The sequence below is a fragment of the Stegastes partitus genome, unplaced genomic scaffold (genome assembly GCF_000690725.1).
Source record: "Stegastes partitus isolate 25-593 unplaced genomic scaffold, Stegastes_partitus-1.0.2 Scaffold1175, whole genome shotgun sequence".
Lineage (NCBI taxonomy): Eukaryota > Metazoa > Chordata > Actinopteri > Pomacentridae > Stegastes > Stegastes partitus.
In genome coordinates this window covers 166,360-236,643 of record NW_007578906.1, presented here as the reverse complement: position 1 = coordinate 236,643, position 70,284 = coordinate 166,360, and the positions used below count along the sequence as shown (strand labels likewise).

At 41.0% G+C, this 70,284-nt stretch overlaps 4 protein-coding genes across 10 annotated transcripts; 1 reads left to right on the top strand and 3 right to left on the bottom strand.

Moving 5' to 3' along the window:
• Nucleotides 1–12,477: 12,477 nt before the first annotated feature.
• Nucleotides 12,478–28,478, bottom strand: arfip1 (ADP-ribosylation factor interacting protein 1 (arfaptin 1)). Of its 3 annotated transcripts, XM_008296987.1 has the most exons (10): nt 28,241–28,478; nt 26,398–26,756; nt 21,821–21,922; nt 20,400–20,505; nt 19,740–19,841; nt 17,709–17,821; nt 17,164–17,385; nt 15,672–15,829; nt 14,797–14,971; nt 12,478–14,698 (listed from the first exon to the last, which is right to left on the bottom strand). In XM_008296987.1, the coding sequence occupies exons 2-10, from the start codon at nt 26,752–26,754 to the stop codon at nt 14,543–14,545; spliced, it is 1,491 nt and encodes a 496-aa protein (XP_008295209.1). In that variant the 5' UTR covers nt 26,755–26,756; nt 28,241–28,478; the 3' UTR covers nt 12,478–14,542. The 3 variants fall into 3 exon arrangements, with proteins under 3 accessions (XP_008295209.1, XP_008295210.1, XP_008295211.1); XM_008296988.1 differs by lacking the exon at nt 19,740–19,841; XM_008296989.1 differs by lacking the exon at nt 26,398–26,756.
• On the top strand, nt 18,764–47,267 carry fam193a (family with sequence similarity 193 member A). 3 transcript variants are annotated; one of them, XM_008296991.1, is made up of 23 exons: nt 28,847–29,213; nt 30,745–30,819; nt 32,817–33,059; nt 35,518–35,693; nt 35,796–35,963; nt 36,391–36,637; nt 36,846–36,970; nt 37,188–37,335; nt 37,443–37,517; nt 37,609–37,683; nt 37,773–37,885; nt 38,314–38,556; nt 38,938–39,094; nt 39,280–39,426; nt 39,998–40,276; nt 40,624–40,846; nt 40,957–41,265; nt 42,786–43,068; nt 43,195–43,381; nt 43,589–43,828; nt 44,347–45,256; nt 45,762–45,843; nt 46,241–47,267. In XM_008296991.1, the coding sequence occupies exons 1-23, from the start codon at nt 28,992–28,994 to the stop codon at nt 46,332–46,334; spliced, it is 4,821 nt and encodes a 1,606-aa protein (XP_008295213.1). In that variant the 5' UTR covers nt 28,847–28,991; the 3' UTR covers nt 46,335–47,267. The 3 variants fall into 3 exon arrangements, with proteins under 3 accessions (XP_008295214.1, XP_008295213.1, XP_008295212.1); XM_008296990.1 differs by having other exon boundaries at nt 40,957–41,313; XM_008296992.1 differs by lacking the exons at nt 28,847–29,213; nt 30,745–30,819; nt 32,817–33,059; nt 35,518–35,693 and adding exons at nt 18,764–18,769; nt 23,353–23,355 and having other exon boundaries at nt 40,957–41,313.
• A 6,271-nt stretch (nt 47,268–53,538) lies between these two features.
• tnip2 (TNFAIP3 interacting protein 2) lies at nt 53,539–57,005 on the bottom strand. Of its 3 annotated transcripts, XR_520788.1 has the most exons (7): nt 56,304–57,005; nt 55,680–55,991; nt 55,466–55,555; nt 55,023–55,286; nt 54,803–54,919; nt 54,214–54,697; nt 53,539–54,152 (listed from the first exon to the last, which is right to left on the bottom strand). XR_520788.1 is itself a non-coding variant. In XM_008296985.1 (6 exons), the coding sequence occupies exons 1-6, from the start codon at nt 56,775–56,777 to the stop codon at nt 54,398–54,400; spliced, it is 1,557 nt and encodes a 518-aa protein (XP_008295207.1). In that variant the 5' UTR covers nt 56,778–57,005; the 3' UTR covers nt 53,539–54,397. The 3 variants fall into 3 exon arrangements, 2 of the variants coding, with proteins under 2 accessions (XP_008295207.1, XP_008295208.1); XM_008296985.1 differs by having other exon boundaries at nt 53,539–54,697; XM_008296986.1 differs by having other exon boundaries at nt 53,539–54,694.
• Nucleotides 57,006–60,752: 3,747 nt separating this feature from the next.
• On the bottom strand, nt 60,753–63,757 carry sfrp2 (secreted frizzled-related protein 2). Its single transcript, XM_008296984.1, has 3 exons — nt 62,891–63,757; nt 62,588–62,668; nt 60,753–62,270 (listed from the first exon to the last, which is right to left on the bottom strand). The coding sequence occupies exons 1-3, from the start codon at nt 63,390–63,392 to the stop codon at nt 61,966–61,968; spliced, it is 888 nt and encodes a 295-aa protein (XP_008295206.1). The 5' UTR covers nt 63,393–63,757; the 3' UTR covers nt 60,753–61,965.
• Nucleotides 63,758–70,284: the final 6,527 nt, after the last annotated feature.

Genomic DNA, 70,284 nt, shown 5'->3' with positions numbered 1-70,284 from the left:
ATGATGCGTCTTAACACAAGACCTAAGAGACACCAAATGACAGAAGATCTCTTGTTTTTCCTCTGGAGGCCTGAAGACAGTCCATACTGAGGATTACATTCTCTGGAGACTTGTGGAGGCCCGTCACCGCTAAGCTACTCCATGTACAACGTTTTTTCCTTTGTTCCATTAAAAGCCCATCCTCTAAAGCTGAAAAGGATTGTAACCGGAGGTAACTGTCGACAAGTTTCCAAGGAGCCATCAGGTCCAAAACAAACACAATCCACTCTAACTCTCAAATGTGTAATGCTGAAGGTCAAGGTGCCACCGCCTGCTATAATAATCCCCTGTTGCTAACTTCCAGTTCAATTTCCTGAGGGTCAGCGAACCCCTGCAGGGCACAAGTCTTTCACTCGCACCGTAAGGCCAAAGAGACGCGTTCACAAGGGATTTGGACAATCCTGCTCCATCATCGTTACCATGGGAACGCTCGTTAGCAGAAAGCAGTTTGCGTAGAGCGCGGTGGGACGTCGCTGTCGGGCCTGTTTGTTTCCGACCACCTTGATCCTAACTTGTCCAAACAGTGGAGGTGAGGGGGCAGCTAGTGATGGGATTTTTTTTACACATGACTGTAACACAAATATTAGATAAGGCTGTAACTAATAATTGATTTTGTGATGGTTAATTTAGTCTATAAAAATTTTTACCCACATGTCCAAAACAGTCTGGCATTTTCTATTTGTTTTATCCGATCAACAGATATTCCGTTTGTAATGACATAAAGCCAATTAGAAACTTCATATGAAATGAAATGAATGAATGAATGAATGAATGAATGAATGAAATGAAAAATACTTTATTTATCCCATAAGGGAAATTCAATTAATTAAATATAATTAAATATTGTAACTTAACTTTCAATAGTATTTTATTCTCTCTGAGGACATACTGCCTTTGTGTCATCTGGCCTATTTTCAATTGCAGGGAACTATTTTGCATGCTTGATCCTATATTAGCATTTCTTGTCTATTCTTCCTCTGTGTAAACGATAACCCTAACTCACCCCTGGTGAGGACAGGGTAAACATTAAGCCTGCTAAACATCAACATGTTCGCATTACTGCTGCGTTAAATTTGAACCAGTAAGTTGGACGTGAGAAATTTCTACTGGAACGCACGCTGTCGTGGAATTTTTCAGTCAGAAAGGTGGAAAAATCTCACCAACCACAACCTCACAGCCAAGATGGCTGCAAAGCACAACAACAGCAGTGACAGCTCTAGTAACGTGCTGTTTAGCACTTCAGTCTTATTTGTGCCTCATTAAATCAGTCGCACACACAGTACTGGCCAACTGCTGTCTAAACCCATACCTTAAACAGGTTTCCTGGACCTGCATCTTGGTTTTCCAGCTTGTCAACTCAGGAGAGACGACACTTCTATCTCTCTGATTTCTCAAACAAACTGAATGCGGCATGTCATTATGAGCATGCTGTTATCATGCTATCAGCACCAGCTCAAAGGACTGCTCATCGATCGTAAGAATTGTGTTTTTAAAGTTCTTCTAGACTAACAAAGCTTTTCTCAAATGTACTCAGAAATCACATATCGGTCTAATTTTGTCATCAAACTGGGCCTTCATCATTTCTCTGTTTGCAGTCTAACCAGTGATAATGCTGGCTGAGACATATTTAAATTTCACATTCTGTCTCTGTCCTGCTGTTGAAGTCCTTCCTGTTTCACCCCGTGATCCTCAATGTCAAGGTCCTGCTTATGGCACCCAAGAGAGATTTCCAAATGGTAGCTATTCAAAGGGGTTAATACATTGATTTAATAGATTAAACTGCAATACGTATAAACAAATATGGACACACTGTCTCTATGTGATCACTTGTACTGTGCATATCTGTTCTGTGCAGCAGTTCGGTGTGTTTTCCTGGACTCACTAAAAAGTACTTCATGTCTATTTGGGAACTCTCTTCACAGCACTGGCTTATCTCTCTGACTTCCATGTGTTGTTTACAATAGAGAGGACACACAATAGAGTGAAAGTTGAGCATATTGTGGTGACAGCACTGATACACACAGCCTACACAAACACACACCCGGCCAGGCTACGATTGGCCAGATATAAAACAAGAAGAGCTGCTGAAAATCATCTTTTTTTTTTTACTAACAGAGAACATGAAATGTCACCTTTTAGGTACAGAGAGCAGGAACAGCAACGGGACTGCAGCTCATCAGTCAGATGGTTGCAGCAGGATCACTAATGTCCTCATATTAATCTGCTCCATTACATAAATCACACTAAGCCACCTGTCCCATCCTCACACAGAGCGCACCTTAGTCAAATAAAGTGTAAGTCATCTCTTTGTATCAGTTGCTCTTCTACGCAGATAAAACATGTTACAAAGTTACCGATAAAATATCAAATATCTGGTCAGTTGCTGGTCATTTATCTCCTCGTGCTGCTGGTTGTGTAACACAGAGAGCTCAACAAACCCCCCACAGGAAAAAAATTAGCAGGCAAACACTGCGGACAAGGAACCTATTATTCAGGAAATCCTGGATTTATCAAATATTTTCAAAGATTGAGCGCTTATACCGGCATGTCTGCACTTTCAGAGTGAACCCTGGCAGAACCTGACTGAGTAAATTATTCATATCACCATGAATAAAGTAACCTGTGTTCCAACCCAGCTGCTGCCGTCCTCAGCAGAGTCTCTTCTCGGCGATGCTCATCCAGAGACAACTCACCTGTGTAAAGTTATGCTTTGGTGAAATATTCATAACATAAGAAGCAACATGTACTGGACTGAAAAAAGAAAAACAACCAATGGCTCTTCTCTCAAAAGCCAGTCTGAGGGGGATGTTTTACACAAAATGAATTAACTGCTGGTAATTGGCTCTTTGCTCTTGCTATATTAGCTCAAGCAATTATCACCTTTGCGCGATCAATGAGTTAAAATTCTCAGGCTATCAGGCCAACTCCCCTGACGCAAAGTCATCATTGACTAGATGAGCAAACACATCAGTGAGCATGTCCACAAGCTGTCAAATCAGTTAATCCTCACCACAGGAGCCGCCTCTATTTACTCTGTTCGCTCCAACATCTCTGCTTATCTTTTCACTCAGGTTCAAAGCAAGTTTTTTTGTTTTCCATCCATCCATCCATTATCTATACACCGCTTAATCCTCACTAGGGTCGTGGGGGAGGGCTAGAGTGAAGGGACACCCTGGACAGGTCACCAGTCTATCACAGGGCTACACTTAGAGACAGACAACCAAGCACACTCACATTCACACCTACGGACAATTTAGAATCACCAATTAACCTCAACATGTTTTTGGACTGTGGGAGAAGGCCAGAGAACCCGAACAGAACCCACGCTGCACAGGGAGAACATGTAAACTCCACGCAGAAAGATCCCAGGCGCCCTAACCGGGACGTGAACCGGGGATCTTCTAGCTGCGAGGCGACAGCGCTAACCACCGAGCCTGTTTTTGTTTTAGCGAAAATATTTCTAATTCAAACTATTACAGAAAGGACACAAAACTTCAAAATAATAAGTGAGGTAACTTCTACAATTCTATAATTCTGCTGTAGGGATCAATAACCACCATAACAAACAACTACGTGTGATACAGTAGGCTCTGCACAGAGGATTAACAGAACAGAACTCAACAGTTTCTTCACTCTCAAATCCACAAAATCGGTTTTGAGGAGATTATTTCATGGTGTTACTTGTCTAGAGTGGAAGGAATGAATTCCTCAGAAGGCCAAAGTACAACGTGGCACCTCATGCCATGTGAAACTAAACCTGCAATACTGTGAAATTAAGATCTTTCCATTGTAGACTAATATCTGCTAAAGGTCAGGAGGAGGATGCTCTCTGCGCTGCTCGTCACCAGTAGGTTAATATTCTTGTTTTGCAAATTTGAAAACTAGTCATGCAACTTTGTTGATGCTGGGAAGCAGGAAATTGGAACAATCATCCTAAAAATGTTCTAAGTCTCTAATAGCATCTTTTTCAAGTCGCTGTCCTCCTAAATTGATTAAAAAAAAACTATTAAATCCACCTCAAAGCTGTTCCAGATGATGAAAACTGGCCCACGATGCACAAATGTTACTATAAACAGACTGCCATCCCTCTGCACCAAACTCACATTCAGTGACAGAGAAAAGCTGTCAGCTGGAGGTGACAGTAGCATCTTTTCAATTCAAGCAGCTCAACAAATAGCCTTCATACCCACATTATCTAGTTTGTGCTACAACTGAGTGAGAAATGCAGAGGATCCGTGTCACTCTACTACTACTACCACCACTCTCTGCCCCACGTTTTCCATTAACTAATTGGTAAGCACTTTTCTATTCCTATAAAGGGCAAACGGATGCAACCAAGGTGCCATCGGAGTGACTGAACCTGAGACGACAGCAATGTGGGTTTCTGGGTTATGTAGTACAGGCAGGAAAGTACAAAACACTTAGTAGCCTATCTGGGGCGCTTCAAGTACTGATTAATGATCACGTCAAAGAATTATAGCATTGCGTTGCTGCTACACAGTTTGGTTTAATGACACAAAAAATGAGTTGTATGCATCTAATGATTAACTCGTTTTCAGGGAAGGATGGTTCTATCAATTCGAAAAGGTTCAACATTAATAATGTGAATGGGGCATGCTGCTGCTGTCCCAACATCCTATTAGGCAACGATAATGAGATACTTGTAAATACTGACATGTAGTTTAAAAGTAGCACGGTAATGAAAGTGTCTAAAACACTGTGAGCTACTTTAAGTTGTGTGTTTGTGTTTGTGATTCTGCCTTAGCCACCAGTCATACTGAACTAAATGAGGCTGTAGTGGGGAAAAGAATGAGATGAACTGACTACGAGTGTGTTTGAATGCACTAAAGTTTTCATTTGTACTAAAAGATAGTGTTATTTCATTTTTCTAAATCTATGTCGCCTTTCTTTAAGCACGGATCTGAATGTGTTCCTCTGCCTGGCTTTATTTGACTTTTTTATTTGGCTTTATTACAAACAGCCACAGTTAATAAAAAGAACGTTGTGTGTACTTGTTAACAATTCTGTCTCAAATCAATACAACCTCAGCACATTAAGACTGTTTCTATTGTCTCTGTTGCACAGAGAAACAGTGTCGGCCTGCTGGCTGCTGAGGCAGAAATTATGTCTAACAGGGGCACTTTTTTTTTTTTAAGAGAAGCAGGTTCAACATTACTTACTGATGACAGTGTGGGGAAATTATTGATTATACACAACACATTGCGATTAAAAGCTGGAGATGGCAAAAACTCAAGGACTGCCAACACTGTCACAAATCATATTCCAGCTTACATCAGCTCTAAGTCATAGGGACAAGAGTATGTACTGTTCCTCCCAGCTGAAGAGGTGCCAAGAGAACAATCTCAGAGATGCATCTTTACATAAATCCAACTTTGACTGCATTCTTCAAACCTCTAAAAACCATCTTATAACTGCCTTCCCTCCGCCGTGCCTCACTCCATGCCGCAAACACCTGCACCGTCAGAGAATGAGGGATTTTGAAAAGAGTATGTGCAGATCCAGTAGCCACCAACACAACATATCCCCCCTGAGCTTAGCACAAATCTGCTAATAACAGCTTGTGTCTGAAACGAGGTTTTCAGATTTTAAAGATTAAAGCTGCCAGTTTGCAGAGCACGCGAGGCTGCTCTGTTAACTACTGTTTAAACAGGATTCAGCTAAGACTAATATGAAGGACTATCTCACCTGTTGCACTGGTTGTATCCTGCACGTCAGCTAACTTGCAGCTCAATGGGGAATTCACCTCATCATATAACCGGTGGGAAAACTTCTGCAAACAAACAAGGAATCTGTGCTTATCTTCAACTGACAAAGCAGAAAAACATTCTGAACACGTTGCTCATTCAAATGTTGCGTGTAAGCAGCTGATGATTTAGGACCATATTCTATATATTTTCCCAAGGGGATGAACACCGTATCTATCTATCTCTCTATAGATTCATATATCTAAAGATGGTGAAGTATTAAGTATTTACAACACATCAGCCATTAACTTATGTATGAGAGCAGCAGGACTAAAATCATTAATGGGTTACATGATTATTTAAATACCAGATAACTATTTTACACTGTTGCTGTTACTGATTGATCCTTGCAGCCAGTTATTGGGAAAAGACTGCCACGTTTCGTCATCCCACCTATGACTACCGACATTCTCAACTATCTATCTTTCTGCAAATTTCTATATTTGGATTTTGAAATATTGGTTGCATCTGAAGACATGTTTTTTTTTTAAGCTTTTTTCTGGCAAGTTAAAGTAAAAACTGACCAATATATTGGTCGGCCGATATTGACCTATAACCGATGTGATATATCAGAATTAGCTATATGTTATCCGATATGCATAGAAGTATATGGAAACAGAATATAACGCAGATAAAGATGTGTGGGGAAATAGTATTATCACACGGTTTGTCCAAAAGAGCAGCTCCTACTCCAGAACTCTCTGCACTGTTTGCAGCGCATGTAGCAGAGTATGCAATGTCTTAACAAGAAAATGGAATACAAAAATAGAAATTATCCATTTACCACCCTGTATGTATTTATACAGGAATACTGGTCGATGTATTGATAGTGTAATTTTTTACTCCTAAGATTCGTATCCTGTATTGGTTGTGCTCTAATCTAAAGTGCAAACAATCATATATAATCAATAGCAGGACCTATAAACAGTGCTGTTTATGTAGTCACAAAATACCAATGAGGCATTTTGCTACACCATGGTATTCATACTCAGTTGCCCATCTATTAGGTACATTTGGGTTATACTGGGTAGATATAGATATTGTAGGATTTTTTCCAACTCCTAACAGGTAGATAACCCACATTGCACAAGAAAAATCAAACCTTAGTCACAACACAGCAGTGTCAAATACACTTCAGAGAGCATTTTCCAGAAGCACATCACACATCAGATCACAAAACAAGTCCTAAACCTCCTAATAAAAAATACAGAGGGAGAAAAAGTAAACCAAGTGAAACAAAAGCCACTCAGGGGAGGTAATGACAAGACGGATACATCGTCTGCGAGGCTGCGGATCAAAAACAAGAGCTTTGAATCTTCTCCTGTTTGTTCTTTTGTTAACAGGTGATCAGTGTCGGGCCTGCAGCAGACCACTGCGTCTCTATCACCTCTGGCTCTGGGCTCCAATTGTTGCTTCAGCAATCTGAGCCTGGTGCCAAGATCGGCTTTAGGCAAATCGCACTGTGTCTCTTGGCTTCACGGTTTTGTGCAGCTCTTAAACCTGCATCTGCTACAGAGGCTTGCAAGGTGATCACAGCATTTTGATCTTTAACAACACATAAGTGAATGATTTAGTAAAAATCTGGCTTAAACCGACAGATCCTGAGTGAGACGGAGGTTATGGCGATATACAAAAGGTGGCAAATAAAGCCGATGCTCAGGTCACCACAGAGACAGCAGCAGAGTAGCATGGAGGAAATGCAAACATGTTTACTTGGCAGTGGGGATAAGTGTTTGCCGGAGGGCACAGAGGCACAACAGGCTTCATTAGAATACACTTCAATAGCTGAGAAACACTACCTGCAGACTGCATGCACACGGATAACATTACTCTGCCACTGAGCAACACCTCGACCACATCTGTGGAAGGCTTTTATGTCTTTGCCTCCTACGTTCCAAAGCTTTTATTTTGGACTTGCTGTCTTTATCAGACAGTTTGGGAAAGATCTGGGCGCTCACGGCAGTCAGTGTTTGCGGCACAACATTAGCATTAAACCAGACCCTTTAATTTTCATCCTCTTTTGTTATCTTTTTATTTTTACCCATTTTTCACAGGCAGCAGGCTAAAATTGAATTTATTACAAAAGGACAGATTTTCAGGCAATAAAGACAACTTGAGTTGACCCAAGTTTCCAACAACTATTCAGCCCCTTCCCTGCTCCCACACAAATAAATCAAGCCCCCCAATATCTTCCTCCTCGGGGTGACGTCAGAGAATTGAGTTTTCCGTGTTACTCTCGGCCTCCACAGCAACCGTGGGTGACACTGCCCTCCCCCCTGACCTGACCCGGGGAGAAACTCTTTTTTTCCACAGGGGTATTGTTCCCAACACTTGAATGGATTGCCCTCTAATTCATCTCGGCATGGATAGTAGTGTACAAAAGCCAAGGAAGCTGCGGTCTGAGGTGTAGAACAAACCAACAGCATTATAAAGCCATGCATGCTGAACTAAAAGGTCCTGTTAGTGAATCCACAACAACCGCAAAACACTGCTTCTTACTCCAGACATAACTTGACAGAGAAAAATGCCCATCAGACGTGTTGTAATGGATTGAACCTTGATGCTTTCACGCTTTGTGAGTTTCAGAATCTGGCACAACACAATATGTCTATGCTGGTTTACATATTCTTCAAATGGATTGCTTCTCATTTTAAATAAAGTTTAAAGCATTTTAAGCAGTTTTTCAGGAAAAGTTTTTTTTTTGTCTGAAAAGGAAACAGCTTAAGCTGGCTGCTTTTCTTACATGCAAATACTCCTGGAAACGTCTGAAAATGTCACATTTTGTCATTGAATACAAAAAATGTAGCGGTCCTAATATGTATATAAAGAATCTAACTCAAACTATGCTATGCAATAAGAGGACTAATAAACAAGCTAATGTGGACTTACTGTAGTTCTATGAAACATTTGCTAAGTAGTGCTCTTCTATATGTGTACACTGCAGAACATCACAAAGGAGGTGGGTCAAATCAACTCATCTTTTCTAGTTTATGTGAAGCAAATATATGAGTTCAGCTAATTTCCTTTTAAATTAACTTGTGCCAAATTTTGTTTTTGCATTCCAAAAAGTTTCTTTAAAAAAAAAACTTAAATACAAGAGTTCTTCTAACTTGAGCCACTTTGAAAATTAAAATTAGAAGTTCAATTCACTGGAAGTAACCCGAACTCATATATTTGCATCAGATCAACTTGAAAAGATGAGTTGATTTGACACAACTCCTTTGTGATGTTTTACAGTGTAGAAAATCAACATTCAGTATTTTGTCATTGACATTGAAGAGGTCCTGTCATTAAAGGAGCATTAAATGTACACTGTGTGACTACTATGAATATTCTTCCAATTAATTAAAGTTGAAAAAAAAAAACACTTAATATAAGGTGTACCATCGGGTGTTAAAAAGAGACACCTTAAGCTACAAAACGCATTCCTGTGTACATTTTGAGCTCTCTGACAGTAATGTTAAATGACACAGCCAGGTCCTGCAGGAAAGCCTCTAAAACACAGACAGTAAGCTAATGTTTCCCTGATGTTTACGTTGCCAAGACACAGCAAAGCAACAGATTCAGGGCTTAAACTCCACTAAATCTCCATAGTGATGTAATTTTTGGCGCTGGGCTGCATTGCAGGACACCTCATGTTGTCACCTTAGAGGTGCAAAGAGACAAACAGAGGGGAGTGGGAAGGTTACGAGACAACTGCTTTGCTAAAATAATGTGCTCTGCTGGTACAGTGACTTTCCACAGCAGAGTTACATGTTGTACATCCACACACACATACACTAACACGCACACACACACGGACATGATGCGGCGGCGGCACCGTCCCGCCTCACTTACCGGACGGATGAGAGGGGCTCGTCGGGACACGTATTCCGCTCCGACGCCGTTGTGAGTTAGTAGCAGGTACTTTTCGGAGGAGAAAATCTGCGTGGTTGCGGGTTATCAGGTGAGCTGCTGGTGTCCTGGCCGGAGCCGCAGCACAAACCGCGCGGGGACGAGCAGCGGCGGCGGCGGTGGCGGCGGCAGACTGTTGTGAGCCTGCTCGTACGTGATTGGTCCAGGTGGAGCAGGCGCGCGTTCACGTGTCCGCTCCTCCTGCGCGCACCACGGGCAGCTTGTGACCACTGGTGCAATCACAAGGCTGCAACCGGTGATGAGCTGCTCAGGTGGGCTGATGATGGCCAGTCGGTGTGGCTTCAGTCACAACGTAAGCACAGGTGGAGAGTATCTGGTGCAAATTTGAATCATCATTAAGTCGATGTTATGCACATTAGTCACACAAAACATGTGATCAGTTTATATAATAGAAGAAGAAGAAGAAGCTTTGTTGTCATTGCACAAAAAATCAACAACATTTTGGCATCATCTCTGTAGCAGCTAATGTGGTCACAGTTCTAAGATAGAAAAAGCTAAAAAGGTGATATAAATAATAAAATAGCGATAAAATGAATACTCTATTAAAAGTGCAATAGAGCATTATATAATGACTTCTTATACACTAAAGTGCTTAAAACAAATATAATGTAGATCAAATCAGCTCATTTTCTGCTTACACATTAATCTTATAACGCAATATACAGACAGGTGGTAATGTAACTATATAAAGTGTCTTAGTAAAGTGTTGGACCCCTGAACTCTGCTGCAGGGATGAACACCTTTTTTTTCCCCAAAAGATATTCCCTCATTTGTTGTTTTATTGATGAGTGTAGAGCACCGGCTCACAATCTTCTATAGGTGTTTCATTGGGTTAAGATCTGGAGGCTGCAAAGGTCAAACTATAAGATTCGAATCAAACGATTCAGTGACCCCTCGTGCCCTGTGGATGAAGGCATTGCCATCCTGAAAGAGTCTACCATCGGAGCAGCAATGTTTTATTTTAAGGTAAAAGTGATCAGTCAGAACAGCTTTGCATTGATGAGCAGTGACTGTTCTTGCTGAGGGGACATGTGGATCCAGATTTTGGCAGCAAAATGCTCCTGACACCAGAGGATTCCCTCATTGTAGGGGTCAAGGGTTCAGGTTTTTCCTTTAATTTGTCATCTATCTGTATAATATAGTATTTTTCAATGAGGCTGTTTTGCATTAATGCATATTTTGACACATAAATCACATTTTCTGTACCTTCACTGAAATGTAATTTCAGTTCAACTTTGAATTCAGAACTACTGCTTGTAATACAGTTAATGTTTCCTGTGGTGTTGGAACTTTAACTAAGGGACTTTGGACTTCTACCACTATTTCTCCCAACATTTGGATGCCAAAATGTTGCCTCCATTTTAAGCTAAATTAGGCTCTAACACCTCTGTAGTTCTGAGGGAAGCATTGTACTGCTACCACAACAGCTGCACTGTGTTCAGGTTTACCAGTCATCCCAAAATATGTCAGCTTTGTTCAAACAAAAAAACAAAAAACAATCTTCTTTCAACTTGATGATACATAGAATTTTAGACATCATAAGAGGCTTTAGTAGTTTTGTAATTGCCTCCTTTCCTCTTGTCTTTTTGCTTCCAGATTTCAGTATTCTGAAATTATTAAAAAGCCCAGGTCAAAAACTACAAGCCGACCAGAACTAGAAACTCCAGTACACACTTTGCTGGTGTTTTTGTGCTGCCTCTTTAGGATTGAAGGATTTCTCCCACCGTGTGATAAATAATGAAGGTGGGGAAGTTTGCCATGAGTCACAGATGTACTGGGTGGTGACATCAAGCCATGACCAAAGCTCCATATCTCATCATCTGTTGGTGGTTTCATGATCTCTGCACGGAGATTTCAATAAATAAATGGAAATGGATTCTCATTCTCAACTGATACCACACAGCTAGGATCGCAACGGCACAAAATATAAAACTGTCTTGATCAGAACTCATTCTTTGCATTACATAGTGTTGAAGCAATGAACCAGAATATAGATTAAATGATGCTGTTAAAAGGGCTAAAGACAGATTGCCTTTTAACTTCATCTACTTGAATGCAGAATGAGTTCACCTTGAGGTTTATTGAATTATTAGATGCATTTTGTAATAATAAAGCTGTTTTTTTTTTTTTAACCATTGTTATTTTTTGATTATTGTAACTTGCAGCAGATTGTTTTTTCATTCCCACTGAAAAACTATTATTTTTATTCTACGGTCCATTTGATTGACAACATGACAACAGATGAGACACGTCATCGGCATCCTCAAAGCTTTCCTGAGGATTAACCGCATCCTTTCAGATGTACTGTATACCTGTGGGTGTGGTGGGCTTGTGATTGTGAAAATCTAAAAGGGGAATCTCAGAGCACCTGGAGTAAAGTAAACTCAGAAGAATCCAAGTGAAATGGCTCCACATTTAATAAGAACTCATGCCCCTTAGTGTCATCTACAGCAGTTTGAACCCATATGTCAACAGTCTGTTCAATAAGCCGCTGCTGGCTGTTTGAAAAGGGACAAACTGACAAAACACAGGATGGAGCCTTACTTCAAAAACTGTTCTTCTTTTAATTGTAAATGCTCACAAAACATATAAACAAGGAGGCATATTGTCTGTCTTTCCTTGCCTTATTTTTCCAGCACCAACTGTACTGAGCAGCTTTAATTTGCTTCATATTTCTCTGTTGGCCTCTGGTGGTGACTTTTAATAAGAGCTGCTGCCATAAACCCTGATTTATAAAGAAATAAACTCTGGCCACACATATGGAAAAGAAGTTTTTATTTTCCCAAAGAGGTTACACAACATTCAGAATCCTTTTAACTCAACATTTGTTAATGTTTCATTTATTATAAAGGTAGACACCTACTAGTACACTGCAGTACCAGCGCATCATTCTGTAGGTCTTCAGGAAAACAAAGCCGAATGGCAGCATTGGTCATACTAAAGGTAAAATAGAGATTACAAATATATATCCATCTATTTCAAGGAAACAATAGATTGTTGTACAAGATTCACACTCTCAAACTGCTATAGTGAGCCATAGGAAAAGTACAAATCCACAAAGTGAGGACACGACAGCTGATTATCATTACCAGCCTGCAGAAGTCCCCTTTGAAAAATATACTTTTGTGTAACCCAATAAAGGAAACTGTTAGCAGCCCAGGCAAAGGATGCTGGTCTTTCAAATTTACAAAAGACAACATTTCTCAAGTTAATTGTATTTTGGTTTACACCTTACATATCATACAATTCTTACAAGTTTTTTTGTAATTAGTCTCAAATGCATAAATGTGCATATGTGCAATACGGATAAATATCTTTGAGAACAGCATGTCTTCAAATAGATTTAGACTTTCTGAAGTTAATGAAGTCGTTTCTTCTTCTTTCTTTTTTAACGCAGTAATCATTTTGTGGTGTGTTTTAGCACGTAAAGTCGTACAGGGTCTATCTGTACTTCTTCCACGGGTGTTTGTGCATTTGTTTGGTCCTTTCTCTTCAATCAAGAGTGGGCCCTTGAAAGCCTAGTAGTGAGAGCGCCTGTTTTCGGTAACAAGACGAGATAGCACAGAGGAGAAGAGAAGAACAAATTCAAGAAATCAAGGCACAATTAGTCACATAAGGCTGGTCCTTCATTTTCTCTGGAATATAAGAGATTCGACACTCTCATCCATTCAGTCGTACACTCCCAGTGGAGACACAATCGAGGAATGGAGGGTAATGTCGAATAAAAGTAGCATTATGTCAACATAAATGCGTCACAGCATGCAGGGAGTCAAAAATACGAGTTTTCAAACATTTCTTGAAAAGGAGTGTTTTTTGGGGGGGAAACACTTTGGTTTTTGCAAACTTGGAGAAGAAAATGGACACCTCTCTCATATCTGTCTGGTCGATGAAGTCGAAGCTGGTAGCAGAAGCTCAGTCAGGAATCGGGAGGAAGAGGTCGGCCTGGCTCTGCCCAAAGGCATGTAACCCTCCGTTAAACCACAACTTGATTTCGTACACTTTGGCTTTTGTATTAGCGAGCTTTAGAGGTGTTGGTAGGCAGATATTTTTTAAACGGTGGACAGAGTCACACCACCTCTTTCTCCCTGTTTCCAATCTTTATGCTAAGCTAAGCTAAGCTAAGCTAAGCTAAGCAAAGCTGCTAGCTGTAGCCTTATACACAACGGACAGACAGAGCAGTATAGATCATCTCGCTTAAATCTTAGTAAGAAAGCGAATAACAAAGTATATTTCCCAAAATGTCAAACTGGCATCTTAATCATTGCTGGTAAAAATGACCAATTTTGCACGACCTAGAAATCTAAACGCAACTTTGCACCATTTATCATACGGATATTATATGAAATTAGAAAAGAATTTATGTCGAAAAAGAAGCTTCCTGATTAGACTTTTGCAAAGAATTCATCCCAGTCACCTGATAAACAATTTGAGTAAAATGGCAGCCTTTTGGGTCCCATAGCTGCCCTTACAAAGCCAACATGTCCACTGTGCTGGGATGTAACATTCGTATGCTGGAATACAAAAAGGCCATTTAGAGTTTCCAGATGTATTTACTGCAGCAACTCCTGTTCAACTGGCCTGTCAAACAGCATGAAAGTGCTTTTCCTATGATTTGAAATAACTACACAGATGAAAAATGATTCAACACCAAAAGAAAAACGGAATGTTGGAGTTTGTTTGTTTTTTTTTCCTTTCTTTTGTTAAAAGACTTACAGTTCTGAAAGTTTGAAAAGCAGTGACAGTAGAGTTAAAGAGGGAAAGGAGGTTCCTGTAGTTTCCGCCGAATTTCTCCTCGAACTGAGCCGACGAGATTTCAGGAGTGATTAGTGCTCTTCCAGCCAAGATGGACTGTCTCCGCCAGGCATTTTCAACTTGATGTGGAACTGCTTGAGTGTCTGTTCCAGCTGCTGTTGGTTTCCAGCATAGTATGCAGCTATGGCATTGTGGAACAGGATGAGCTGGTTATGCAATACCTTTACCTGTTGGCGAAGGAAGAAAAAGGAGAGAGATGAACACAATGAATTGAAAGCTGATACGTTGGCAGTGATGTGAAGAGTCGAACTAGTATCTGACCAACCTTGTTCTCTTCCAGGAACTTCAGCTTGACTGAAACGTCGTTTCGCATCCTCTCATACTTCTCACGGTGGATCTGAAACTGCTGCTGGGACTGTTCAATCTTCGGCATGGTGTTGGCGTCGCGTGGCCCCAGATTCAGCTCTTCCAAATCGGTACGGTATGCATCATACTCCACCCTAGAAGTGTTTCATATTTAGAAATCACACCAGAAATATGCGATATGTCTGTTTACATGATGGCATGTAGGAACAGACCGTTGGTAGCATACAAATAATATCACAGGCAAAGATATTAGAAATCATGTAACTGCAGTAACCCCTGAGCACTAACATGTTTAATTAACCACCAACACATGACATCTGCACCAAAACAAATGACTAAAACAACAGACTGAAAATGATTCAACAACAATAATTCTAAATTCAATTAGTCATTATAGTGGCTTATCATAAAAATTCTGCTTTCAGTGTCATTAAAGTTTGTTATAAACCATATGTTCAATGTACTGCTTCTAAATGCTGAATATGTGACATGTGAGAGTGTCGTTTTTTTTCCTCTACATTAAAATATTTTTGATCCTAAATTCTTGGAAAACAAAAAAGAAAAAAAAGAAAGTTGTCAAACTGGATTCTGCGAACAAAATCATTCATCAGAAAATAAAAGAATAAATAAGAACTTACATTTTAATGGAAAACTTAAAACATAATTATTGTAGCAAAAAGTAAAGTAAAAATATAAAGACATGATAGTGTGTTGTCCGCAGTTTGAAAGGCCAAAATCCTGCCAGGATTCACATGTTGCAGTTTAATAAAAAATGGTAAAAACAAAACATTCAGTGCACAGGCAGAACAGAACAAAAACACAAGCACACGTTACCTGGCGATTTCATACTGCTTGATATTAATCATGGTGTCTTCGATTGTTTTGTCCACAAGCGTGTTCACGCTAGCGATGAAGAAGTTGATGGCACCCAACAGCGTCTCTCCATTTTTGGACAAAAGCCTTTGGGTGTCAGCGTTGTAGCTAAACTCCTCCTAAAGGACACAGTCAAGCAGGTGTGGTTGAGTATTATAGTATTAGTGCCTCTAAAAACTGCAAACAATGAATGCAGCTGATAATTCTCTGAATCAAGCACACCATGGTAATCTGTGGAGAAGCCAGTAAACCCACAGGTTGGTTCAACCTACATGCTCATTTACTGTGAAAAGAGTCCAGTTCAGACATAGAAGGTCTACTAACACAAAAAATCCACAGGACATACAGTTGTGCTCATAAGTTTGCATACCCTGGTGATTTTGGCCTGATAACATGCACACAAGATGACACAAACAGGTTGGAATGGCTACTAAAGGTAACTATCCTCACCTGATTGCGTGCAATTATTGTTATTGTGGCACTTTGTGTTAAAAAAAAAATAGTGTCGTAAAAGCTTCTATAAGTCAGGTATAGGACTCAAAAGAAGAGAAAGAAGATTTAAACTTTCTTTAAACCGTCTGAAATCCTCACTGTGGGCCCTTTTTTTCCTGCAATATGAAATCCTACACATCTCGGGAAATAGCACAACTGTTGACAGAAAAAGCAAGAACACAAAAATGTCTTTCGTGTGTTATGACACGGTCATAACGCCATAAATTATAAAAAAGAAAAGGTGAAATTTGTGGATCATTTATTTTACTAAAATTGAAAAAAACAATACTAAAAAAAAAAAACAAAAAAAAAAAATAGTGGCTCTACATATTATATATATTTTACTACTTGCATTTACAATTTGCTTCTGTACTTGAATTCCACCAACTCTGTGTAAACACAACCTGTAGTTCAGCCAGTTCAACAAAACCCCTGAAATTTTGGACACGTGAACGCTGTTAGCAGCAGAATCAATAACGTTATCTATTATGGTGATTTGAAAAAAGAAAAAAAACATGTAGAATAAAGTGATTTTGTGTAATATCATGATGTAAAAATTAGATTTGGGTATATTTTCTGACAGAAAGGCACATCTCAAATGAGTAGGACTAACAGAAAGTTGAAAATCCAACAATTTTCTCCTGTTTTTACAGTTTCTGGCTCTGATAAATAGTGTCATTTTGGTGATCTAAAAAATAACATGCTTTTGAAACCTGCCCTTTGTGCTTTTTTTTTTTAGGGTAAAACCACTGATGTCTGTAAACTGTGATCCGATGCTTCAATAACATAATAATGATCAAAAACAATGAGCAGCAACACTAAACTCTAATCTGAGGGATCACAGTGGTGTGGGCACATGTTGCCCAGCAGATGGCTCACAAGTCAATAGAGTCTGTGTTACTCTGTCTCTGTATAATACCCAGTCTGATTGAGTTCAATGTATCTACACATAGGGACTCACATGGAGCTCTGGTGACTTGAGGCTGAGGTCGGCGAAGGCGTCGCCCAGCTGCCTCTGCGTCTGCATTATCTGGGACAGCTGACCGGCCAGCGTCTGAGCCAGCCTGATCACGTTCTGGTACTTCCTCTTATTGTCGCGAAGCACTTCGATTTGGGCCTCCAGCTCCAGGTCCACGGTCCTCGAGCCTCTACCCAGCTTCTCTGACAAGATCTGCCTGGTGCACTGCAGAGGACAGTGGGCTTATTAACACGCCAATGAAGAACTTCAAAACATTAACAATGACCCCCCTGGGACTTTCTACTGCACTCAGTCAAGAGAAAAAGACCAGAGAGGCTGAGAGAGACACAATCTGAAGGATAGAGTGGAGCCAAAATAAAAAAAAGCAAGAGAGGATATCAATAATGTGTCGTTGTCAGTTTAGGGTAAAGGTAATTTTTCAACCAACATCCTAATTAACTGAGAGAAGATAGAAACAGAACTAAAGCTGAGAGAGGAAGCAGGTTAGAAAAGGGACATAAAAATAAATCAAGGACAGAGAGGTTTACTTTATATGTGTTGATGCTCCACTTTCTCACTAGGTCCAGTTTTTCCATGGCTGGGTTCTTTAAGTCATCTGAAAGGACCACCGCTCCACTCTTTGGCTGAGCTTTCATCGTGCCTGAACAATTGAAATTCATTCACTTAGTGAGCGATTGAGTTATTGGATTTTCAGACAAGGAAGCTGTGGTGAAAAAAAAATCAAGGGAGGTGTTGGAATTATAAAACAGTTCATTGAGATTGTCAAAAGCTTTACTGCAGACATAATATCAAATGAAAGACATTAGAGGATGACGTCTATGAATGCTCAAATCAAACGAACATTAACATTGTAAAACAGGTGCAGTAGAAGTGACACAAAGAGCTTCATTGTGTTTTGGATACAGAGGGGAAACGCTGCGAGATATGGAGCTCCGAAACTGACAAAATGTAGAAAAAGGTTATCGGACGTGTTAAAAAAAAAAAAAAAAAAAAGGCTGAAGACATCCATAAATACTACAGTTAGATAAAGCAGTTACTACTGAATTTTTTTTGCAATAACCATGTATGAAATGAAAAATTAGAAAAGTGTTATGACAACGTGAAAAAGACTAGTCGTGGTATTTAACCTAAAGAGAAATATCACCAGCTTTCTAGTGTTATTCAGCTCATGGTCCGGCTGTCCATACCCATAACTTCAGACTGGTCTCTGTGAATGCTCCCTTAAGTGCACATCAAACTAACATGATTGCTTTTTGCTCATTGTTAGCTCGAAGACTAATATTGTACAAATGGAAAGATCCATGTCCTCCAACATATGGTCATTGGATGAAAGCGGTTATGGGTTATACACATTTGGAAAAAAAAAAATAGACATACACAAAAAGGATCTAATGGGAAATGTTATGATCAGTGGCTGCCATTTTGGTCCTACTTTGAAAGTGTGTCTGCTGATAAACTTTCTTAATTTGCATAAACTCTGTACTCTGTATACAAATCCATGAGATCACATAAGATATGTCACTTAATGGTCTGATCCGGTGTAGCAGGGGGTGGGGATGGGGGTGTTTTTGTTTTGTTTGTGTTTGATGTTGCTAAAAATAAATAAAAAGACGTTGATCATGCCCATAACTTCACTGTTACAGTTCACTCTCACTGCTCTCGTTGTAGTTGCAGCAGGTAACTTCAACAAATAAAAAGATCTTTAAAAAAAAAAAACCCTCGGTACTCTACCAGCTCAGCCCCTGAACACAGAGCATTTAGCAGACAGGTATTTCCTCTCAGGGATTGGTAGAGACTAAAGTGAAGACAGGACAAGTATTGCATCTACCAAGTGGCCAAAAACACAACTGGAAATGAACGATAATGTTGCTGTGTAACTGCTGGATGTGTAAATAAGCAATTGTTTACAGGCAAATTTGCCATATCAGCTTATATCAATGTAGTGTCTGCAAATTTTCCTCTGCTTCAGTAAGGTAGCCAACACTGATTTCACTGACAGACTGTTACATTGTTAAGCTCACAAGTATAAAATGTAGGTTTTCTTACTCAGATTTTATTCATTAAAAGACAACGTGATTTATTCACCCACCTTTTACAACACTGTGACAGTTTCAAGGCTCCATAAAGAAATTACGGGTGTCAGTTTTTACAAGGGCAAAGGCTGCAAGCAGGAAAACCCACCGATGATCAATGTTAAAGCGGTTCTCTTTCCAAGCAGATATTTACATATCGAGAAGTTGCATTAGATCTAGAAATCTTGAGATTTAGATCTTAGTAAAATAAGTCTAAACAGTATGTAAATGCTCATCAACAGCCACCGCAAAGCACAACACTACTTTCAGCTAGCCCAGACTTATGCAAAGGCGAAGTTTGGAGAGCCGACGAACAAAAAAGGGAAGAAGAGAGGTTTGATTCTGAATGGAGCGCAGCCTGTGGGAACAAGGAGCAGGTGAGAAACTGATGAAAACCAAGAAAGGTAAGGTAGATTGCGTTTAAGTTAGTGTACAAATGGTAGTGATTCAGTGTCATCCGATTCATACTCCATCGCTTCAGGGTACCTGTCTCAGCCTGACTATCGCTGTTGGAGCGTGCCAGGCGGCTAGCAACAGCTGAGCTGGGAGCTACAGGTGCCACGGGAGACGTGGGCAGGCTTGCTGACCCTGGGAGATATTCAGAGTTATGATTCATTAGTTGTTGTTTTTTTTTAACCCTCCTGCCTCACAAAGGTAAGGGTGGACTTGATTTCCTGTGTGTGTTTTTTTCCCCATTACTGTGCTCTCCCCATGTTGCAGGATGAATGTGCTAATAAACAAAAGCCAACCTCAACCCGTGTAAATAACATGGAAAATAGCCATGGCAACATTGGGCTGAACGGGCCACAACGGCTCTCCGCTCTATGGGGAGATTTTTTATTTGCATTTGTAACAAGACCATAATGATGAAAAGGAAAGGAGGGTTTACAATGTGGAGATCAGAGCAAACTCATTAAATTCAATTGGACGCCCACCTTTACAAATTCAAATGTCTACCTTTCATATTTCACAGAGACTGCAAACCTAAAGCGCAGCGCTGCGAATACACGGAGAGAGAGGCCGTTTGTAAACACAGGACGCCGGGAAGAAATCAAATAATGGAACAAGCTGACAAGATTCTGATGAGCTGCTGCTTCACAAAAAAGTAAAGAAAACAACAGTAGCAATGGGGAGAGAAGTGCTCACCTTTGTATGGTCCTGATTCAATGATGCCCTCTGTTGTTGAAGCAAAGTTGCTGGAGACACAAGACTCTGAAAGGTTTAGGGCTCCAGGGCCGCCAGGATAGGAGTCCTATGAGAGAAAACATAGTTAGTATGACAGTTCTAGTGGGACCCAATAGACAAGTAAGATAGGAGAGTCAACTCTGTGTACTTTCATCTGAACACCTGCTGCTCTATAACTAATAGTTTATTACTGTGAATGTGATACACAGAATGAACTAAGGTCAACTTTTATTGTTGTTAAAACCCAATTAAATGAGCTAAATTACTCCAGTGAGTGAAAGTCAAATTATCTCCCAGGCCCTTTGAGATGGTTTGACTTTTTTAATGAGACATTTTTTATTATGAAACAACAGCAACAACAAAAAATAGACTCATGGCTGACTGAGAAGAATGACTGTAAAAGGGAAATATTTCATTTGTGTCATTTTGATGACATATTAACATTCAAATCAAGTCACAAACACAGACACCAAAAAATAATGCAAGACAGAAAACAAGGCAACATGCTAAAGTTCCCTGGGCAACCTATCAATTCCTGCCTGGCTGAACTCATTTTTAACAAGATTAAATGTTTTAAAATTCCATACATGCTTGTGTTTGACAGACGGACAGTGACTGAGAGCTATTTGATGTAAACTAACTGAAAGCACTGCCAGCCCACAGTCATACTGATGAGAGAGAGCGAGAGCGAGAGCGAGAGCGAGAGAGAGAGAGAGAGAGAGAGAGAGCACCCTGAGGTCTCCTTCAAAATGACTTGACTGCAGAAGAAGCTCTCCTTCGCTGTAATTACATCACTGCTTCACAGGATGAAATCAATTTTGTGGAGCGACAACAACTTGTGAATTAGTCCATCCAAGTTAGGTTTCAAGCAAAAATGACAACAATTGCTGGTTCCAGCTTCTCACGTGTGCAGATGTTTTTCATCACCAGAATTTTTAATCTCCCCAAGGGGTTGAATAAAGTATCTATCTATCCGTCACTCAGGCTCAAACTGATTCTTTTGTGTTTTTTACCGCTTGTCAAAGCGAAAAAAATTTAATTGAATACATTTCATTAGAGTAATTATTCTGTTTTCTAACACTTAATAGACAAAACAACTTCATTGATCAATTAGGACAGTAACGGGCTTAATTGTTGGTTACAGCCCTCCCAACCATGTGTACTTGTTTTGGCTGATTTTCTTCTAAGAGTAAAGTGTTTAAGTGCTAATATGCTGAGCTAATTTAATGAAAGATATTAGAATTGATCAGTGAAATGTAAAGTGCAAAGAAACCAACACATCATCTTTCAACTAAAGGATTAGAAGGGAAGTTCAGGAAGATAGTAGACTCACGTTTTAAATCATTTCAGGACACTTAGATAGTCTCTAAACAAGCCCTTACCCTTTGGAACACTGTCTCAGGGCTCTGATCCAGGTCTCCATTGCTGGTGACTGGGATCTCAGCAGCTGAGCTTCTATGGGAGTCCTCAGCCATTGTGCTCTCCTGCAGTGAGGAGGGGGAAATGAAGCAGGTTATTGGTCAAAGAAAAGAGGAGTAAGGATCCACTTTGGGGACCCAACAGTTATGGACTGCCATCTTGTGGACAGTAAAAAAATATGGTCTTGGACCAGGACTCAATGCAGACAGTAACCGCTGGTCAGTACAATCATTGAGGGCTTCCACTGTAAACTGATTAGAACAATCTTTATCCTAAACACTCAAACAAAGTAAGTCAGAAAACAAGAACAGAATATTCAGATTAAACAGTTTTACTTCACATCTCACACAACAGCATGGTGTAATGCAATAAACAAATGGACACTTTTATTATTAACACTGCAACACCTAAACCATACTGGAGTTGCAGTATGTAGATTAAAAATGAATGATAATGTCACTGGTTCCATTCAAGTTGTCCAAACCCTGTAAATTACTGGTCAATCCATCCTGCTGTTGTTGTTGCTGATTTCTCAGACTGGGTGGAGAGACAGTTATTTTGGACATTTTGAAACATTAATCAGGATATAAAGATCTTGTCCAAGGCAGACTTGCCATATCAGCTTATGTTACTGTAGTGGACGTTTACTGCCACACAGACTGCCTCCACCCCAGTGAGTTGCCCAATTGGTGTCTTTTTTGTCATCAACAGATTGCAGGTTGATATAAAATTAGAAATGTGTAGGCCTCATGTATTTCACAACTACAAAATGTAGGTTTTTGTACTTTCATAGTTTTTATTTATTTAAAATATTTTGACAACAGGGGCTCACTGGTTAGCACCATCGCCTCGCAGCTAGAAGATCCCCGGTTCGCATCCTGGTTAGGATCTTTCTGTGTGGAGTTTGCATGTTCTCCCCACGCAGGGTGGTTTCTCTCCGGGTTCTCCGGCTTCCTCCCTCAGTCCAAAAAACATGCTGAGGTTAATTGGTGAGTCTAAATTGTGACTGTGAGTGTGCTTGGTTGTCTGTCTCTAAGTGTAGCCCTGTGATAGACTGGTGACCTGTCCAGGGTGTCCCCTGCCTTCACCCTAAGTCGGCTGGGATAGACTCCAGCCCCCCGCGACCCTAGTGAGGAATAAACAGTGTATAGATGATGGATCTAGGCACATTTTTCTCACCTGAGCACCTTTGACACTTTGACAGCTTCAAGGCATCATAAAAAGATTACGTGTGTCAACTTAAGCAAGGACAAAGGTGGCAAGCAGGAAAATCCCCTGATAATAAATGTTAAAGCACGTATCTTTCCATGCAGGCAAAGCAAATATTTACATATTTACAAGTTGCATTTCTTCTAGAAATCTAAAGATTTGGATATTATTAAGTTGACCAATCTTGTCTTTAATATCAAGTTGTCCAATCTCTGTAAGTTAGTGGTCAATCAATCCTCCGGTTACTGATTTCCCAGACTGGGTGGAGAGCTCAGTGAACTTGAAGACGGTTATTTTGGACAGTTTCAGCATTTACCAGGATATGACACACTTGTACAACGACAACTGACACCAATTTGCAACACCTTACATCTTACAACACTGTATCTGCTTAAATTACCAAACACATCAGAGTCGAATATGGTGTCAAGAGAAAGACACCAATGACCTTTTACTTACACAGACACAACCTTTGTGTGCGATCAATGTTTGGCCCTAGCCCATAGTGATACTTTAAACACATAAAATCCAATCTTTTTGCGCCACGTCCATGTCTGTTTCCTCACAATTACAAGGCTTAATGTTTTACAGTGACATCAGCACATTAAATCCTGAGTGTCAGTGTTGCAACTGGTGATTTTTACTGAGAAAACCTCGTGCTAGAACAAAATTCTTCTTAAACTCAAAAAGCATTAAGAGTCATGTGGAAAGTCTTTATAAAAACACGTATAAATCATGGCATCCTGTAATCGTGATGCAGTGACACATCGGCTTGTTTAGCTCAACATTTACATGTTGGCTTGCAGCGAGCCACAGGGTGGAGACAACAGTTTGTGGCCACATCAGTTTTGTTCAGGCTATAATAACGTGGCTTTGTGGAGGTGCAGGATGAAGATACAGCTGTGCTAGTTTCAGTACATTTTTATGGCCCAATCACTGTGGACTTGGTAACTGGGACACTGACCTAACAACTTTTAACGCTCTGCATGGAAGCTTCACAAGGCCTGAGAATGTAAAGCTGTCACAAAAAAGGGGTTTCAATGAATTATTTTTATAATCAATAAATTAAAAACTTCCATGTTTGAGCAAGATCCTTCACCTATGGACCTTGACCACTGCCTAAATAATGCAAATAGCTACCAGATCACCAGGTAACAGGATCTAGGTCTTGTCTAAACCGTCTGAGTGGTTTCACTGTGAGAGTGAAACACTGAGTTTATTTCATGGATTTATATAAATAAGATATACCAGAATATACAAAACTTTGCACATTTACTTCATTTAATAAACTACAGTTATACTAAACCCCACAGCTAACTCCCTGCAGGAATGAATGAAAAGAAAATCTGTAAATTAATCGGACAAGTTCCATTTAAGTTTAACCTAAAATAGTAATACGATAAATGTACAGTGACATTCTGAAATATATTGAGGAGATTGGGCATTTTGCTTTGCTCACAGTTTGTCATTTAATGTTTACAAAAGGTTACATTTGGCCTCAGAGTACTGTCTGATGTAAAAAAAAAGTTGGTGTATTTGTGTCCCTGAGAGTCAAAAAGTGTTAGTTTGGTGCTACTTCCCCTAACCGACTATTTCCAATGCGCTCACCCAGAATATAACAAATTAAAGGTAAGCATTTTAAAATGATTTCATGTTAGCGTTTGTAAAAACACTTTACTTTGACTGCTGCATCATGTGACAGACACATAAATACTTAAAGGCCATAGGACACCCGCATGCAGGCAGGCAAGCAGGCAAGCAGGCAGCACAGATATGTACTGCTCTACTTGTCAAACCACCTAGTGCAGATAAGCCAGACTCCTGCCTGATAGTTCACTCTGACATCGCGTGTAAACAGGTTGTCTGGAAAAGGAATATCTGATTTCAAGCATTTAAAAAAAAAAGGCTAGATGAAGACTGATTGTAGCAAAATTTGCTGGTGCTGCAGTTGCACCGTAACTATCCAAGTATCCTGATTTGACCGTCGTTGTGTGCTGGAAGACCTGATGACAGTGGGACTAATTCAACCACAGATGATCAGGAGTGTCGGAGCCAAAATGATCACACCCACCATCTGCAAACCTTCTGCAGGAAAGCTCTCTCATAATGTCAAACTACTGAAGCACAGAGAATAGCTAATTTGTGTTGAATTATCAGGCATATGAAGGGGCAAGGTATGGCATGTCATAGTTTGCCGTTCCCTACAGATCAGTATCCTGGCTACAAGCTAACATAACGTGGGAGGGAGGGTTGTGTAATAACAATAGGCTTACTGTCCAATTAGCTGCGTCAGCCTAAGAGGAAGGAATCATGTCTTCCCTCTCCAACTACAGAATGACGTGGCACAATCATGATGCACAAAGTTGAGCTCAAACTGTAATCAGGCTGGAAAATCTGGCTCAAGGCAAAACATAAAAACTCCCAATGACTGCCTTGTGCTGCATTTAGGGTTACTACATGAAAATGGGTCAAAAAAATATAGAGTTTTGATTTGAAATTCTTAGGATGTGACATATAATACTGGCACAGAGTGTGAACCAGAACATGATCAACAGCCTGAGGAGTCACACATTCCAGCAACACAAGAAATGTGGGACTGACTAGGAATGTTTGGTCAGGAGTCCAAATCTGTCTCACTTACCCAGTCATGTGACCGGCACATGCAGAACTAAAGAGCTGTATGCACAACCAACTTACAAATAGGAGGAAATTGTATCATTTGCACATCATGCAAACTTTCACTTACAGAGTCTGTGACGAGCCGAAGAAGGCAACACCACAGAGAAGTGTATACTTACTGACAGCAGGAGCAATGACAGCAAACAACCCATTTGCAGTAGAACAATTCACATACATGTCACACAGTTAGAACCAGCAAAGATAAATTATCTTCAGCAATCACTTAGAGATAAGCTAGCATGAATACAAATAAGAGAAAAATGCATGACGTCTTGATCATCCCTAAGCATACAGGAGCAGCACATCAATAATTAGTAAGAAAGCCACCAAGTGCACCATCAACACAGAGCAGCAGCTACACCAGCTAGTTTTTCTACAAAAAAAACTCCAGCAAAGCAAATTTAATCTGAAACACAACTACCTCCCAACACAAACACAAAAGAGAGAAACACAATCACTTTAACTCAGGTTCATGTTGTTGATTATAGCAGACAAAGCTCCGCAACAAAATTGAACCTCATAATAAATTGATTACATAGGAAGGAGACCGCCACCACCACAGCAAATCACAATCAAAACAGCAACATGAGCAGGGGCACAGTAAGGAAGTGCTAGAGCAGGGTTGATTGTTTAAAGCGAATGTAAATATCACCTTTGTTTCAGTGTGAGAGTCTTCACTTTCCTCTGGCGTTTCAGCTGTTTCAACATGGTGTTCTGCCTCGCGTTCCCCATTGTCTACACTGCCAGACACCACATTCTTACTCTGAATACCCTCGTCCTCCTCCTCCTCAACATCCTTATCACTGGCTTCTGCCTTTTCTCCGTCACTGTCAATATCGATGTCGTACAGGACATCAGCTTTGTCATCTCCTCCCCTATTAAGGTCTACACTCTCCTCCTGTAAATCCTCACTCAAACTGTCCTCTGCTTTGTCAGCCTCCTCACAATCCATCTGAGGGTCCTCGGCTGAGGTCTTCCCCGACTCAGCCTCAAGACTAACTTCAGACATACCTGAAAACAGACAGACATGAAGGTATGAAAAGGTCCCTGCGAAGTCGGCCGACTGCTGATTGTGCTTTACCACAGCACAACGCAACAGTACTACTAACCTATCTTGTGTTTGTGTCTGTACTTTAATGTGTTATTTTATTCAAACCACAGAACTAAGCATGTGTATTTCTGAAAGATAAATCCCTGTTTACTGCTGTTTATACGGTGTTTCAAGAATCTTGCTTCAGCAAGGTGTAACTCTATTCCAAAGATGATATCTGGAGATGTCAGCATCTCCTTGCTTTTTTTGTAAAAACAAGAAAACATCACCAATAAATGTAAATAACATTGGTATAAACAAACGCAACTGATATTTTCATTATCTTGCTAAGACGATAACGCCACACACACACCAACAAGTACTTCACATCACTACACACACATCTATATATATAAATAGTTTTAATTTTGGTTTACAATTCCAGCAAGTTTATGTTTCATTTACATTCACTAGCTTTGTTTGGATTCGTTCAGTAATACAGATACTTAACTATGTGACTCAAATGTACATGAGAGGCACAAACTGGGGCTACAATAACCAGTGCACTTGAAAAACAGTAAAGCAAAGTGACTGAGAGCCTCATGTAAGTCTCGGACAACACTGACAAACTCCTGTGGAACCTTGTGCCCGACTAGAAATCCCACATCTGTTTGAACTGGTATGTTAAGATTCACACCACTGACACTGCACGTTATTTTCTTCCTCCCTTTCTTTCTTTACTCAGTAAAGCAGTCTGAATTGCGTCTGTGTTCTAAAATAAACCTAAGCATGTTGTTAGGTCAGCTGCATGTGATGTTGATCTCCAGCCAAGACACAAAAAAAGGCATGTAAATATTAGTGGTTATTTAAAATACTGGAGCAGTCCCTTCGGAAACAGATAAACAGATGTTAGCATATGCACAAGTTTTCAGCTCTCTGTAGGAAAACGTGACCCAGTTATACTGTGGTGACTGTCTTAGGCTTGATGTGGACGCTAATACTTGTACACTTAAGAGTGAAGTACCGCAGCTGCTGTCGCAGTGTCTGATCTTTATCCTCGCTGCAGCATCACACCAGCAAGGTTAGCTAAATTACCTGTTGCAGTACAGTCACGTGACTTGCGAGGGCGTCCAAAAAGGATAAAAATACTTTTAATGCTATACACATTATATAATGTAGGTGTTTTTTATACACATTTGAAGAGTACTCATTTAACAAACCTTTCCGTAGATTTACACCGAAGTCAGTTAGCATGAAGCTGCTCACTAGTTTGAGTTAACGTGAATGTATGAGAGCCGTTGACGTGTAGTTAGCTAACATTAATGTAGCTAAACAGCCGAGGACGACTCGGCTGAAATGCTAAATAAAATCACTTTCATCAGTTAAAAACAAAAGACTATTTTGCTACGTATGCAATCCAGCACCACAAGCGAACAGCGATAATCAAAACTTTAGTTTACATTACCTGTCTGCGGCTGTGGCTAACTATTTAGCTGTAAACTGTTAGCCGTTCGTGTAGTTCACTGAAATCCTTAGCGTCGTATCGTTCTTCACGTTTTCAGCAAAGGCACCGTGCCTGCTGTTTGTGCAAATGTTGCATAGATATACTAACAGTTTATCACCGGTGGTCCTCGACTCTCCACAAGTACGCCAGGCTTGCTGCTTGAACCCCGGAAAGACCGATCCACTGTGCGGGGCCTCGGCTGTCATCTGCAGCAAACCACATCATTTGCTGCATGCGCTCTCCCCCTGCTGTTAAAATATGCTGTTTGCAGTTTGTGTCTGAGCTTTAAAACCAGTTTATTTAGTTCATTTTTATAACCGAGTATATGTATATATTCACAAATGTATTATAAAAAAAACGCGACCCCAAGTGAACTAATTATGCTGGTTAATTCTTTACGGTAAAGTTTATTTCTTCCTGTAGTTTTCCATAATGTGATTTTACATTACTAACTCCATTTCCCATAAGCCCATTGGCGAGGGACGCACACTTGCGTTGCAACGCAAACTGAAGCTTGGCTGAGGCAGTCCAGCCAGAGGCCATATTGGAATCTATGAAGTCGGCTTGCACTTTGATGGGACTGAGTGTCTGTCGTTTTGGGAGTCTCTAAATCGCTATCCCGGTTTTACACCCGAGTGATCGCACCAGGCATTCCGCTCGAGACTCTGCCAAGTCAGGAGGGCAAGTTGTCTCGCTTCTTTTGTGGAAAAAAATGAGTCCAACCGATGCTAAACGGGGGGCTAAACGCAGGAAGAACAAGCGGGGCGGTGGCAGTAGCTGCAGTGCTGTCTGCAATACCAGCGGTGGCAAGGCCGGGGTTGCTTCGGCCCTGGGCTGTGCGGGAACAGCAACACCTGCCTCTGTCGTCAGTTTTTTAACACCTGGGAGTACAGGCAACGGGAATATAGGGTCCATCACGGGCATCAACGGAGAGGTAAGAATGTCACACAATGTTAACCGTTGGATGTCAAAACGGGGGCGACTAGCTAGCAGGGTTATCATCGACACATCTGATTTGGGCCCGAGAATGATGCGAGTAAGGCAGCTAGCTAACTACCAAGTGCAACGTAGCTTGTAATTAACCGGCTTCGTTACAGCTAATAGTGGTTGTTATGCTTTGTAGAATGCCGTGCCAGCTAGCAGGCGGTATAACTGAGCTATTAAACTAGCCTTATTGTGTTGTAACAAACTAGCATAAACATTAGGCTAACTTGTTTAAGTCCTGGCCGAATGCTGTGACTTCATCGTTAGCTTAAGTTACGAGATCGTAGCTGTATCATCATCAACGTGGACACTACGAAACATTATTTTTGAACTAATACACTCCATGTAGGTAGAGATTAAGTTGCCCAAGCCAAGATTATTCGATAGTACCATTAAGTTCAACACTATCGGCTCACAGGCTGCTATTGCACAGATAAACATCAATGCTAGCGAATGCTAACAGTTAACAGCACTAACAACTTCTGATCTGTCGAGTTTCGATGTGTTCAGAAACTGACCTTCTACTATTTCTGCTTTATAAAGGTCTGAGTTTAACTTGGTTACTTTTGCTAAAGGATGTGCTAATCCACCTGGCTAACTTCAGTTATTCAAGTTAGCTCTACTAACTTTGCAGTAGGCAATAAAACAACAACTTGCATTGATAGCAAGGGGTCTTGTTGTGTTTGCAGCAGACTTATGGTAAACAGATCCACTCATAGATGTTGGTTAGCCTTCTTGGTCACACAAATCTCAAATGTAGCCCTCAGTTGCTCAGTTGTTCTGCATTGAAGTGAACTGTGTGCTGTCTGTGCTTCAGTGCATATTTAATGCACTCTTGTCGCCATTAACATAATCAAAGACTTCCACATAGCAAATGTGCATATGATTGTGATACACACAGTCTGTTTGTTTGTTTTGCTCATAGTAGCAGCTACAAATGTGCTTGTTTGTCTGCCTACAATTGTATACAGTAGTTTGTCAAATAAGGTTACACAGCAGGAAATAGCTGTAGTATTGTTTATGTGATATTGCCATAGCCACCTGTCTGCTATTAAGTTGGATTTGATTCTTGGGTCTCAGTTATCAGTTTACAATGGTAATACATCCTTTTATGCAAATTTATTACAGCAAACAGTCTGAACTGTCTGCATGGCTAGATACTGTAGACATTATAGGCAAGTAGGGAATATGCTTTATTGTAATTTGCATGTTCTGACTCTGAAATGTCCAGACATAATTTATGGACACATGTTTATACAGTAGCCTATCCCTACTACCTTACCCAGGTCTGACTGAATTGCACGTACACATAGCTGGACACACAGTCAGTCCACCATAGGGCCGAAACAAAATCATCAATACTGACAGGTGGTTCACTCTTCACTCCCTCTTAATGCAAGTTGTACAGGCTGTAAATATTCAGCCACATAAGTGGCAAGTGCTTATTTCACTGTAAACACTGAGTTGTTTGTGTCCCTCAGGTCAAAGTGAACAACAGTGTTACACCACAGTTTACAGAAGGACCAGTGAACGCTGACTTCTCCGGAGTCCTTCAGGTAAATTTAAATCCAGAAGTTCATCAAACAGCATTAAAAGATTTTCTTGCGAAGCCATTTCCCATTTGCCAACATAACTGACACCTTATGTCAGAAATGTAGGTACAATAGATGGGGAAGAACACTCTCACTGTGATTTGCAAATGTCTTGTGTTTTTTTTTTTTTTTTTTTAAAGATTTATTTTTGGCCTTTTCCGCCTTTATTGATAGAGACAGTGAAAGATAGACAGAGAAACGTGGGGAGGAGAGTGGGGGAATGACATGCAGCAAATGAGCCGCTGGGTGGAATCGAACCCGGGCCGCTGCGTCGGGGACTGTAGCCCCTGTACATGGGTTGCCTGCCCTACCCGCTGAGCTATCCAGGCGCCCATGTCTTGTGTTTTTAATATATTTAAAACATTCAGTGTCTGGGGTTACACAGTCATTACAAATCTTAAGCTTATTCAGTTCTTATGGGACTTGCTCCAAATACAGTTATTCTTTCAGCAACAGCAGCTCATCAAGATGCTCCAGCATCTGTATTGGATATGCACCTCAGAAACATCATGGCAGCCTTTTTTTGTTACAGTAGGATTTAGTGCTAATTCTGAAGTTGTAGTTTCCATTGTGCCATATTTCTATTGACTGTTATCAAAACAGTTCCATAAAACGTAGACAAAAAAAACATATCATGAACTTTAAAAGAATCTTATTGCTTTGAGTAATGAGCTGTGCCTACAAATTTCCGTCATAAGTATATACAGTCTGAGAGTTTATACATAAATATTAACATGTGCATCACTGAACATGTCCAGATATGATGCTACATGTACACGCTGCATTGTAAATACTGAATAGGGCTGTAACTCTCTTTTTGTGTTTGTGTATTGTTCAAAAAAGCATTTTATTCAGCACACATGATGAGCAAAATAATGCACCCCTGGTTTGTTAAAAATATGTCACGTGGCTGCTGACCTGAACTGTCTTATATTTATGTCACCACACTGGTTTGTTTATAGTTGTGTTATAAACACTGCTTTTGTTAAGCTGATAAGAAATGACACTGGGCCAGGCGAAATTTCATTGTTTGATTTCAAAGCGTCACATTATCATAATATTTGAAAGTTCGTTGTTGTAATAAATTGAAAGTAGATGCATATGGAACATTGTCACATGCTACTTTTTTATTGTATGAAAGCATGTTGTATTGAATCAACTCATGGATTACTTCAATCGGAGCGTCCAGTCTAATCTTTGCTGTATATCTACATATGCTAGCAAACATTGGGGAGGAGGGGAGGTGGGGGGAATTGACCGGCAGTTTGGCTTTCTGGTCTGGTTTTCTGTGCTTCACTTATTCAGTCAGAATGTACCGCTGCTGCAGGAGTGGGTGATGCAGAGAAGCACGGCACCCACAGATTCAGAATCTTCTGGGAACTACTGGTACACCTGTAAAATGCAGCTGAAATGGATTCAAAGCAAGCATTTTTTTTTTTTTATAATCCCAAAGCCCTCTCATTCTTTGATACATGCCATTATTGTGGATGTCATTAATTAAAGCTTCTGGCTGCTAATTATGTGTTTGTGCTCCTTTGTGCTTCACTGACTGACAGGGCTGCACATTAAGGTTCCAGTGATTTAATGGAGTGCAGTGGGCCTGTTTAGACAGCTGGTGTACCTGGAGTCAAGTGGGTCACAAAAGATTAGAGTCTGACCTGGGTTAATATATAGCAGATTGTGTCCAATCTGGGAATCAGTGTTGGAAACCAAAATTTTTCCTTAAAAATTCAAATGTGGCACATTATTTTTCGAGATGGAGTTTAATTTGACCGTCTCTACGAACTAACATAGTTGGATATTCATATTTTTTGAATAAAAATAAAAAATAAAATGGCCACATTCGTAGACAAATACTCAGTTTCTTCTTTTGATTTAGCTTGCTTTTTTGAAAAAACATTAACGTAATGCTGCTGTGTATTTCACTCTCTCTCCTTCCTCCTCTAACGTTCCCACCACAGACCCCATTCACGTTCGGCCTGAACCAGCGGGCGCCATACACAGCTGGTGATCGCTGCCTCCTCTGCCGATGTGAGCGTAAAGACAGCGTTGTGCCTTCAGAGGCAGGCATCTCAGGCCAGAACGGTACAGCACAGCCCGCCAAAACACCCAGTGCCCTCCAGCTGCCTCTGTGGGTTTGCTCTGACTGCAGACGCACAGTGGAGAAGGAGGACCGACATACTGCTCTGGAGCAATCGTTGGGGGTAAGTCACTGAAGAGATTTTAAAATTGTGAAGACTAATATTGGTGACAGTCAACAGTTTGTGGCTGTAGTCAAAGTGCTATATCTGAATTCCTCCGATTTCCACCGTTCAGACGCTATATGTCTCCGTACCAGTGCCACATATCTGCAGTTCGACTCTCCCAGCTGTCTTTCGGCGGATGATGCAGCTCTTAACTTTTGGTTCTTTGCCAAAATGGCCCAAACAGATGCAGCCGTCATGAGCAGCAGCTGTTGCTGCAAAGAGAATATAATGGTGAAAGTACAATAATTTAATTTGTGACTTTGCTGTGATTAAGCCAACTAGATAACAGCCTCTAGCTGCTTCCGCTTTCAACTTGTAATTTGTCACATTCCTTGAACAAAGAACGCTCCAGTGGGTCAATACAGCATGCAATAAATGCATACATGATTATTGCATGAAACCTTTTCAGTTCAACTCAAGTGCAGCATTTGATGATGATTTATTGCATCAGAAAATTGATTACGATTAATCAAGGAAGTAGTTGGTAGAATAGCTGATGGTGGAGGTGACTGAGCTTGCAGGCCTACTCTCAAGTATCTTTCTTTCTTACTTTGTAGTTGATAGATTCCTTCACACATCAGAGTGTGACTGTAAATATCTTCTCAGGCTTGTGTTGTATCAAAGACATGATATGTGTGAAGGCCAATACTGCTTTATATAAAGAGCTTCTTTATGTTGGACTGCCCATGATGCGTGCTCAGCTTGAGTCTTTGCGAGAACAGCCACTAATGTAGTGGTGGAAAAATCTCGTGATTTAACACGTTTTTCCACTGAAATAGAAAGTCACCCTTCTTCCTCTGGGTTGTGTTTGTAAGGGTGTAATTATGGGTCATAATTATCAAAGCTGTTGGGTATTAACAACTCCTAAACACAGACTGAATGTAAAAGGAAGTGACACACCTTTATTTTTATTTTTCTGGCTGAATTGACTTGTAAAAACAGAAATATTCAACTTGTTCAAGCACCATCTAATGCAGGTTGTAGCTACTTCTGTATTCTCGCTGCCATTTAACGATACCGTGATTAAGCTACATTTTGGGGTTTTGGCTTAATCCTCAAGTAAAGTCAGAAGTAATGTCTACTCACCTCTGCTAATCCCATTTTATTTTTTAATGGCTCATTTGTGTCATATTTAAATGTCTAAGTTTATGTTTTAAGAAAAACTTCTTATATCCAAGTGAAGACCTAAACTGAGCAGTAATAGGAGTGATTGTTGTAGTTTTATAACTCATCATTGCGTTGTTGTTGTCACAGTTTCCTTGTAGAGCTGCTTCATATGCTGTCATTGTTGTAAGTGTTGGTGCTTTGGCCTTGGATGTTGGGTTTAGGTTTCCTCATGAATGTATTGTTCAGTCGCATGTAACTGCAGGGCTGCACTACGCTGACTCACAGCATCGTATCCTGTTGTCAACAAATAACTGGAAAACTTCAATGACGAATGCAGCTGCAGAAATGATGCTTTTTAATGTCTCTTTGGTCAACATTTGTTGTTTTTACATGTGCTTTGTAACTCAGCTGCCTTTGCTTGACATATTTACGGTGTGGCTCCAGTAGCTTGGATCAAAACCAGTCCATTTTTTTTTCTTAGTCACTGACATCGGCAAACATAGTTACTGCTGTCAGCCTCTGCTAACTGAAACTTTTGACATATTTAAAAGGATTTGTGCCTGTGGACCATTTTTGAATATATAAAATGATAGATGCTCACGTTTGTGTGAGTCGTACATTATATAGATACATGATTGTGCTCATATGAACCCGTTCTGTCAGAGGCACAAGGCTTGTTGTTATATTGGCTGATTGCATCGTCTGTACTTATCCATCGTAATGCAAAGTTTCTGTCATGAAAATTGAGTATTTCAAAATGCTCCTGTTTATTAATTTGTGGAAATGTATATTGTGACTTTTATGTGATTGTTGTTTTATGTGGTTGCTGCTTCTGTCCAGTGGCTTATAGCCCCCTATGGGTTGGGCATCATATGGTGCAGGATACTCACCTGAATCAGTCTCCTGTTGTCAGCTCATAGTATGTCTACTTTCGTGGCCTTGTATCACAGTAGAAAGGCATACTGTTGGTTGTGATGTATGAGACCTCTGTGACCAACCAAGCCGGCTTTATGAAGATAATCTTTCTTGGCGAGTCTTCGTGGAAACGATTGGCTCTTCAGACGAATCAGTGGAATCACATAAAATACCCCTAAATACAGATTGATATTCACATTATTTGCTTTGTTATAAGCTTGCTGAGCATTCAAGTGTTTGCTACTCACTCGATGTCTCGTCTTTTAGACTTTAGACGTCAAAACACAAGACCCATTACCAACATCAATATTTCTGATTCACCGAACTACACCGAAATTTTAAAGTTTCTTTAAAACTATGTGTCTTCAAGTGATGTTTTTCATATTGTCCACAGAATCAGGACTTTCTTTTGCACATGCCTGTGGGTAATGGAAACCTGGGCCAGGAGGCAGCCACAGGGGACAGACTGACCACTGCTGCGCCTACACTACCAATGCTCCCTGCCCCGGACCTCACCGCACCAATGCCTGCTGATACAGTTTGCAGCTGTGAAGCCTGCAATGAGAGACGGTCAGTTCAGATTGATTACCCCAAAGTAAATTTGCATTCTGTTTAGTAAGTTTATTCTTTGCGTGTTTTAATGAAATCTTCATGAATTTATGGAAATTGCAGGGAGATCTCTGCTGAGTCAGAGAGGGAGTCGCAGCAGCTGCAAAACCACTGGTCCGAAGTTCGCTATTTGGTGCGCTGCATCTACCGGCAGACAGGAACACCACTTGCAGATGACCATGACCAGCCCCTTGAGAGAGACAAGGAGGGAATGAAGGAGCTGGTGGACAGGTAGAACCAAGAACAGCTCCATCTTATTTCTTTCTTCGCTCTTTTATTGCGTATTTGTCCACTAGAGGTCTCTGTTGAGTTGTACAAGCCTTTGTTGAGGCAGGAAACAAGCTTCTCCAAAAACAATCAGAGGTGTGAGAGCCTTTGAAAGCTATGATGTCAACAATTGCTTCCTCTTTTAGAGTAATCAGTCAAGTTAAAAGGCCCATAAAAGGGCATAACTACCCTGTTAATATGATGTTGTACCTGTTGAAACAATATGTGGAACCAGGCCATGACTCACTCAGTGATCACTGAAAACTGTAAACCAAAGGAGATTAACGAAAGAAAACCAGTTTAATTTGGTATTAATGGAAAGAAGTCCTAAAGTTTTGTGTTTGGAGATTTTATTCTCAATTTCTCAAAACACTGTGTTTTCCTCCTGTAGACTCTGTGAGAAGGACCCCTATCAGCTCTACCAACGGTTGGAGCAGCAGGCTCGAGAATACGTCTTGGAAATGAAGGTGCGGCTACTGAAGCACCTTTCTGCAGGCTCCAAGACTACAGGACCATCAGGGACCGTGGCTGCAGCCCAGGGTCCTCCTCAAGCCCATCAGTTCATCTCCCTGCTGCTCGAGGAATACAATGCCCTCTGCCAAGCTGCACGCACCATCAGCAGCTTCCTGCTCACACTGGTTAGTTTGCCTTTTGTGTCAGGGATGAAGTATAAACAGACCTGCGATGATTTGTCCTGTCTCAAGCACAAAAACCGCAGCTATGTCACATCAGATGCTATGTTTGACATAACCAAGACATTCTTCGCCCTTTGTTTCTGTCATTGGTTCAACTGTAATCCAAACCTTTTTTGGTCACTTTCATTTATTTTATGTATTTATTTTACAGGAGAATGAGCACCTCCAGAAATTTCAGGTGACGTGGGAACTGCACAACAAGCACCTTTTTGAGAATCTGGTTTTCTCTGAACCGATCCTACACAGCAGTTTACCGGCACTCATTGCACAGCTGAAGTAAGACATTGTTTCCTGTTTAAAGAAAGATGTGACGTTAACATAGACAGCCATTATTATGATTTCTTAGCTCGTGAATATCCCAACTATGCTTTATACCTTCTGTTGCTCTTCGTTAACAAACATGGTGTCTTTATTTCTTCTTGTCTTCCTGCGTCTTTCAAAAAGTGTCAACGGTACTGACCTCGTTGGCTCATTTCTAATCCTGTTTTTTCAGACATGGCACAGCCTCCCATGATTCATACAATGAAGATATGTACAGGACCTTGTTAGAGAGCTACCAGCAGCTGCAGCAGGAGATGGCTTCGGTGGCTGCTGAATGGCAGGAGTGTGAAAAGAGGATTGATGACTATGTAGATGAACAGGTACACACATTCAAGATGAAACCATAAACAAAAAGAAAAGTATCTTTGTGTAAAGGTGGTACTGGGTTTATGGTGTTAATACTATACTGTATGTGTTTCTTTTGCAGCTACTTTTTAAGGTGGATGGTCAGAGTCTCACCAACCAAAGAACAGAGCCACACAAGTCCTTGATTAGCAAAAACGTAAGACACTTAAAAATGTGTAGACTCTATGTTGTGTCTTTTGATTTAAGTTTGCAAATTCATGCTGCTTTCGTTATCTTTCCACTTCCAGACTTTAAAGACAAAGCAGCGGATGCTCAAGGAGGACTGGGAGTTCTTCAAGCAAAGAAGATTTATAGAGGAACAGGTATGCAACAAGAATATGACGCTGTCATGGTGGATTTAAATTTGCATTTTTATGCTTCAGGGCGTTTTAATATTTTCTGCTCTTTATAGTTACCCAACAGTAAGAAATCCTCCACTGGAGATAATAACTTCACAGACACTATGAGAATGCTCTCATCTCGTCTGAGTATCCCAGACTGTCCAAACTGCAATTATCGTAGAAGGTGAGTCTCTCAGGATTCAGAGATGTGTCACTGTTTGGCCTGGGATCATGTCATTTGCAATGCAGTAAATTTTCAGACACACCTAAAACTTGTCTCAAATGAAAGATTGCATTCCTCAAATCTGAGTTGTCACAGAATTGATCCTATTCTAAATATTATGTCCGTATCTGGTCTCATCAGAGAATTCTAAAAAAAAAAAAAAAATACAGTCTCAAATTGAGAATAAGATTGTCACCATGCAGTCATGGAATATTCCCATTTTTTTGACCACATATTTTGTTTTTCAACATTTAAAAATACATGTGACTTGAAGGGGTTAACTTTTACTATGTCATTTTGAACACCTTTATAAAACATCAGTTTTGAGGTTTAGCTGTTAAAATGATTGCAGTATGCATTTTGTCACAATCAAGCACTTCTTTCAACAGGTGCACATGTGATGACTGTAGTCTCTCCCACATCCTAACATGTGGTATCATGGACTCTCCCATCGCTGAGGACCTCCACATCAAGCTGCCCTTGCAAGGGGAACCTCCCCGGGACTACCTAACAGAGGTGCACCCTCCGAGTCTCTCCTCCGGCAGTTCAGCGTCTGGCTCCAACTCCAGTTCTCCCATCACCATTCAGCAGCATCCACGGCTCATTCTGCCTGAAGGGGATACCAACACTTTGTAAGCCAGCCAGTTAACACCCAACAGATGTGACTTTGTGCACAAACCCAAAAACGCAATACAACAACAATACTTTGTTTTGAAAAAGGAACAAAACAACGATACTTTCAGCGCTTCAGACTGTGAGGTTACTCCGCTAATTGTACGCTGGACGTACAAAGATAATATCTGCAAACAAAAAGGATGTTGTCACCCTCCTTAACAAGCTGTGAAATCTGTTTTAATAGATTAGATCGAACACCACAAGATACTTTTTCATTAGTCCAGCCTTTCATAATAGACCTAAATTGTGTCTGGCATCATTTTCTGTCGTCTTATAAACAACAATTCCACTTCTTTCACTTTCCCCAAACTGGACTTTTTATTTCTCTCTTGTTTTAGTATCAGTGATGATGACGAAGTGCCTCCGTTGTCCAGTAAGTTCGGGGACATCTACCCCATGAGCGGCTACGAGGACAACAGCGTTGTGGCCGCTGCTGTGAACGGCATCCATAATGACATAAATGGGGAAGGTGAAAACGTGGCACTTAAGGCAGGGGTAAGTTCTCTACTTAAAAAAATAAATAAATAAATTAGTAGTTGTGAATTTCCCTGCCAAGTTTCTGGATGATCAAACTGATATTCATTATGAGTGGGTTGCTGGTAATTTGGCAAATGTTTTCTGTACCGCCTTTCACCAATTTCCTTATTCGATCTTCCTTGTTCTGCGCATTCCTCTCTCAGTCTCCTCACATTACCAGCAGCAGTAGTTCATCAGAGGGTGATGACGAGGAAGCTCATGGTGAGGTTAGTGGGGAGCCCCCGGGTCAGCAGGGAGAGCTGTCTTCAGGAAAGACCAGCAGTCCTCCCCCTTCTTACAATCACCAACAGGTATTGCCACTCTGTCAGTTACCCTTTCCACTTTTGGGAAACCCAGTAAATAAAGCAAATATATACACAAGCATTTATTTTAAGTGGTTGTGGAAACTGAAAGAAAACTGATAGTGATCTGTTTTTCTTTGTATTTGTAGACATAACAAAGAAGCTAGTGTTACTTGCAGCTGACCTTAATCCCTGCCGGTTGAAGGCCGAATTGTTACTCAAGCTGCGACCTGTTTTATTTGCAGGAACATACAGCGGTGTTGAAAATCGGCACGACTGCCCATGTTTACTATTGCTGGTGTGGCAGAAGCCATTTCTGATTTAGCATTTGAAGTAAAATTAGGAAATTAGTATTTATTTTAGTCATACTTATTGAAAAAGTAAAAATATCAAATCCTGGACGCAGCTAAAAAGAATCTTTGTTTATTGGAAGTATTCAGAGGGCGAGATACACACCCATACCACATGTAAATAGATGATAGAAGTATATTATCTCTCATTTTAGTTTTGTATTTAATGGCAGGACCACACCCTCCAGAATAGAACTAAACTTGTTTCGAATTTATATCCCCACCCTCAGGTAGAACAGGTCCAGCATGCCTGCGAATGCCACGTGTGCAACCAGGACCCCAGCTCCTCCACCCTGGGCCCCGCCACCTGCCTGCCCCCTAGTCGGCTCCACGCTGCGCCTCCCCCTGCCGTTGGACACCAGTTCTTTACAGACAACAAGGCTCCCCCTGCACACCCTGCCCTCCACTTGTACCCACACATCCACGGCCACCTGCCCTTACACAACTTCTCCCGGCCCCTGTTGCACCCCACACTCTACCCACCCAGTCCACCTCTCACACACAACAAGGTGAGGATGATTCTTTAGCCTGTACATCCTTAAGACGAGGCACAAGTTAATTTTTTTCTATCTGATTACTCATCAGTGTGTAAAAGTATTGCTGCGAGAGTCTCTTTAAGGGAAAATGTATTCATTTCCTTATCACCGGGGACTTTTTTATGGTTCCATGAACAATGCTAAGCTTAGTTGTGTTTTAGTTTCGCTTAGTGTCACTGTAATTTTTTTGTCTTCCACAAGGGGACACACTGAACCCAATCTAGGAAAAAAACCCATAAGCGATCCAAAACTGAATTGTGTTCCAGCTCAAACCTGTTCATCTCATAAATCCCCAACTAATGACATTTTTTTTCCTGAAGCCTCTGCCCCCAAACCCTACATCAAACCACTCAGCGGCCAAGCAGCCGGCCTTCAGCGCATCATTACCAGAGCATGTATACCAGAACTGCTTTGGTGGTGCAGGTGGAGCAGGTGACTGGAATAGCTCGCTGCAGTGCCTCTCACTTAAGTTTGAGAATCTGTGGGATGCTGCTGTGATGAAGAGCTGGAATCCGCCTGTGCTGTTGCCTGAATCTCTGCCAGGTGAGGCACTCGGGGCACGGCAGAAACGACCAACAATCACGTTGAAATAGAAAAATCTCCAGAACCTGTTAAGGCGATGACTCCCCTCATGTTTTTGTGCTAATACACAGGTGACATGCTTGGACCGCCCCTCGCTGACGTCCCCCTCCCTCCAACGTCATCTATCGGCCCCCAAGGGGAACATCCCTCACTGCCCACGCCTATGCCCCCCTCCTCTTCCTCATCATTGTCATCATCTTTATCATCATCGTCGTCGTCATCGTGCTCCTCTTCAGAAGCCAAAGAGCAGAAGAAGACCGGCGCCAAGAAAAAGTGTCTCTACAATTTCCAGGATGCCTTCATGGAGACCAACCGAGTGGTGATGGCCACCTCCGCCTCCACGTCCTCTGTGTCCTGCACTGCCACCACTGTCCAGTCAAGTAATAACCCACCCATCCACCTAGCATCTAAAAGACCCAACTCTTTAGGTAATATAGGAAGTAGGAGCAGTGCTTAGGTTTGTACTGATGATAGAGCTTTTTTTTTTAGGACTATATTATGGGCCACTTAGACAGTCATCACATCCACAGTTATTTGGGCGCGACATCTATTGTTTGCTTTTTAAGTGAATTGTACAATCGATTTCTCGCTCTACGATGAAACTTGATGTTCTTTAATAGCGTCTGTTCAGCAGAATAATCATCCAGATTCTCTGTGGTAATAGTGTTTAGGTAACTGGGATGTATGACGCTGTTTTTTCTCAGTGTTAAGTGTAATAGCCGTACTTCTGGAGCTTTGGAAAAAACTTCACTTCACAGGCCGTTTGCTGCAATAAAAGGGTTACTGTATGTAGGGATGAATGCACAGGTTAGTGTTAGCATCCAAATTAGTAAATTATGTCGTGTTTTCAAATCTTCTTGAAACCAAACTGTGAATCAATAAATCCGAATCATCCTGTAAAGCATTTTTAAACAAAATAGAAAAATACATTAGTTTGTTAAAAAACTAATTCCTGTAGCAAAATCAAATTAATCACAAAGTGTTTTTAAAAAAAAAAAAATTCTGTACAAACTACAAAAATATGTAACAAGACAATTCACACAGCTGACAGGAAGGAAAACTACCATACAACATAATCTAGAAACTAAAAGCCACACCACATTGTGTGTGTGTTTTTAATAGCTCTCCTCCCTAAAGTTCCTGTGTCTGTGTTTTGTTTTGTTTTTGCCACCAGCACACTTACACAGACAAGGTCTTCTTTCTGGTCAGATTCCTCCTCACAGCCCTCGGCTGGTGCAAAAGTAACAGAAGTACATTTTTAGAAAAATGCTGATTATGTCTTACATAATCTTTATGCAGCCTAGTTGAATACATTTATGTCCATCAGATTCCTGGTTTTTGAGAGCCTGATGAAGACAGTTTGTCCTTTCAGCACCTCAGGAGATGCAGATAGACGACACACACAGTGAACAGAATACTTCAGTCGTGTTCCTCATGTCTTGCTTATATTGTGGATTCCTAGCAAGTATAGTCAGAGTTAAAGTCAAACAGACTTTTGGAACAAAGTTAAAACCTAAATTGTTTCTTCAGTTATTGTTCAAGATTTCCCATTTGCAGACCTAAGGTGTAGAATTGCTCCAACTCTAAGTTGTGTAGCTTTGTCTGATGGAAAAAATGAATGGGTCTTTGACTTCCAGAGGCATAAGAGCCCAAAATGGCTTCTTCCACTTTGCAACTCTATAGCCCTGTGTAACATGCTCATGTTGATACAACAATTTTTTCCTCTCTTTTTTTCAACAAGCCCACATATTGTTGCCTATTTACTTTCCCACAACAAGGCGTACTTGTTACGTGTGTCATTCTCTAGAAGCTCTGTTCATGACCATGTGTTTTAACAAAGTTGGTTTTGTGACGAAGAAAAAGTAAATAGTCTAATTCTGTGCATTTTTGTCTCCCCTAGACGATGTGTTTCATAATCTCGGTAAAGAGGACCACAGGCAACCCACTCCAGCCACCCCTAGAAACAGCTCCACAGGACTGACCTCCCTCCCTCCGCTCTCGGGCCCTGCCCTACCCCCAGCACCCACCACGCACCTCCCCACAATGGGATCACAGCCCTTTCCAAAGATGGCTGCTCCAGCCCCAGACTTTGTGGAGTCCCACCAGGGTCTGTGCCTCCCACCTGCAGAACCTCCGGCTTCCTCAATGGATGGTCCCGTCAGTGCCCCACCCAGTGTCTGCAGGTAGGTTCACTAGCTCAGACTAATGTGATAGAAATGGTTTGGGATTTTTAAGATGCAGAAAAAATCCCAAATACCTTAAATTTAAGGCAGATATTCACACGGGATGTCTTTCAACATCCTTTTCAGTGATCCTGACTGTGAAGGTCATCGCTGTGAAGGGAATGGAGCATACGAGCACCAGCCGTATGATGGAGAAGAGAGTCAGGACGAGGACAGCTGCTCCGAGCATAGCTCCTCCACCTCCACTTCCACCAACCAGAAAGAAGGAAAATACTGTGACTGCTGCTACTGCGAGTTCTTCGGGCATGGCGGGGTAAGACGCATGTATTACTGGCTGATAGAACAAGGTTTTCTTTGAGGATGGAAAATACAAGTTCTTATTGAAATTCTTAAAAGAATCTTGCAGTGCTGCTTTTCTCCCATTTGTTTTTATTGTACACACATAGAAATGTTTCCGCATATTAGTGTAATACAAGAATTTGTTCATCATACCCTTACAGATTATTTTTTTTATTCACAGCCTCCAGCTGCTCCTACTAGTCGAAACTATGCAGAAATGAGGGAGAAGTTGCGCTTGCGTCTGACAAAACGCAAAGAGGAACAGCCGAAGCGTGAGGAGCAGCAGCCAGTGATAGAAAGAGATGGAGGAGTGGAGGACCACAGGCGGGTAGAGGACCTGTTGCAGTTCATCAATAGTGCCGACAGTAAACCTGCTTCCAGTTCTAAGGCAGCCAAACGAGCCAGGCATAAACAGAAGAAGGTAACTGTCTTCTCTGATCAACTCAGAGACCTTTTTTAAAATGATCAAAATAACCACCAGTGTATAGAAATCTATCTCGGTTTAACCACTACCTGAAGGTAGACGTATCAGATCCTGCACGTACAAAAGCAGCTGTTTGACGCTGTCTTTTAACCCCCACTTCTACCAAACTGCTCATTAAACAACAGCTTATTTCAGTTCTATTCAAAAAACTGTATTTGTCACCGAGGGGCAATTTAAGGCACATTGAGCAGCTGGGCACAGAAAGGTAGCAACAGCTGCACAATAGCAGTCGCAGCCACGTGGTAGTTAAATATACATTACAGTTGTACAGAGCTGTAAAAATTTGCATTACAGCCCAAGGGAATTTTCTTTTTGGGGACAATGAAGTATATCTTACCTTACCTCTCAAAACTACTTAGAAATACACTAACTCTAAGACATGTATCTTTTTATTGATAACTAAGATTCAATTTAAGGTTGTTATTACACTTAAAGTATCTCTCCATGTGCTTTAGATGGAGGAGAAGGCCCGTCTGGAGGCAGAGGCCCGTGAAAGGGAGGAGCAACAGTTGTTGGAGGAGCAGCAGCGTCGGCAGCGGCAGGAAGAGGAAGAGGCAGCACTTCAAAAGGAACTGCTCCGGCTGCAGGAGCTGCAGCAACATCGTGCAGCCAAGAAGAAAAAGAAAGAGAAAGCAAAGGAAAACACCGCTCCCACTCAAAACAACCCACAACCCCTCAAACAGACAGCTCAGAACGTCCTAGATAATCTCCAGAACGGAAAGTCGCAGCTGCTTCAAACCCTCATCCGCCTCCCCGACCAGAAGGAACCCAGATTTGACCCTGTACACCGGCCCAACTTACAGCACAGCCCAAAACGCACCAGTGAAAAGGGGTTTTCTACTGAGACCAACATCCCCAGCTCTCCAGCCACCCTCCACAATGGCACCTCCACATCTCCCCTCGAAGTCAACGGTAAAGTTAAGGCCAAGCAGTCTACAAAAATGGCCACTTGTGAGGCTGCTGTAAAGAGAGCCTTAGAGTTACCCAAGAGCTCTGATGTGCCTACTAAGCTAGCTAATGGCACCATCCCAACCACTACAACAGACACCAAAGTGATGCGAATCAGGCCCGCTGAGGCTCTAGCTCCTCTCCCAACCACTGAACCACAGAGGGAGGAGAGGAGTAACAACAGAAGTGCCAGTGGAAAAAGGCAGGAACAGCAACAACAACAACAACCCCTTACCCAAATAAAGGAAGACAGGAGAGGTCCCCCTGTGTCAAACTCTTCCCCGTCTCCCCCTCCAGCTTCCCAGTCTGAGCTGACCCAGCAGAACGGCAAACCTCCCAGTGCAGAGTCCCCACAGCCTAAAGGCAAGACCAAGAAGAGCAAGAAGAAGAAGGGGGACAAGATGAACAGCTCAATAGGTTGGTAGCTTTATGGTTCACACTTAAACTGAGAAGATTTAGTCGTGTGTTAACAACATAATGGTCCATGTCCATTATTTATATCTTGATTTGACTGACCAGTTGTACTGCTGGAGTAACTGGTGTGGCTCCCCAGACGTCAAAACTAGGTGAGGGAAATACAAACTGTGTCCTCGACAGCTTCCTCAGGGGCAGCCTGACTGGCCAACATCTTATTTCCTCACTTGTCTCCTGGGTATTCTGTGGTATAACCTCAGTGTGGTTAGTGTATGTGTGCACTCTAAAGAATGCTGTTCTCATTTACATCGACTGCATTGAGCAGGTTCTATGGGGACGGAAAAATATTCACCAATATTGGGTTCACACTGGTGCTTATATGGTCTAAACTAAATCTTGAAACACCCCAAAACATGGCAGCCGAATCCTGCTGGACTAGTGTCAGGAAAATGTATCCAGTAGATTAACTTCACATTTGAAATGAGATGGTTTTCTTTTTTTGTTTTAGATGATGTATTCTTGCCCAAAGACATCGACCTGGATAGCACTGAAATGGATGAGACGGAGAGGGAGGTGGAATATTTCAAAAGGTATGCTTGTTAAAGGAACCTAACCTTGCCAAATTCTGCTTTCTCAAACATTTTCGCTATAGATGAAGCACTTTGTGTAGGGTTGTACCGCCAGTGAAGCTACGTACATGTAGTACACACATGTACAAGCACGATATCCTCACTGATAGTAAGCCAGCAACGTGATAAAAATCGTGCACTGCTCAGGAAAGGCAAAGAAGATGACAGCTGGTAGAAGGCAAATTTAGAACTTGTAAAAAATGTTTTTAGAAGGAAAGAAATGCACCCTTTGTGTTTGTTGAGCTTCTAGGATACAACAATTTGCTTACAGTAAAACTCAAATGTGCATCTATCACTTTAAAATGAGAAGTTATGTGTTGGGTCTTCATTGAGTTTGTGCGTTCTTTTTCATTTTCAGATTTTGCTTGGACTCTGCCCGACAGACCCGTCAGCGGCTTTCCATCAACTGGTCAAACTTTAGTTTGAAGAAAGCTACATTTGCTGCACATTGAGGGTGTTAGTGAGTGACTGTCAGGACACAATCAGTACCTTAACAGCTATACAAACCCACCCCCAAACCCTCCACCTCTATCCTTTTACCTCCACCCAACTGTTGTCCTCCCAGAACTTCTCTCCTGCTGTGCCCAAATCACACCCACGCTGCCTTGCTTTGTTCTTGTCACTGTGTGGTTCCAACACAGACCCATCTGGACTGATCCACCTGCAGAACTAAAACAAAAATGAAATGAAATGACACAAAAAGAATCACAAAAAATGCTACTTTACATCTGATTAATTTTCCTTGCGTGCTTGTGTGCTTTTAGTCTGAGTTGGGCGTTTCTCTTGACTGAAAAAGCCATGGTCTGAAATTATTTTCTTATATTGGCTTACCTGTAGTCAAAAGATGCTTACTATGTCTGGATGGTTTCCTACCAAAAAAAAAGAGACAATGGAAACTACAAAAAATGAGAAATGTAATGAATTAAAAGCTGTATTTGAGATATTGTGGCTTACTATCCCATCGTTTCCTGTTCCTAGCACGGCATCTCATCCACATGATTGACAAGGGAATGGGCTTGGTTAGCTGATTTCCACTCTTCCCCCTTCCCACCCCCCCTCAACCACCGCCACCCTATTTCACAGAAAGGAGGAAGGCGTAATACTTGACAATGTTCTTTTTTGGTTTTTAAGTTCTGTTTAACAAACTGTTGAGTAAAAGTGTACCAGTTACAGTTTTTGTTTTCTTTATTTTTGACCTGTAGCCAGCTTGTATCAGAATACTTTCAGAATGAAATTGAAAAAGAACAATACTCACACTATCAATCTGTTATAGAGTGTATATTGTATTAACACTGAAGCCAAACTGGCTACTTTTAACATATTGTTAAGTAATATTAAATCTTGTCTTTCTTTTTTGAAAGATGGAATACAGTAGTATGGCAGGATTATGTGTCTTGTGTCAAATCTTATTTCTTACATGCAGTAGAAGTTGTCAAAGGACATGCACACTTAATACTACACTTACATTTTCAAGAAATTATTCAACATTCATGTGAGTTTCGCTTTCTTGCAGAGAGAAAACTAGTTCACCTCTGATATTTGTCAATGAAATCTAAGGCTATAATTAGCAGCCAGTTAGCTTAGCAAATCTGCCCACTGGGTGTAGAAATGAGGGAAAGTTTGACTACCACACAACCATTCGCAAAAATTTTGACACACTAGTTTTAAGGGCGAGTCAAACACAGGAAATATAAGTGGGCTGCTTGTACTAATGGGAGGATTTTGTAACCACTAACTGTTTAGCTACCTTACTGGCTGCTAACAGTAGCTTATGTTAGCAGTTTACGATTCACACGTGAGAGTGGCATTGATTTTATCAGTGGAATTTAAGAAAAGCCCACAAATTACCTCCTTATACTTATTTTTTTCTTCTTAAATTCACACAAAATAAGTATAAAAATGATAATGAGGAGTATTTCTTATTCAGATACGGTAACGTTATGGGAGCTATTTCCCTTATGTCTTCAGATTTTGTGCTAAGCTAACCGTTAAAGCTCCCGTGTTTTGCCCTTTTTCTGCAAATTATTGAAAGTCTCACAAGTCTTTAGATTGTGTCGTTCAATATTTCACCTCAAAATGCTGCAAAGATGCTTCATTTCACCGTGACTGTGTAACCCCTGGTTTTAGTCTGAACGGGCTGTTTGTAGCTATAACTACAGCTGAGTTGTTGCCGTCCACGCCTCTTTCAGGAAGAAGACTGTCTCTGTGTCTGTGATTTATAGCGCAGAGCAAAACAGTTGAAGGCACAGCAGCCAACTGGGGGCTTTGTATCGCTTCTAACTTTTGCTCTGAGCGATCATTTTACATGGCAGTATTGTCGAATTCATAGCACAGTTGTTTTTAACTTATGTGTAACATGTGAATAGGAACAGCTTTTTTTTTGTGGCAGTACGGCTGTATTAAATGCAGTATATGCGAACAAAGAGAGAAGGAAACCGTTGTAAAGGACACCAGCTAAGTTTAGATTTCACTGGAACACAACAACACAGTAACCCACACAATCCTTGTTGATAGGTTTTAGAACTGCCTTAAAGTTTCCAAAGTCTCTGAATGTCCCTCAGCGTTTTAGTTTCCACAGACTTCTGACCTGTGGGCACGCGATCAAAGCTAGTGGTAATGTTTGCCACATTAGCCGTACAACGTGCAACAACACGAAGAATTTTCCTATTGTTGTGGGGCAATCTCCATCAAGCAGAAAAGTAATCCACTGGTCTTCAGTTCCTCAGATGCTGGGAGTGCATGAAGACTCTTGTGTTCACTCTTGTAACAGAACATTTGGTGTGTTGTGCAGAGCAGCTGTAGAAAAAGTATAAAACGTTTGGTGGACTGAGAGGCAGTTGCTCTCTCTGAGTGGCTCACTTACAAGCAACAGACATTGCACACAAAGTTTCAGCTGGGCGATTATGTGTTGGTCATTTTCTGCTTTGAAACTGAGTAAAACTCTTAATGGCTTGTAAAGCTGGTAGGCCCTCTAGTGAAAGGGTGGTAGATGAATGACATCTCACAAGACATGCAAAACACAACAATAATGGATTTTCATGATATGGAACCTTTAACCTCTTCAGACCTGGTTCTACATGTGTGAACATCACATTTTGGGTTATATTACCAGAGTAGTTAATTTTTTAAAAATTATTTAAAATCATTTATTATTGTTATTTATTTTTGTTTTTAATTTTTAAAAATATTTTAATTTAAAAAATATTATATATATATATTATTTTCTTTGTATTTTTTTTTTAAAAAAGCATATCAAACAAGAGCTCAGGTCTTAATAGGTTACAATAATCTGCTGCTGGCTTGAGCTTCCAGTTGTATGAACAAATAAAAGTGGTATCAGCCCTCGCATCAGCAGGATTGAAAAATAGGCATATTTCCTAAAATGCCTGACCAACTAACTTTGAGCAGAAACCTCAACATGACCATTTCCGTGTAAGAGCTGGTGACCTGTATGCAGCTTTAGCAGGTTTTTTACCCATTCTTGCTCCTCTGCACGTCTGCGGCCACATACGAGGTTGCAGGGTGAGTCACACCCTCATATACGAGTTCCTTGTGGGAAGTCCACAAATTGACAGTCACAATCAATCTAGGACTTTGTAACTGAGTCAAGTAGATCCCAAGGTACAGTTTCAGTTGTGAATTAAACATTGAAGTAGAGGCAGCTGCGGTACTTCAGGCATTTACATGCAGATCTATTTCATATATGCTCATCATGGAACTCTAGTGAAAATGAATTTGAGGCAGTTATGAAATCAAGTACATTCCCTCAGGGTAAAGTGAGCGTGAAATGAGGTCACGCTTCGGCTTATCTAGATCTAGATGAGTTAATACAGATCTTTCAGTGAGTACTACTGGCAGGAAAAAATGTGCATCAACGCTGATAAAAGCTTGTTTCATATTTTTCTACAAGTTATTTTTGAAATAAATGGGCAACTATCAGTTTTCTAAACTTTACGGGAGCCACTGTTGAGTAGTGCAAAGTGAGCTCTTTTGAATGTGTGACTTTAACTAGTTTGAGGCAAATTAAGGAACTGATCTCAAGTTTAAATTTGCAGTTTACTTTTGTTCGTAAAATCCCAACTTCACATCTGTTTTCACATAACGGTGACGTCATGTGCTGCATTTCAACGTGCAGAACAATTGCATAGTTGTGTTCTTACCTAAAAAGACAACTACAATGACATTTTAAGCAGCTCTTGATTTCATTAAATGCAGCAATGTTGGGTGTAAAAGTACAATATGTTCATAGTTTATATTTAGAACCAATTGGACGATGTGGAAGAAGAAGTGAGCTAAAGTTGTGATCATCGCTGTGACTGCTTCCTCTGTATTTTTCCCGATAGTTCCTATCTCTTAAACCAGAGGGATTTCACTATGAATTTCTACACGATGAATGAGAGCACCCTGTTTAAGTGCGCAAAGACAAAAGGTTTTGGTTTGTGAGAGCCACCAGAAATGACTCATAAATTATTACAGGTATGAATGACTGTCTGGCTGTTTGTAGTGCGTGCTCGCTCTCAGTCACCAGTGATGTAAGATCGGATCTACCACATTTAGGCAAATGCCCCGCAAAAGTACGCAAATGTAGACGAGTGAAAAAACACCCAGAGACGCAAACGTAGGCCGTGATCTAAATAAAACACAAAAATCGCGACGGGCTGTGTTTTTTCTTTTCTTTTTGATATATGAAAAGATAAAAAGCCACCTGAGTCAACACATTCTTTCTTTTAATATTAGATTTATAGGTCTGTAATAGTCACCCTGGGTCCTTTCAAAACGTCTTCTTAATTGGCCTTTTGTTGGAAAGATTTGCCTTTGTGGGCGCAAGGAAAACAAAACGGTGCACTCAGAGCAGTCTGACAATGACAGGGGTGTGCGTCAGTAGGTTTATTAGAAGGGATTGGAGCTGCCTTGTAGTTTGTAATCAGAATGCTGTTCTTCTGTTCTTTTCATTGTTACCTGCCTGGAGCGCTTCAGGATCACATACATCTCCAAGAAGGGAATCCCCCCCCGTCGTCCTCACCGGCTCCAATCTGCCACAATGCTGTTTTTGAAGGCCGAAACCTTGGACTGCCTCACCAAGAAGCCTAAAACAGCAGTCAGCATTATTACCTGAACAAATAAACATGAAATTAAAATGATCTGCTCTAGTCTATAACACTCCATTTCAAATAAACTTGTCTGCTTTTTTGGGAATTCCCTCATGATGGCGGGAAATTCCCATTCTTTTAGGATACACAGAAGATTAAAGGTCGTATCTATCCATTCTGTATTTGCCTGGATAAGTGTCGGGCTGAAGTTTTTCCCTATCTGTCTCTAAAGTATACGACAGCTACCTCAACACATCCTGATGCTTTGAAACCTGTTTCCAACAGGAACTGATCTACCACTGTAACCTTTCTTATTAATTCTTTGTCTCTTAGAAAAGTTCCCAGACAGTCAGGTGGGGACTTGTGACCTATTTTTTTCCACTCTCAGATTGGTGAGTAGAGCATTTCTGTGTGTGTGGAAGTTCAGTCACTTATAGCCCCTGTTGTAAATGCGTAGGTGTGTGCTGGCGGGGGGAGAATCCCCAGCACGCAGCTCGTGGCCTTTTTAGTGCCTATATGTAGTTCTACCAGTCTGCATGTGGTTGGCTTATAGACGAGATGCTCAACTTGCCCTTTAAAGCCAAAATTGGAACCAATCATTCTGTGGGCACATGAACTGGAGCCAGGCTGGTGTGTTATGTAAATGAAATAAATGTGTTGGAGACTGATTCAGCCACAGATATCTTCCCCAGTTAGCTGATGAGTAAGTCAACATGTGATGCTGCCGGGTGTCATTCGAACGCTCGGGGACTTAGGTGATGTACAAACTTTCACCGTCATCGTGGTCACAGCAGTCGTCCGTTTCACTACCTTAAGCACTTTGATTACATAAATAAAGATAAAAAAAAAATAAAATCTGTTGATCCCTCACCGGGGAACTCCACAAAGCAAGTTTGACTCTAAATGATTTAAAAATGAAGAATTGGGCAGAAAGAGACTGAATATCACTCATGTAGCTACTAGCAGTTGGTAAGCTAGCTAAAACCAGCAAGCCTGGCCCTGTCCACTGATTACGAAATATTCGCATCAGCAACTTTAAAGCTCATAATAAGTTACATCTCCGTGGGTAATCCATGAAAACACTTGTTTAGACAGTTTCTTTCTGTGGACTTGTTTGTCATTGGAACAAGCTAATAGGCTGCTCATCTTAGGGGTCCTTCACATAATGAGGTTAAGACCTTACAAAATTATATTACAGAGAGAAATACAACAAATTCAAAGTTTCCCTTTGAGCGGCTCTGTGGCAACAGTGGAAAGAAAAAAAAAACTCCCCTTTAACAGGAAGAAAAGTCGAGCAGAACCAGCCTCGGGGAGGGCAGACGTCTGCATGGGCTGGTTGGGGTGAGGGTGAAGGAGAGAGGAAGGTAGTGGAGGTAAAAGAGAACCGTTAACACTGGGGAGGTTGGGGAGGTCAGGAACTACAGATTATAAGAAAAGACAGACATGACGGTGAATAACTGCATTACCATTTTTCCCAAGAATGACAAGAAGATGTAATGAGTTAAGGTTAGTTAACTTTTGTTGTGTAGCAGCCATGATCCTGTTGCCTCGATGGAGCACAAGTCAAGTGACTGTATTTTTTAAAACATTCAGTTCTTCCAGGAGACAAATACAAAATTAACATTACAAATTCACATGTTATGGTCAAGAACCTACAATAATATACAGTGGGCTAATTTACCAGACTGATTTAAAAGTTAAGGTTTAGAGCCCGACAACATGATCCATGGAAAACCCAGCAAATCTAAAGACTCCCTGTGAGCAAGTACAACTCATTAGGAGTCATAGTCAGCAGTTACAGCTGCACAGCACTATGGGAAATCTGTCAGAATTAGCCAAAATAAACTACTGGTCATACCTGACCAAGCAAGGTTGTTGTGTTACAATTTTTTTAAAAAGTATTGAGCCAGATTTAACTGTTAATTTCTAAGAAAAACCATATGTTGTTTACTTCCAAAAGTTCTATTCTTGCATTAAATATGCTCTTGTCTGTTCAAAAAACAATGTAGGTACGTGTTCACTCGCACAAAAATACCACAGTTGTTGCTCTACGTCTTTTCTATGCACTGCAACTGCCTACTTCCTTTTCAAACAGGGGATGTCCAGCTTCCTGTGCTTAGTACACTAAACCCATGACAACTGATTCACCAAACAGCGCTGTGGGCCCGTTTGTCTCAAAATGATACTTCACAGCGACTGACTGCACCAAGTTTCAGTCGCTGGCTGGTCCGCAGGCAGTTTGTCGAGAGTTTGGATGTAACTCGAGCTATCGTCTCCGCTGGTCCTCTTGGTGCCCCTGTAGTATTTGCTTCAGCTACACAACAGCTGGGAATCTGGCTGTCACAGTACAGCGTGCCCATTCAGGCAACACTGGGAAGGGGTTTTCCACCACGCACAAACACACACGTGACACACTGAAAAGACATGCACACAGACTTAGATTAAGTAGCGCCAACATTTTCGTGGTTAGGCTATGATCTGTGGTTCCAGCTCGAGGCTGCAGACTGTCTCAAGAATTAAAATACACCACGCAATAATGAACCAGGTAGTATAAATAAGCATAGGATAAAATGTGGGTAAGCAGTCTTTTATTACAAAAATAGTGCCACCTCCAGAGAACTGGCACATCTCCAAAAATAAGCATATTGTCAGTTGGGAATCAATCTTTACATACACCGTTTCAAAAAAGTGAATCTCAAACATTTGTCTCGAGTTGTAATGTATTTAACATATTTGATCCCAAAGGTTTACCAAAAATATAGATATATTTTATGGCTTTGGTGGGGAAAAGGCAACACAACATTGCACTAAAATGCCTTTTCCAGGTAGATATACAGAGAGAATAAATAGCAATATAGTTAGATATTTTTAAATCTGTTATTACGAATATATACTTTACAGAACAGAAACATGTAAAGTTCAATGAAAAAATAAACAATAGCACCACATTGTTGACTAGATGTCCAAAATAAGAAGCTTATGCATCACAAATCTCTTAATCGTATGATTTTACGATTAGTTTTTGGCGAAATGTCAAGAAAGTGCAACAGGTTTGTAATGTGACACACTGAGGTATATGATATTTGATATATTGCATTAGCATCCTCTTCCCCACTACAATAATCTCCTGCAATGCTACAGGAGAACTCTCAGAACCTGACACTGGATTTTTATTTTTTTTTTTTTTTACTATGCAGATTTAAAAGGCTTGATGAACTCATTTCTCTTTTAACAGTGGAACTTTGGGTCGTATAGTTTGCTTCACTATGTAAAGTTAACATCTTAAGTCAATTGTTTCATTTGTAGTCAAGCGTCTCCGATCTGGACTCTCCACCAGGTTCTTTTCTGCAGTGTAGTGCTGGTCTTCAGTGTTCAGTTACTGTCAGTAAGAGATAACTGTTATTTCCAAATGAGTGTTGCTCCGCCTATAGCTGGGCACACTCTTCACAATGGTTCAGGTACTCTGCAGCGTCCGTGTCATTGAACCTGGCGAGGCACTGCGGGCACTGCAGCTCCGACAGGCCTGGGATTTCCCTCCAGACAGAGCTTGGTGCTGCTGCTGCAGCTGCAGGTTGCTGCTGCTGCTGCTGCTGCTGCTGCTGTCTCTCAGCAGGCGTCCTCAACAGAGGCTCTGAAGTGTCCTTATTTCGCCTTGAGGTGATCCTGTGTCCTATGCGCACACGACACATGGGAACCACGTCTCTGCTGTCTCTGCTCGCTCCCTGCTGAAGATGACATACAACGTCAGACTGCAGCCGTACATGTGTGTGAGAACGTGCTGATAATAAAAGCTTGTGCGGATGCGCCTCACTGAAGGGCTGCTCTCTCACCTGTTTGTGTAGCTGCTGCTTCAATTGAGACATCTGCTCCTTCAGGTCTTCAATCTGCCCCTGCGCCCGCTCTCTGTCAGCACGCTCTGATTTAAAGTCATCAGCGTAGATGAGAACCTTAAAAGGAAAAGACAGAGCCATTACTCTTCAGGTCTCGGCACACAGAAGCTGTGCTCAGTGAAGTAACACATATGTGTAGCAGAATGCAGAGAACACCAACCTGCTGCTCCAGTGTCTGGATTCGCTCCTGGTCTTGTCTCCTCATCTCCTCCACGTCTCTACGCAGTCTCGCACACTCACTCATTTTGTCCTGCAGCAAGCCGTTGAGCCTGGAAATCTCTTGATGAAGCAACCCACTGCTGACGGAGCCCATCACAGGCAACAAGCCCTGCCCAGTGCTCTCCTTCAGCCTCTGACATAAACCTCTGATGTACTCCTCCCTGCTAGAGTCATACTTCTGCCACTGAGAGTTCAGACCTTGCACCTAAAGGGAACAATTGAAACAGAAAGTTAGATCTTTGATCGTGTGCTTTGTTCTGTACCACACCATTCAGCTCGTGCTTAATTTAGATACACTTAGAAGTGCTTATTTTTCCACTCTCTGATGGATTTAAGGTAACACATTTGCCAAAAACTCAGTGTACTCTCATAGCTGCTACTCACATATGCCACACGCTGCTTTAGCTGTTGATTCTCCTCCTGGAGCTGACGGATTTGGGCATTAACAGCGCTCTTGTCTGACGGCTCTGACGTCTGTAGAGCATTGTGAAAGAGAAGTTACAACAACTTGTACCAACATTGTGGACACAATTTGCAGAGCTTTGAGGACAATATGGAGGCAAACAGAGCCATCAATCTGTCCCGAGGCGTTACACACCTCCTTAGCCTTTTGCTGGTGGACCACTTCCTCCACTTCTCCTCCTTCTCCTCCCCCCATTTTCTCTTTCTCCAGCCTGGCCAGCAGATCCTGACACACCTTCACAGTCGCCCCGAGCTGGCCGCGCAGCTGGTCGGCCTCCTCGGCCAGCGACGTGCACAGGACGGTCCTGGTGGCCTCGGACCGCTCCCTCTCCTCCAGGGCCGAGCGCAGCCTGTGGATCTCCCGGTCCTTCTCGTGGTCCGGCTGACACCTGATGCTCTCCAGCTCCAGCTCCTTCTCCCTGAGCTGCAAGTTCAGCCTCTGGATCTCCTGGAGGAAGACAAGGGGGGAGTTTGAAGTGTGCAACCAACTGGTGCATATTAGACATTAGATGTGACCCTCATTGATGTCATAATACTTGTCCTGTGTGTGTTTTTTTTTTTTTTTTAGATGTCTCTGAGCATATTTCCAATAAATTACTCCAACCTATATGACAGAACAGAGTTAAGCAGGGTGCCAGCAAGTTGTTAAAAGTTCAAACATGGATTTTTTTGTTAGCTCTGATCATCAACATTGGGGGTAAAGACGCTCACATGTGTTGACTTGAGTGTGACAGATGTGCAGCATTCAGCACATTCTCACCTCTGCTTGTCGGGCTGCCTTGAACTCCGTGTCGCTCCTCTTCTGCTTTAGTTTGCATATTTCTTTGAGCAGACTGTCCACCAGAGAGTTGGACGGACCGATCACCATCGAGTCCTTCTCTCCCACCGTCATGTAGATCCTCTCGTGTCTGCCCAGCCTGGCTTTCAAGTCCGCTATGATGTTGTCCTTGACGCAGATCTGCTTGTTGAGGAGGTCCATCTGCTGCCTGCTCTCATGGTACAGAGTATTGAGCACGCTGTAACTCCGCATCTTGTCTTTCAGCACGTCGTTATCCGTGTCTATACTGACGTTATTATCCATGGCGGGCGCTTCGTGAGTTGTTGTTGTTGTTGTTTTTTTTTTGACAGGACAGCTCGGTCTTTTAATAATCCAGCATTTGACGCTCCTGCTGCAGGTTCCTGTGTCTGTAGAAAACACACCGAGGAGGTCAGTTGTGTCGGAGCTCTGGCGCATCAGTGTGTCGAGAGTAATATCCCCGAACCGTCTTGGGGGATTTCCTAGGGAACTTCCCCGCGGACTTTTTGAGCTTCGTCAAAACGGAGCCCTGCCTGCTTTCAAAGGTTCCCTGTCGAGCGCCATTGATAGAAAAAGAAAAAAAAGGGGGAGCTTTATAGTCTGTTGGCTTAAACTGTTAATTGGTAAATACAGAAACACTAGTCTTCAGCGCTGGCTCAAAGTTTAAGCTAGCTGAAAGAGAAACAACGGCTGCTGCCTTCAGGGCCGTCGTAAAGTGGAGCGCTCCCAGCGAGAGGTGCGATTTTTTTTTTTTCTCACGCAAACTAAATTATAAAATAATCATGTGCATGATCACTATCATCCTCATTATTGTTATTATAAATCGTAATATTTTTCTGCCACATAGCCTTCATGTGAAGAAAACAAAAATCTTACACCTTCGTAATTGTTTTTTTTTGTTTTGTTTTATCCCACCCAAAATGTGTCGTTTTACGTTTCAACAGAAATCACAAATATTGCAAGAAATAACAATATCAATTAAAAAAGAAAAAGTCATTAATTTCCCGGCGGTAATTTACAGGGTTTCCACACAGTCCGCCCCTTGAACGTCACGCCAGGGCTTTTACAGTGTCATCGCAAATTCCCCATACACTCCAGTCATTTTGTTCGGAGTTAGTTTTTCCCGCGGCTTTGAATGCACCGCCGCTGCTGTGATGTCAGTTGATTCTTGCGCATTTCTTGCCTGAATTGCGCAGTTACGGTGACTCTATGGATGTGTCCACGACTGTCTGCAGGGGCTCTTTTATGTTTTGGAAGTAGATCTAGATCTGTCACTTCAACAAATATGGAATTACCAAAAAAAAAAAACAAAAGCAAAAAAAAAAAAAGCAGAATTTAGGATTGTGACCTCATGGTACTGTAGTTTTAGCCTGTATTATTACTGTAACTGTGTCCTAATGCATCTAGGATTTAATACTGTAAAGTGACTCCAAAGCAAAAGGGAAATGGAAAATAACTGAAACATCACTGCACTTGCAAGATGCTGTGAAACTGACAGACTCAGCTCAAATTTTATTAATCATCTTCATAAAAAAAAAACCCTAGTATAAATAGCTAACACCAGTTGACTAACATCATTATCATCCAACAACACCAACATCATCTACCATGCTTCATGTTGCAATTTTGCAGTAAGCTAATTTATAAAAACCTGTTGCACAAGTAAAAAGTAAAAGAACAATGCAACTAAACTATACGGTGCCTCACTAAAGTACATCTCAATATCACAGCTGAAAACAGTTCTGCTTTCAGAACATTGCTTCGTGTTTATCTACTTGATATTTATTCGTGGTTTGTCTGTAAGGAATATTGCACAGTTTTATGTACATTCTAAACAAAATTTTTTTTTTTTTAAAGTTATGGCAATTTTGATTGAAATTAGGTTCAACCAACAAGCTACACTGACTTATAGGAATGAGCGTTTCTTGTATGATGAAAGGTATCACCAATGAACTGTCTGAAATTGTCCAGGCCTGTTAGAATAGGGGAGGGGACTTGAAATCCAAAACTTAAGGTAAAAAGAAGTTATCAAACCATTTTATTTATGTTACCCTCAACTTCAGTTTAGTTTGAAATCAGCTAATGCAGACATTTGAGTTCAATTTATATGCAATATTAAGTTGGTCCAAATACCGACATTATTATTATTATGCCTCCCAGTAAGAAGTTCGCTGGTTCCCGTCCCGGTGAGGACACCCAGGATCTTTTCTGCAAGTTTGCATGTTCTCCCCGTGCAGCGTGGGTTCTCTCTGGGTCCTCCGGCTTCTTCCCACACAGTCCAAAAAGAGGTTAATTGGTGATTCTAGACTAGACTCCAGCCCCCCCGCGACCCTAGTGAGGATTAAGCGGTGTATAGATAATGGATGGATGGATTTGTTTCGTAGTTGGAGCTCTGCAATGTAGTGAAATGCAAAGTATAATATTTCCCTCTGAAATGTAGTGGAGTCAAACAACAGAGAAGCATAAAGTAGCTCCAAACTGTGCCTAGTATTTCATTTAAATGCACTGTGTATGAAGCTGTTGTGCAACACGGACTGCTGTTTGCTGAAGCTTCATACACAAACACAGTCATTCATTTTAGTCCATTCAGGGTTTACGCCGGACTTCAACAAAGGGACACTACTGACTGTTACCTGGTTAAAACGAAACTATCGTCTAGACTGTAGGAGTAGAGCTGAAGCTTTTAGGCGCTCATCCGAATGTCCTCACTGGCCGGTGGGGAGTCCCAGATATTTCTGGGTCAGTCACACATGACCCATGAGGGCTGTGAAGGTGAGTCATTTAGGTCACCTGGCAGTCATGTGACTGCTGTGAGAGTGCCATGGATCAAGGTATGAAGTGTGTAGAAACCACACGGGGAAGAGTGTTAGCAACTCACCGATACCTCAGTCACAGGTAACTATCAGTGAGATACACAACGGTTAATATCACTTCCATAGAGGACATTCTGAACAGGTAGTGTAAATATTTCAGACAAAAGCCTTCTGATCCCTCCCACACACGCCCACTCTGGTTTGGTTTCACATCAATTCACATCTTATTTCATGTGGCTGATAACTGTCAGGAGCTCATGTGACAAAGTGATAAACTCTGATAATCTGAGACGTCTGAGACTCTCTAAGAAGCAGCAGAACTGCTGAAGGATGAAACCTCTTAGACAAGTAGCAAAATGTCTTTGTTTCCAGGTAGTACAATACCTGGATGAATGGGCCTAAATGACTGTCAGGGCCTTCCCCCACGAAAACATTAGTCATGGACGGACGTATTAAGTGTCGGTTCGAATGCTGAAATGGTAACTTCACGGGCACTAACAATTCTAATTAGCATTTCAGTAGTTTCCCAAGTAAAAATACCAGACCTGGTTTCCAGATTTCACTGTGAAAATCGAAGATCTGGCAGCAAAGGTTGCCAGTTTTGTTTTGTTTTTTCTCCAAAAAACAATACTGTGTAGAATACTGTGCCATTCAAAAACACCCTGGTGAAAATTACAGCAAATACCTGTAAAATAATGTTTTCTTTTTTGTTGGTGCTGATTTTAGGTACAGTTAAGTAGTGAAGTTTTTTCTTTCTTTCTGTATTTAAATCAAATTTAAATTGAATCCAGTATAATTTTATTGCCGCACATTGTAAAAAACAAACAAACAAAAAAACAAAAAAAAGAAAAACAGATTTTTGATTTAAACATTATTTTCAGTTTGGGCCTTTTTAATAAATAAATAAACACATAAATAAGATTCACATGTAAATCAATATTTTTTTCTGCAACTGTACTAGATATTGTGTAGAATTAAAAAAAAAAGTAAAATACAGATTTTTAATGTGGACATTATTTACAGTTGTAGCATGCTTTTTAAAGGGTTAACAGATTTTTTGTGTGATTTTACTAGATATTATTTGTAATTTAATAAAACAAAGAAAACCTGTAAATGAACTGTAAATAAAAAAATACACTTAAAAAACATGTATTTATCATTTAATTATGAATGGAACACTTTGAACTGAGTAATTAATCAATTAACCAAAGACTAGAGAATGATCACAAATGAAAATAATTACTAGGTTTGATACCAAAGTATCTTTTGGTATTAAGTAAATAAATGTTATAAATGTGCACAGTAAAGATAATTAATTTAATTTTTGAGAAGCATTTTTTTTAAGGTGGGTTCGACGAAACAATTAAAAAGTTACAAACTGTTTTTCTTCTGGTGTCTTTTTCACTCCAAATACTTCAACACACTACCTCAGATACATCCTGCTAACTATGACAACATTTTACCACCGAGCTCCACTAGATGGAGGTGTTGAGCCAATAATGCAAACTTCATTTTTCATTTTACAATTATGTGCATTTGGATTATATACAAAAAAATCCTCTTATTCTGGAGTTTAATTGTCACACTCGAATGGACTGAGTCACTTCAAACACGTAGTTGGCGCTTTTAATTGCTGAAAACTTTATACAAGAATAAATGACAGTATTTGATATTTACATTGTAATACTTCCAAAAGAAAAAAAACAAAAACTTTACATTTCAAACGTACACACGACCACATGATTACTTACCAAGCTACTGCTCATCGAAAGACTACCGACCAAAAGTCAGGTATTCACCTAAAAACCCCATCCATGCTGCTTCCAACAGAATGAGGGCGCAAACCAAAACACAAGTTTAAATGAAATATGAAAGTCTGGAGTAGAAAAATATTACTTTTTTTTTATCATATGGTGGTAGAAAATTATGCAGTGGCTCACGTACAAAAAGTTTACCAAGAATATTAAAATGCTGAACGGGGAGAGAACATAGCCAGCTATCTCTCATGTTTGCTTGAGAAAACGGTGGGAGTACAAAAGCACAAATCACACTACGCACACACGGGGATCACAGCTTGACTCAATATGCACCATGCAGATTCAGTTTTGGTATTTGTGGAACGATGACACGACTGGCTCTCTGTAAGATTAAGGGCAGATACTTTACTACGGGCTCTAAACTATCCAACCAGAGCTCCTTTTGGATCATTTGAGCACCTGATGAATATCACAACATGTTGAGGTTTGACTCTTGTAATTTAAGTTGCTTTTATTGCGAGTTTTGAATAGAGTTTAACCCCCAGAAGAGAAAAGAAAAATGTCTTTCTGCAGGACTTAACAGTAGGCTACATCTGCCGGTGATTATTAGAGTTGTTTTTAATCCTGCACTCAAAGCTCTGCTAGTTTTCACTCTAACTGTGTAATTTGTTATTCCTCTGCAACATGGGACACCAGCTGATTGCAATTAACTGCAACTGAAGAGGTGGCAGAGCCAGAGGCCTTTCTCCAGGGAGAGACACCAAAGTGGCCACTAGGGGGCAGTGCAAAAATGAATTGAAGTCACTGAGTGTTTACTGTTACATGGAAGCACTGTCCAAGATGTGAGAATTAAAGCCACAAAGTTATGTTTGTAGTTTTATGTGGTCCTTATATTACCTGTAGATGTATAAGATTTAATGAATAACCAGAAATGTCTCCTTTGCTTCACTCTAGAGCCAAATACAAGCAGAATAAGTGAAAGTTGGAGGGACAATAAAAAGGGCTCAACTAAACTTGCTCCTCAACTCTGACATGAAGTGTTTTTTTTTCTCCTTCTTAGCACTGCATTTTGCGGATGCTGCGTGAAATCCTCTTAAACTCGCGCTGTCCCTTCTGCCAGCGCTTCAGTGAGGTGATCACCAGGTGTCCGTCCATCTTCTGGCCCATGACCAGGTAGGCGGCGTTGATGTCGTTCATCTCCTCACAGATGCACTGCAGCCCGTCCCTCAGCCACAGCACCGTCTTCCTCAGGTCGCGCTCCGTCACGCCGTTCATCATGTAGATGGTCTTGCTCTTGGTCTCCGGCACGATCTTGGTGTCGCCGTTGATGTATGAGATCTCCTTCACTTTGATTTTCAGCGCTTCGTGCGTGCAAGAGAGAGACACAGAAAGAGAGTGAGAGAGTGTTTGAACAAATACTGTGTCATCCATGAAAGCCAGCTGAGAGGCTTGAGGCCTTTGGAGCAAAAATGCATGCAGTAGAGGAGATTAAAGTGACGCCTTATAGTCACAAAACACTTGCTTTTATATCGTTTCTAGTGAATTAAGCACACTAAACAGTAAAGTTTCTCCTCATGCTGCATTCAAATACTTGAAACCTCCCTTAATGTTGCTAAATGACCCCCCTGGGCCCCTCTGCTTCACCTTGGGAGCTAATAAATCAGATGGGCGGACTTACCAAAGTCATTCTTACACAGGTTGTCAACAATTTCGTTGTCATTTTCGTCAGTTTCTTTGCAAGCATCGCACACTCTGGGCACTAAAACAGAAATTAAAAGAGATGCATATTACATAATCGGCCATAAATCATATATCCAAGTAGTGGATTCTGATGTTCTGATAAAATACCATGCTGTTCACGTGCATTTTGTGAAGCAACAAATATATGAAGCATATCTTTATCTTATAAGTGATTTTGACTTTTACGCACAAGATTTAGGTTCAATTTGCGTCTAAAAATGACACTTAAACGGATCTTTACCCTCTTTGGTGACTGGCACGACGTTCTCGATGCCTGCAGGTGGTATGCACAGGTCGTTGTCTAGTGGGAAACGCTCGCAGTCCAACATCAACGGCCACGGAAAGCCAAACGCGGACATCACTGGCGCGCAACCGTGCTTGACGCTCTCACACAGAGACCTGCACGGCTGGATGGGCTCGTCCAAGTCGTCCAGACACACCGGAGCGAAAAGAGAGCACAGGAACTTTCTCGTGTCGGGGTGACACTGCTTCTGCACCAGCGGGATCCAAGACGAAGCTTGCTGCAGAACTTCATTCATGGTTTCGTGTCCGAGCAGGTTCGGGAGGCGCATCTCCGTGTACTCTATGTCGTGGCAAAGCAGGAGGTTTGCAGGAATCGGCTTGCAGTTGTTCTTTTTGTAGAATAGTTCATGCTGGCCAAAGTTGTACAGTCCGTGGATGGCCTCCAGACAGGGGATAATTATCACCCACAGCACTGTCACAGAAGAAACGAAGGTTCTCATCTTGTTCGTGCGTAAAAGTTGTAAAATGTGAATAGAGGCGCGTGTTCAGGTCTTGTTGAGCATCAGTCAGCGTGGATGGAGCGTCTGTCAGTGGCCAGCTCCTACTGTAACGAGAGGTTTTCTTCCTGCCATGTCTGGGAGGAGTCTGCATGCTGTGCGTAAAGACCCTCTTCTTCATTCAGCACACTTGTATCAGGTGGGCAGATTTGTCTTCTAAGTCAAACAAAACCTCAAATTCTGCCTCGTTGCTCCTCTGAGTCTGAGAGACATTTTTGATTTCTAATTATGGCTCGTAGTATTTTATCACCAGTCGTTTTCTTGACACTTCCCCTCCCTATTTCATCTCCTGCTCCCCATGGAAGTCATAACAAACTGTGTCTGACAGGTTTTCCTCATTACGCCCAGATCAACAGAAATATATCCTGAGTGATCCCCTAAACTTGCTGTTTTTAGACCAGAGCTGTAAATAGTTTGGAAATGTCAGTAAGGGCATTTAGCTCAGCTCAGTGGAGCGTTAATTTTCCATCATTAGGAGTGGTGAAATCCTCTGGGCATGTCTGCAGGTTCGTACCACATGGTGAAATATTGTTTGCCCTGGTGTGAGTAGCAGACCTCCACTCAGCGCACCCAGGGGTGAAACCAAATCTGGCTCCTCCGGCACTGCAGCTCTGGCTCCTATCCGCTCTCAGACCCCCACAAGCTGCAGCCTGGTCTGCAGACAGCAGTGTGGTTCTTCTCAAACCTGAACTTCCTCTCTCTACCTTGAAAGAGGCTGCAATGAGTGAGCACTTCAATCTTAGATGTAAGACTATGTGGAATTTCTTGCTAGAGGTTCAGTTCACCCAAATTACAGAAGCTTGTTTCCCCTATTTACCCCCTTGTGGATTGTAGATATTCAGATGTTTGCTTAGACACACAGTTGTAGAGACGCCTGGTGCCACTCCATTAAATGGAGGTGAACTGAATTACATTTGTTGTGCCATTGGAAGCATCAATTCTAAAATCCACCTATTGTGCTAAATGTTGATTCCTGTGTTGTCTCTGCTCGCCACCACCTTAGCAACTGCTTCAATCGTTCAACAGGGTTATGAGTCAGTTGTTTTAAGTCGTAGGAAAAAAGTATTTGAATTGAAAACACAGTTGTAGTTTATTTGCTCTAAATTAAACATGTCATTAAAGTTTATGGGTCTATGTGTGCCAGTTTCTTTTTTTTGTTGTTTTTGCAGAATTGAACAAAGATGATATTTTGGCGAGGCATCCCACTTCACTTGTTTTTCTTTCCGTATGAAAACAAGACTGAACCTATAAATGATTAGGTGAACCTGGCGTGTACAAGTAGTGTTAGATGAATAAAGTCCTGCTCACTTAAATTAGGTGTCGGGCGGTTTTGCTACTGAGGATGCAGCCAGTTTCTTAAATCCTGAACAGGAAAATCATCATGAAATTAGATACCTCACACTAACTACTGACTAGTGACATTCATAAATACATATTACTCATTTCCATAAACTGATGACTATAAAGAACAGCAAAGCTACAGCAGTGAGGACACGAGCCACAATGATGTAATTCCTGCCACTACTGCCTTTCAACTTAGTCATTTTTCTCACTATTTATATAATGTATCACTGCAAGAAAATAAATTAAAAACACCTGTATTTTTTATTGTATTTTTTTGTATTGACAAGTTAAGGGGCATGACATTTTAAAGGAGAAGATTTTAAATATGTTCCCTTAAATCAACAATTAATTGGCTCGTCTAACAAGTTCTGCTTGTGTACAGCTTATTCACAGAGCTCCACTGTTAGTCCAACATCTACCAAGAGCACGCAACTGAAACACACTGTTGGAATGGTATTATATTTTATTTAAAACCAGGTGCTGTAAATGCTCCCCAAAACCCCCCTGCAGATGCAAATAATCCCAGGTGAATGCACAGTCCGCTCCTGTTTGAGAAAACCGTGAGACAAACCGCTTTAGGAGATGACACTGCCTTTTATACGATAAAACAACATGTTTGTGACACATTAATAGAGTGCATCAGACAGGGAAATTATACATTTGTGAGTGACAGACTAGCACATTGTTTGGTCTTTTTATAGGATTTGTTAAGAAAAGTATAGAGCAGCCCTATTGTTGCATTTGGTGGTAAATCAAATCCATTTTTTGGTGCACAAATCATTCAATAACTGTTTTTATACATCCAACAACAACATATTTTTCTCCAAATCTTGTCCTGCTTTGGATAATACAGAGAAAAAACTATCAACACTTCAGCAGAAAATGGTTACAGTGAAAACTACACACAATGACTTTTAAAAAACCGGCTTCCATGTTGAACAGGAATGACTGCGTTAGGAGAGCAGAGGATTGTTTTTTGGTCAAACACTGAACTTGCTTTTATAGTGTAACTCTCTCCCTCTTACCCCCTTTACCTTCAAAGTGCTTTAAATCTGTTAGGGTCTCTGTAGAAACACTTCCACAGACATTTAGGGGCTAAAGGCAGCTATTAACCTGCAACTGGACTCCTTTTAGCTGAGCGGCAGGTCAGCTGGCCGAACTGTACTGTGGTGTGGCAGGTCACACGCTGAACCTTCTTGGGCCACTAAATGTGATCAGATTTAAACAGGCTCAGGATGCACTTTTGGCCAGCAAACTGTTTTAGGAAGTAAACTGAAGCATCACATTTATAAAATTTGTGGTAAAGTAGTGAGAGGGAAAGAAGTGCCTCATTTGACCTTTTGAAATTACAAGAAATAAACCAGAACTGGATCCAAGATGGGATAAGTGGAACTGGGTCACCACATTTAAGGCTTATTTCTCCAACGCAGATTTGATACAGCCTCCATTACCGGTACAGTTTCACAGACAGTTAAGGTCAGAGGCTCGGGATAGAGGTAAGCCGATCCAAAGTCTGGGCTTAGCATCACCCCAGCAGGTTCTCATTAGAAGTCTGTGCAAGAATGAGACGCGACTTGTCGTACCTACTGGTTGATCTGCAGCCCAGGAAGCCTTTGCTGTTTTCCCTCGCCGCAGCGCTCCACCCTCTTCCTTCCTTTTTTCATAAAGAATCGAAGGCCAGTGTCAAACACAGTCAAAGAACATGGTGCCAAAGATAGCCAGATCTCAGTGGAAATGTTCTGAGAAATCAACTGAATGAATATTCATGAGACTCTAAGTGTTTAACAAATTACAATGCAAAGTCCTGTTCAGCAGACAGCGCCACGTCTTTGCAGACATCAGAGTAAATAAAAAGGATTCTTCTGGTGAGAATCTACATGTTTTGTTTGGTCAACAAATTCCATTAAAAGACCAAAAACAACAATTCAGAAACGATCCTTGCAGCTGAGGGCAAAATAAGCTCACTTCACTGTTCCAGCAACTGGTGTCTGTCTTCAAACTGAAAACACATGAATGAGCCACACTGTTGCACTCGGTGGCTTGTTTTGTGTTACGATGAACAGGGCCACCCTACACACACCATTCTGCTTGATTAATCTGTGGCTGAAAAAAAAAAAAAAGCCCCCAATAAATGCCCTATTTACTCCTGTTTGAGTAACCTTTGCTAAAAACCACAGAGCTCAGCACTCTTATTTAAAATGGTAACTACATGTGTGTGTGTTTTTTTTTAAAGATTTACGTCTTCATAAGGAGCAAATGAGCTGAATACCGAGAGCCACAGACATGCTGGGAAAGCTGGAAAGTACAGAGAGAACTAGTAATAATGTGTTAGTTTGTTGACAGACAGAAAAACGGTGAATAGTTCCTGCCTTATTCATTATTAATGATCTGAAACCTCTTGCACAGGGCCATGACCGAATAGATGCCAGCTTTTGGGTATGAGAGTCACACACTGATTCGAGATGGCCTGCAACCTGCTACACCTTTATAAAAAAAAATCATCTTAGGTGGTGTTAGCTTGCCCGATACAGTCCACCATGAAAATACGTCTTCACTCGTGGGACCTCTGCTTGTCTCCCTCGACCTCCAGACTGCCAACTGAGAATCAGTTCTACAGCTCTGAGCATTATCTTGAAGGGCACTAATGAGCTTGTTAACTTCAATCACTCCGTCTCCACGCTGACATTCGGGGAGGAATTTATCCCATCCAAGAGGAATTAATCTCATTAGAGCTCCAGAGTCATATAGATTGTGCCTGCTTGGCGTAATTGATGTTCCTATTGTACAGGTCTAATTGACTCAGTATGGGGCTTTAGAGCAGCTGTGGGACGCGTATACCACTGTACCAGACTTTGGCAATCCATATTAAAAATGTGTATCAGGCAGCAGACAAACATGCGGACAAGAATATTGTACACATTTTCAGTTTTTGAAGCATTAAAATGGAAAGATATTTAATATTAATTGAGCCGGCATTCTTAAAGAAAAGAATTCAATGTTCTTTTTTAAAATATATGTATTTGTTTTCTTGCAAAGAGTTAATTTCGTCTCCTCCAGATGTGTGTGCAATTAATAAAACTTCCAGCAGCCGTTAGCTTAGCATAGCACCAAGCCTGGCAAGCAAGTTTTTTGGATGTAATTTATTTCTGTTGACATCTAACTCTAGAAAAAGAATAAACGCACTTCTCAAAGTGTTGAGCTACTAATGGACTGTGATTACCGCTGTATAATTAGCATGTGTACAATTGAGGCCCTTCTCAGTAGGTTTGTGTCACAGGATACTAAAATAGTGTCACTGTACCATAAAACACAGCAACGAGCCGGGCAGGTTTATGCTCGCAGGATGTCTAAGGATCAGTGTGACGAGCGGATCCTTCTGTAGGGCCTTGCTCTCTGACCCCTGACCGATACTGAAGCTGGAAGACTCACACTGTGAAGGGCTCTCGGGGGATATTTTACAACTCAGACCAAAGTACGAGCAGCTCTGCAGTCACAGAAGTGCTTTCTGAGTGACCTGTACCTGATCTTCCTCCCATATGGAGAGGGGCACCCTGCAGCTCTGCCCCTCGCCACCTTCACACATTCCTTACGAGTATAAAAGAAAAGAAAAGAAAAAAAGTTACTTTTCTACTTGCAAACTCCAGAAACAATATATGTACATCAAATTTATTGAAGCTTAAATTTAAAAGAGCTCCGGAGGTTTCTGAAGTCAGGATCTTGGACGTCTGTAGCATGAAAGTAGAGGTGATTGTAAAAGAATACCTGTCATATGTAATATATAGAAGTCAGACTAGTATAGTTTTAGTCTGGTATTTGCAGTGGATTTGAACTTTTGATAGAATATTATACCGCTATTTTTTTTTTTCTTTTTGCATGCTCCATGGATGCAAACAGCCAGAATAAAGCTGGCATTGATTTAGTCTGCAGTAACTTGCAGTATGGTATTAATTCTTCTCTTTGGTCTCATGTTTGTCTCATTTTTAAAAGTGTAGCTGGAAAAAAAAGGGTAATTCCTTATGTCTGACTGGTCTTTCCTGCACTGAACACATGTCGGATCAATCACATTGTTCAATGTTGCTTAAATGTATCTGTAGCTAACAGCAAGTTGCTTGATAACTGTGCCTCAGTGTGTTTTTTTTTATACCTAAGTTGACTCTTTGTAGCATTTTTAATATGTAAATGTGTGGCTTTGGCTTACTAATCTGTATTTCTGCTGCCATTTTTTAAATAAAATAGAATAGAAGAGAATAGATACACTGATAATCAAGGGGAAATTCTGTTCAATTAAAAGGATGTAGCATCAGACGAAAAAGACAAATTACTTTAAAATCTGTGTGTTTTCTTCCCATTCAGTCAAGTCTTTAAATTAGTTCACCTCCTACAAAGTTCTTCAGAACAAGAACAAATTACCACTCCGGCAGAAGTCATGGATCATTTGCCTTTTGACAGTTTGCGTTGTGAAATATAATCTCACATACCTTCATCACAGGAATCTGAGGGTTAGAAAAAAGAAAAAAAAGAAAAGAAAAAAAAAGAAAAAAACCACCCCTCTTAATTTTAGCGATGGTGGCAGTATAGCAAGTGACCCACAGCGACCTCCTGAATACCAGACGCGGGCTCAAGTGTAAATAAAGGTTTGGCATTCATTCACAGTTGTGACACCACAACAAGGACACATTTTGTTTGGCGGTTTGAGCGTCCCCCCCTCCCGAACAGAAACTGACTTTACACCAAGATCGGCCCAAACTCTGCACAACCTCTGCTCACAGATTCAACCTCGAAACTTCAAAACAGACGTTCAGAACCATGAAACAGGATTTGACTCGCAGATGCTTTCTGCAGTTTTGAGAATAAGACAAAGCCATCAAAATATAATTATCTCCTGCAAAGACCTGCATAGTACAGACTTTTTTCTTTTTGAAGATTCATGTGATGTGATTAATTTTTTTTCTGCTCTGACACTGAAAAATGTTTGAGTTTTCCTACTTGAAGTAAGACTGATAACTCCATTCAACTTAAGTAAATGTAATTGAGGATAATTTTACCCAGATGCCCCTGACCGGCCAAAAACTACAGACAAGCATGAATCAACAAAGTATACACTTGGAATGAAAGTCATTCAGATAAGAGCAGAAAGAAAAACAGCACTTTAAGTTTTTCTTTTGTTATGTATTGTTTGTTACTTCCATTATAGTTGAGTTTTCCCGGTTAGTCTTGAAAAGTAAATATGAACTGAGATAGCTCTGCACTCTTAACTCCATTTAAAAGCTTTCAGTCTTTGATCTTTGTGGTAAATAGGTGACAAAAGATATTCAAAACTTTTTTTTAATATATTAATATATTCGATAAGATATGCTGCTGAAGACTTTTCTAGCTCTCATCACTCAAGTTTAGACAAAACATAAACTTTAATCCGTGTAAAAGTTGATGAGGTACAGAGGAGAAGATACATAGCTTAATGCCATCCTTGCACAGACATCAGGATTCTAAT

What these genes read in the sequence shown, in the direction of transcription:
- fam193a (XM_008296990.1), top strand. Translation starts at nt 28,992, where the DNA reads ATGAGTCCAACCGATGCTAAACGGGGGGCTAAACGCAGGAAGAACAAG. An exon ending in TCACGGGCATCAACGGAGAG is followed by an intron (nt 29,214 to 30,744) that starts GTAAGAATGTCA and finishes TGTGTCCCTCAG; the next exon opens with GTCAAAGTGAACAACAGTGT. An exon ending in GAAGCCTGCAATGAGAGACG is followed by an intron (nt 35,694 to 35,795) that starts GTCAGTTCAGAT and finishes TGGAAATTGCAG; the next exon opens with GGAGATCTCTGCTGAGTCAG.
- sfrp2 (XM_008296984.1), bottom strand. Translation starts at nt 63,392, where the DNA reads ATGAGAACCTTCGTTTCTTCTGTGACAGTGCTGTGGGTGATAATTATC. An exon ending in CGTGCCAGTCACCAAAGAGG is followed by an intron (nt 62,669 to 62,890) that starts GTAAAGATCCGT and finishes TTTCTGTTTTAG; the next exon opens with TGCCCAGAGTGTGCGATGCT. An exon ending in CCTGTGTAAGAATGACTTTG is followed by an intron (nt 62,271 to 62,587) that starts GTAAGTCCGCCC and finishes GCACGCACGAAG; the next exon opens with CGCTGAAAATCAAAGTGAAG.
- tnip2 (XM_008296985.1), bottom strand. Translation starts at nt 56,777, where the DNA reads ATGCGCCAGAGCTCCGACACAACTGACCTCCTCGGTGTGTTTTCTACA. An exon ending in ACCAGCAAAAGGCTAAGGAG is followed by an intron (nt 55,556 to 55,679) that starts GTGTGTAACGCC and finishes AATGCTCTACAG; the next exon opens with ACGTCAGAGCCGTCAGACAA. An exon ending in TAAAGCAGCGTGTGGCATAT is followed by an intron (nt 55,287 to 55,465) that starts GTGAGTAGCAGC and finishes TGTTCCCTTTAG; the next exon opens with GTGCAAGGTCTGAACTCTCA.
- arfip1 (XM_008296987.1), bottom strand. Translation starts at nt 26,754, where the DNA reads ATGTCTGAAGTTAGTCTTGAGGCTGAGTCGGGGAAGACCTCAGCCGAG. An exon ending in TCAAGTCACCAGAGCTCCAT is followed by an intron (nt 15,830 to 17,163) that starts GTGAGTCCCTAT and finishes TGTGTCCTTTAG; the next exon opens with GAGGAGTTTAGCTACAACGC. An exon ending in AAGCAGTATGAAATCGCCAG is followed by an intron (nt 14,972 to 15,671) that starts GTAACGTGTGCT and finishes AAACACTTCTAG; the next exon opens with GGTGGAGTATGATGCATACC.